We start from the raw sequence: 72,089 nt of genomic DNA, 5'->3' as shown, positions 1-72,089 counted from the left end.
AAGGTTTCATTTGCTATCTCGGCATAGTTTCAACCCCAACGCCGCTCCTCCATCCAGGGACTCCGCCGGTATTGCAGTGAACCCATACCTCGCGACATGGCCTCTCACTTTCTCCGCTGTCACTCCTGCTTCCTCCGCGAGAATGTCGTAAATGTACGAACTAGTGGCCTTGTCCACTGTACAGTCTTTACTCAGCACCGTCTTCAGCACGGCGGTCATAATTTTTGGGGGCTGAGATCAGCCCAAAGCCTAACCTCGTCACGCAATACATCTTCCCCTTGTACCGGACCAAATTATGTTGCCAGAGTTGTTCATCTACATCGATCTGTAGATAAGCCGACTTCAGGTCGACAACCTTAGTGGCCCGCTCCATCCTCCTCCATTTCCTCATAACCTCTTCACATACGTCAATCTCCTTTCCAGTGTGGCAGGCTACGTATCTGTTTAATTCTCTGAAATCCAGTACCGGTCTAATTTTGTTCTTTGTGGCTTGAACAACCGCCAGTAATGGTAGCACTTATTTTTCTTCCCCTGTCCACGGTTTCAGAATTCCCTCCTCAATCCACCTCTCCACTTCTTCCTCGAATCCTTTTCTTATTTCTCCTCGCAGTGTTTTCTCGTAGCTTACTTTGTTTCGTAGTTCCGGAGGCCCGGAGATCCATTTCCATTCCACCGTCCACTTCTCACCATCGAACCTCACTAGGAAATCCTGGTCTTCGTTGCAGCAACCCTCCGGTTTTTGCGTTCTGATATTTCTATCACCTTCCTCTCCTGCCATTTCTACTACGCTGAGGCGTCCGAAAGTTACTTGGCCCCCTCTAAACGTAGCGCCCCCCAGTCGGTTGATCGCACTTACATCTAAAACCACATCAACATCACCAACCAGACGATCCAACACCAGGGCTCGTAGTCCAATAGGCATACCTTGCACCAGTACTTCCGCTGTTGTCTCTCCTAGGCATTTCACCTCCCTGCCATCCACGGTCTTAATACTCCTGGCTCTGCTCCATGATTTAGCGACATTCTTCGTTACCAGTGTTGTGGTGCAGCCTGGGTCAACAAGGGCCATGTCTCTCTTTCTATTGACTACTGCCGGTAACTGAGGCAACGTTTCGTTGTCACCATTTCCACATAAAAAAGGAAACCACTGCCGCAATGGCTCTCCTTCACTCGTTTACCTGGTCCCGTGTAGCAACGCAATAGCGGCTAATGTGCCCCACTCGTCCACATCGGTAGCAGGTGAACCCCGGTCTCGGCTCTTTGTAGTCCTTGAGCAGGTGAGGACCCTGGCACCGGAAGCACTTGATGGCAGGTCTCCCCTCCTGTCACCTCGCTGCCTGTCTCACGTCATTCAAGTGGGACCTCATGCACTGATTTCCACTCACAGCTGCAGCTATGATTGAGCCCTTGACATTCTTGACTAGGACTCTTGCGTGGACCAAGAGATCATCCACTTCCATCGTATTGATCACAGTGATTCTCTGCATGTTTGCGGAGATTTCTTCTGGGAAGCCGTTCACTAAGTACAGCTTTAGCGTCATCTTCAGGCTCCTTCCCACGTAACCAGCCAATCCTGCCAGTCTCCTGGTCTCCGCAACAAAGACGTCAACAGAAGAGTCCACCTCATTCTTGCAAGCTTGCCGAGTGCTTCAAATGGACTCAGCGAAAGCCAATTTCAGTCTTTGCTTCATTGAGGCAAGGTCTCTCTTATCTTCATCGCGCATCTGCTAGTAAATAGTGAGGGCTTCCCCCTCTAAGTAGAGCGGCAGCAGGGTGACCACGTCTTCGATTTTTTGCAACCTTGCCACCATCTTTAATTTTTCCAGCCATTTAATTAGGTAACCGTCCCCAGTGAAGGGTCTCAACATCTGAGTTGAGAGTCTCCAGTCAGCCATGTTAACCTACTTGACACGTTGAAATAGCTTCTAATCGATACGAATCGCTCTCCCGACAGCACGTTTCTGCCCTCTTCTTTTCCAATCGACCACACCTGGCCTCTCGCCACCAGTGTTACACCGCACAATCTGAACGTCAGCAATACGAATTCTTTTGAAGAGATGTTCACGACTCTTTTCTTTCTGTCTCTCCAGGGAAATTTTCCCAGCTTTTATATCCTCCTATCTAGAAATAAAAGGAAGAGACAGGAAAAAATAGCTTCTCCCATCATGCCCTGCCTTCCCAAGATGCTCTTCGTGTATATAAATGAGCTAGCTATTGTTTCCTTCTTCTTTCCCAAAGAGCGATGCAGATACGCCCGGTACGTTTTTTTTTCTAACCATATACCCCACAGCAAAGTCTTGGTTCTCTCAAGTTTTGTCCTATTTCAAACAGGGTTATCAACAGAGTTGTAACTTTCATCCAAACAATCATTCAAATTTCCGAATGGTTGTTATTGTTGCAAAGAGAAAAATAGTACATAAACTTCAGCTCACTGCAGCAGCATCGTCCGTCGGTACTTTCTTTAGATTCTTTTTTATATCTGTCCCATCTGCTCTAGTGACATGTTTTTATAAATGACAGAGTCTTCTAAAATTGCATATGTGCGCGAGAGCAAACGAAATTCTGCGAGACTGCATTGTTATATAAGGCCGCAGGCGCCATCTTGGATCCTTTCAGCATCATGCCGCTGTGTCGGTAAAGCGCACGCCCATATTTCTCTCAAGGCCTTTGCAAATTTATAATTAAACTTGATTTCAGCAACACCATCTCTAGAAGACTCTGTCGAACGGAAAAAAAATTGTACTAGCTTGAAAACTATGTTATTCAATCGTTGTTTTAAGGAAATATTCTTCCCATCAACTTGGAACACCTTAGCTGTCTGTCTACCAACCACTAAGTAAATGCCTAGAGTCCATGATAAATAGAGAATTGTCATAACCTATACACGAACAATGTATTCTTTCTATACGGTTACAATTCAGAGAGATAAGCTGTTGATATGTTTACGTTAATATCACGTTTCTAAAACAGTAAGTCTTTACAAATTTACGGCATTTGATAGGGTCTTGCACAAAGGCTTACTTCAAAAGTTATGAAATAATTGGAAATATCCTCTCAAGTATAAAACATTTTCTTTCTGATAGGCTTGTCCAAGTGATCGTTGATGGGCAAAAATATTAACGATTGCGTATCTCAGGGATCCATGCTGGGCCTATTCCTCTTTCCTGATTTTAATCAATACCTCCCAAATTATCTCCTCCGTTCTTACATTCATATATATGTTGGAGATAGTGCCATCTATGACAACACTTCAAAGGCTGAGCTAAAATCTATGGCCCGACGCGAAAAAACATTCAATCGACAACAACTTTCCTCAGGCTCTATCTGTGCTCAGGACTGAATGAAAATTCAACTAGCAGGGATTTTTTCCCTAGAATTCTCAGTCCCTGGAGCATAATACTGTTTGCCTACTTCCATCCTGACTATTACTTGGTCATTTTAAAGTCTTATGTATATAAATTTATTTTGAGACGTCAAATATATAAAATTTTACCCAGGTTTCCTGATATTCTCTAACCACCTAATAGTAAAACCTTATCCGTTAGCATTTATAAGTAATGATATTTAAAGTAAAACAAAGAAAAATAAGTTCATCAGATAATAAACATGCTGTCGATGAAGATAAATACGAGGGCTAATTAATACTTGGAAATTATTGAGACTAAACAAGCGGGCAATATATATATATATATATATATATGTTATATATATATATGTATATATATATATATATATATATATATATATACACAGATTTGAGATGTTCAAAAGTTGGGACTAATGAGTACAACGAGGTTGTTATATAGTGCTCGATATATATATCTATATATATATATATATATATATATATATATAAATAATGTCAGTTTTGAACAGGTTTTTGGAAGGACAATAAGTTTTATAATAGCTGCAAACTTAGGAACAGTTTGCGTCGGTTAGGAAAGACATAGTTGAGGAGGTTATTGCGTAGAGATTTGTTTGAAAGTGATTGTTTCGCGCCCATCATTTTAACCAACAAAATGTATTAAAGTCCTTTGTATATCTATGGCTTTTGTTTTATTTTTTATTTTTGTACTTGTGAACAATTGAGCCCACAAGGCAATCGTCGATATAAGAGAGGACATCAGAACAAAAACTGGAAGAAAAGAAGATGAAATAGAATACCACAAAAAACACCATATGAAATTATCAAGCGAAAAAGTGACGATTTGCGCTCAGAAGAGCCTGGTTGTGGATTTCGTTATCTGTATGGACAACTCAAAAATATACACATTCAACATCTTTACAACTGGAAAATAAAGATGTATTGCATTTGGTAAAAGTTTTTGTTGTCTATTATTCTTCTCAAATATTTTTGCTTTATTTATTACATGTTTACCTAAATGTGGTTTAGTCTCTTTGCCAATAACTTTGCAGCTAATTCTAACCTTTGCAACTAAGGCTGCCAACCTCCAATATTTCCTCCTGTATCAGAAAACATGCTATTTGATATACACATATCTGTACGTCATGTTGTCTAGCTAATCAAAAACCTTGATTCCAGTAAAGCAACTGGTCCTGACGGTATTCCAATTATAGTACTCAAAAGACTTCAACCAGAACTTGCGCCCATCCTTACAAAACTGTTTAAACGTTGTCTTAAGGAGAATTTCTCATCACCCTGGAAAATCTCATAAGTATGCCCCATATTAAAGAATTCAGGTGACCGCTCATCTCCCTCATAGTATAGGCCAATAAGTCTCCTGTGCGTCATGAGTAAGTTGCTGGAATCTGTGTTAAATAGAGAAGTAATCTACCATCTTAGCAAAAATAACCTTCTTATTGACACACAATATGGTTTCCGTTCTGCTAGATCTACAGCAGATGTGCTGACACTTATATCTCATAGGATTAGCGAATCTCTCGACGGAGCCTACCTTTGTCGGGCAATTGCTCTTGGCATATAAAAGGCATTTGCTAGAGTATTGCATAAAGGTTTACTTCACAAGATCTCCAGCTACGGTATAGTTGTACATGTCTTCTCAGTTATTAAATCATTTCTCTCTGATAGGTTTATAAGAGTAGTGGTTGATGGACAGAAATCAGAAGCTCTTAGTTTTAATGCTGGAGTCCCTCAGGGGTCCATCCTGGGCCCAACTCTCTTCATGATCTATATTAATGATCTTCCAAATCACATCCTTACATCATTCGTAGACATCTATGCTGATGACACTACTATCTATGGTAGCACATCTAAGACTGTAAACGACCAAGTTCTCTCTGATTCTCTCTCCTCTGATCTTGAGCAAGTTGTACAATGGGTGAAGAGGTGGCTTGTTATTTTTAATGCATCTAAAACCAAGCTTTTATCTTTACATCATCAACGCTCAATCCTCAACTGGCATCAATTGAAATGAATGCCTCTCTTCTCAGGGAGGCCTCATGTTTTGACAAGCTTCTGGGCTTGACCTTCACCCCTCAATTAATTAATTCGTTGGCAAGGCCGCTGGAAAAATGGTGAGATCCTTCTATCGATCCAGTAGATTTATCACTGCTGATGCAATTCTCTATCTATATAAGAGGCAGGTACGTCCAAGGATGGGGCACTCTTGCCACATCTTAGCAGGAGCTGCTATAAAGGACTTATCCTGCCTTGATAGAGTTAAAAATAGACTTCGTAGCCCTGTGGGGGGTGTCCTTTTCTCTTCCCTGTAACCTCTTTCTCACAGAAGAGATGTTGCGAGTTTGTTACTGCTTTATCGTTATTTTCATGGCAGATGCTCGGCTTAGCTCCATTCTATAGTCCCCCTTCGCAAAACATTCACGAGAAACACCCGTCTAGCAGAAAACACTATCACTAATTTCCCCCACTCTTTATCTGTGCCTAAACCTAAGCGTAGCTTCTTTCTTAGAACTGCACGCCTATGGAATTGTCTTCCGTTTTTCTGCTTTCCAACTGACTACAATATGGTTGTCTTCAAGTCTAACGTAAACAAGTTTTTGATGAGCCGTTCCATATGTTAACAAATTTACCGAATCTCCATTACTAACGAATTATTAATTGACACAGGGTAACAGTGTTTATATATGTTTGTATGTTTTTCAGTGTAATTTGTTAGTCAATACGGTATTAGGTCTAAATACAAGGCAATGAATGGGATTTACTGGTAAACGAACGGCCGAAGGGTGTGACACGAGTTATTTATAGTTTATTTTAGTAGTTTATAACACTAACCATATTGTTGTTTAAAGATCAGTCGTCAAGTTTTTATTTTACAGGGGAGACTTGTCAAGGATCAGAGTTAATGTAAGATGTAAGCGGGACAATATCGTAGTCATATGTAGTAGTGCAAATTTGGTAAATTGGTTTATTAAGAACTTAAAGACGACCATAAAATAGCTAGTTGAAAACCAGGCTAACAAAACAGAATTGCACAGGGGTGAATGTTGCAATATTTCATAATGGGGTAGATATTTATCAGTTATCCACCGAGCAAAATGTGACACAAAGCCGGAAAGTAGAGAGAAGGCAAGCTACCCTAAAAGAGGGGCGCTCTTGCCTCAATAAAAATTTCCTGGGCACCCAGTTGGCATTCCCCCGTAATAAACTTGCCCCACCCGAAAACTAGGTTGTAAGGCCTGGGAGGGTGGACCCTCTAGGTGATACCCAAGCAGTGTATCTCAATCCGAGAGGTGCTGGGCTAGTTCCCGGCCCTCACTTGTCGGACTGAGTGATAAGAACGAATCCTGGACGAGTACTCTACCCTGTCACCCTGCAGTCGAAACCGCTAGGAGGCACATTCCATCATCAGAGTTTCATAATAGGGTATGATCCCGCAAAGTCGAGAGATTTTATTTATAAACGATGCTGACCAATCGAATTATTTCACATTCTGGTACCAACCAATCAGATACTAAAATTGCTCCATAAATAATAAACCTTTCTGTAACAATTTCGCATATATATATGTCAACACGTGAAGAATCTTTTATTCTGTGGATTCCAACTCGTGAACTGTCTACTGCGACCCAGTTACATCCATGACTTGTGTAGAACAACTAACCATCGGAAACTGTTCTTAAACTAAACATGGCTTATACTTCTAGAGTGCACTTCTAAGGAAAACACTTAAGAATGTGATTTATGTTCTCGTTTCTGAAGATAAGGAAGAGAATTTTGCCGAGGAAGACCCCCGAGCGACGTCAGCATTAATACTGTGAGCCTCTGATTCTACCCATAAACGATTATACTTATAAACTTTGAGAGGATATCGCAATATGTTATGGCTGGATTTTTGTTCAATTATTAACTCGATTCTTATAATTTAAAAAAAATCTAGCCATAACATAGCTGGGGATCCTATGAAGTAGACCTTTGTGCCACACCTTATCAAAGGCCTTTGATACGCCAAGAGCAATTTCCCTAGAAGGGAAGCTCACGATGAGATATTCAGTAATCCTATGGGACATAACTTTTAGCACATCTGCTGTAGATGAAACCATATTGCATGTTACTGAGGAGGTTATTTTTGCAGAGGCTGTTGACCACTTCTCTATTTAACTACTCAATTTAACACAGGTTCCAGCAACTTATTCATGACACAAAGGAAACTTATGAGTCTGTATAGCAAGAGAGGTAACTGAATACTTTTATCTTTATATATGGGTTATACTTATGGGTTTTCCAGATCTATAAATGGAATGTCACCAGGACTAGTTGCTTTACTGCAATCAGGGTTTTTAATTAGCTAGGAAACATCACGCACACATATTTATATGTCGCATAACGTGTTTTCAGACAGCGAAAAGGGTAGAATGAGTTGCAAAGTTACTGGCAAATGCGTTGGCTTTGTCCGATGCTGAAGAGATTACTTAAACTCATTGATGATGGTTGAGATATAGCACATTCTTCTGTTCAGGATCCTGTTTGCTATTTTGTACTTCCCGACTGAAAATACTACTCTCTCGCGTTTTTATTACTCTTTTACAGTGGTTACTCGCATTCCTGAAGGAAGTTTTAGTATCTGTACGTCTATTTTTTGAAAGCGAGAGAAAAGTAGTTTCTGTTTTCATTTGCACCAGTACATTCTAGAGAGAACCACAGCGAGTTGTTAATCATTTGCTGGAATATATTGGATGTATAAAGCGGTCTATACTGACAATACTATTTCAGTCAGTCATAGGGGATCGATGTAACACAGGATGACGAGGTACGCGTGAAGACTTACTATATTTTGTTATTATTTTAAGTCTGTGGGACGATCCGAATTGTGATAGAATGAAAGATATACACAGCACAGAGCAAGTAGTAAGAAAAAGGTCTAGGAGACCTGCATGTGTCGGGAACAAAGGTGGGATATTCAACAACGTGAGTTACGTCATTGTAAACATTGAAGTCTCCATAAACATGTATGGTAACAGAGGGATGAGCAGACAGGATGTACGCAATTTTCTCAGATATGTTCTTAAAAATACTAACGCCGTTGTTGTCGGGGCGATGCGGCTTATATGAACGCAGTGCTGTGAGCAAGTGACATCCAGAAGCACATAGAGGGCAATTTACGGTCTTCTTTGATAATGTCTCTACCATATAGAAATACATCGCTAATAAAAGCACATATTCCATATCCCTGGACATTTGGGGTGGGGGGCAGATTTAATGTTAATTTAGTGTATCCTTTACTTACACACTCATTAAGTCAAACAGTCGGTCCTATACCAGCGGCGCATAGAAAAAAGTAGGTCTGGTTTGATTTCATGGAATTAGGTGTCAATCTCTGCAACGTTTGAATCTAGACCATGTGTGGAGTTTTAACCATTTAATTCCACAGAAATAAGGACAAAATGTTTATTAAATTCAGAGAACGATGTTTTTTTAAATATCTATTTCGCCACGGTGAGTTTGGCACGGGTGTAACGAATTAGATCGCTGCATTTTTTCGATGAAGGGAGATTACTTGGATTTTTCGACTCCTGTATTAAACTTGGTGTTATTTATATAAAATTTTTGTAAGCGTATTCTTCAGGTGCATCTTGTCATAGTGGATAAATTACTTAGTAAAATCAGTTGTAAAGTTACAGTCTTCTGGATGTTAAAGGTTCAATCCTCAGTGAGGGGCACGCTAAAGTCCATTTGTGAATTATCTCGGACTTCTATCCAGTCATGGCTGACAGAACGAGAGAACGCTATCTCTGGGGACTACATAAAAGATTCCGTTCTAATTTTCGTGAAGATTCCCGTGTTCAGATGAAAGATTCTCGAATTCGTCAAAAAAAATTCCCAAGTTCGACGAGAAGAAGTTCGGATGCTACATTATCGCAGACTTGGTGAAAATAACACCCAAAGGGCGAAGAGTTTCAAAATAATACGAAATCACAATGAACTATTTTTTTTTTATTTTAAACCGTTTGAAATCACAGACGTATGGTACCCTGGGACGAGGGTTACTATAAAACTAACAGGAAGAGGGGAATTTGCATGAAATAAGATGTAAAATTCACAACAAAATGAAGGGTACATCGGGAATTTTCTCAGATTCCGTAAAATCATAGCAAACATGTGCTTTTTTTTATAAATGTTGGTATTGTTCACGGCACTTGCCCAGGAATATGTTTTGCAAACAGAACCGATAGTTACAGAATCATTCAAACCCAGAAGTGTATGATTATATAGGTAAATAGCATTTTTAGTCACTTAGAACAGCTTTAAAGTTTCAGCATTAACTCATTTTCCGACCAAATATCAAACAGTTATTACAGTTTATAGACCACTTCCTCGATTCAACTTTCGGTCAGGAAAACAAAAGTTATGATGAATTTACTGGTGTTCAAAATCGTAAAAAAAGTAAAGAGGTGAGTGACGTTTTTTATAACTGGTTTTCATGACGACCACGTCGCTTCAGTGACTACTGTTGCTACCAATGCACCGTTCTCGTGAAAATAGAAGTTACAATTAAAACAAAGAGACAAGAAGAATGAAAAGAAGATAATTGGGGCGATTTTCTTGAAAGCAGACGAGTGCCGTACATTGTAATTACATGTGTGCATGTTATGTCTATGGAGCCAAAATTAACACTGAAATTAAACAAGGAACAAGTGAATTTTACTGGAACACTGGAAAAATCGTGGATTACAATAGAAAAATGCGAGCATGAACAGAAATATGGTAAAACTAAAACAAAGTAAAGGACTAGTTATTAAAACTGGAAAAGAAAAGGACAAGATATTCTAGTAAAAAAATATTGTAAATTTACAACTATGTTTTTATTTGCTATCTATCGCCCTACAACAGCGGAGTTAGTATCTTTAATAGCATATATGAGAAAATTAACCACATACTGTCTGTCCATCTTGCGATAAACATTCACTTCTGTGGAAACTTCAATGTTCACAATGTGGAATGTTAATCAACTCAAACAAGACCGATGATGCGGATAAGTTTTGCCTCAATTTCTCCATTACTTACGGCCTGAGAAAAATTGTTTGCGAACCCACCCGTGTGCAAGTATGCTAGTTTCCCAGGCTTTTTTCTCACTACTTGCTTTCAGGTATGTTTGCCTTCCCTTCTGTCCTTACTAGGATCTCCCCACCATTCTGTTATATCAGGACAGATAAAAACGAAATGTAATAAGTCCTCAGACGTATCTCTCAAACGTATAGTATATCGATACTCTATGGATGACTGTGATAGCTTCCATATATTTATATCAGATCTACCTCTGCGTTCAAGGTTTAAAAAGGATGTGTCCTGCATACTATTATACCTGACTGAACGGTTAATTGTAGGTTCAGAATGCGCACAGAAATCACTTTTCCATTGTTTCCAACGTAATACATGTACTGAGACTAAAGACGATGACAGGACTGCCAGCAACTAGTGTAAAAGAGTAATAGAGGACGCGAGAGAGTTGTATGCTCAGTATGTCAAGTCCAAACTATCTGACCATTTGCTTGGTTCCCATAAGTTTTGGCAAATACCAAACAGAATTCTGAACAGAAGCATGTGGTTTATCCCAACAATAGTAAATGAATCTAAGATAATCTTGTCAGTATCAGACAAAGCCAAACTTTTTCCAAAAACTTTGCAGCTAATTATACACTATGCTACCAAGCCCACTAACCCCCAGAATTTCCTTTATTTGACATACAAATATCTGTGCGTGATGTTGCCAAGCTAACCATAAACATTGATTCTAGTAAAGAAATTGTCCCTAACGGCATTCCTTATATAGTGTTGAAAATGCTTCAACCAGAACTAGCTCCCATATTTGCAAAGGTATTTAAGCGTTGTCTTAAAGAGAACTGCTTCCCAACGCCCTGAAAAATCTCATCAGTAGGTCTTGTATTAAAGAATCCAGGTGATCTGTTACGTCCCTTTCGATACAGACCATGTGCGCCATGAGTAGATTGCTGCAATCTGTGTTAAATAGAGAAATAGCAACCAACCTTAACATAAATAACTTTCTTAATGAAATTCTATATTTAATAGGATTAGCAAATCTCCCGACGGCGGCTTCCTTTCTATCGCAATATATTTTAACTTAACAAAGGCGTTTGATAGGGTATAACATCAAGGTCTGCTTCACCAGATCTCCAGCCACGCTATTAAATCATTTCTCTCTGATAGGTTCATAAGAGATGAAGCTAAGAGTATTTAATCTGGAGTTACTCATGGGTTCATCCTGGGCCCAACTCTCTTCCTGGGTTACATCAATGATCTTCCAAATCACACCCCTAGATAATTCGTAAACATTTATGATGACGACACATCCATATATGGCAGCACATCACAGGACGTAAGCGACCAAGTTCTCTCTGATTCTCTCTCCTTCGATCTTGAGTATATAGAACAATGGGAAAATAGATGGCTGGCTCCTTATAATGCATCTCAAACCAAACTTCTATCTTTACATCATCAACGCTCTAGTACATATCTGACATGAATTTAAATAAATGGCTCTCGTCTTAGTGTGGCTCCATACTTTGACAAGCCTTTGGGCTTGACCCTTACTATTGATCTGAAATGGAACACTTACATCAAATCCGTTTCCAAGGTCGTTGGAAAAAATAATGGGATCCTTTATCGAGCCATTAGATATCTCACTGCTGATACAATACCCTACCTATATAAAACCCAGGTACGTCCAGGGATGGCGTACTTTTGCCACACCTGGGTAGAAGCTGGTAAAAAGACTTATTCTGCCTTGACAGTGTTCAAAATTAACAACGAATGCGTTATCTCTTCCTTACACCCTGTCTTTCACAGAAGAGACGTTACAAGCCTGTCACTGCTTTATCGTTATTTGCATAGCACGTGCTCGTCTAAGCACCAATATATTGCACCCCTCCCCAAACTTCACAAGAAACACTCGTCTAGCTGAAAACACTATCAATAATTTCACCCACTTTTTATCCATGCCTAAACCTAAACGTAGATTTCATAAACAAAGCTTATTTCTTATAACTGCACACGTGTGGAACTCTCTTCCGCTTGTCTGCTTTCCAGCTGACTACAATATGGCCGTCTTCACGTCCAACGTAAACAAGTTTTTGATAAGCCGTTACTCTTTAGTAATCAAATTTACTATAGTATTGTGTTATGGACTATTGTACACTTTTTAACCTAATCCTCGAGTGGTGTCTGGAATTTAATAAGTAAGCGCTCCTATGTAAGAATATAGTGTCATAGAAAACAAGTTTTAGGTTTGCCAATTTGGCTGAATTTTTATAAGATTTTTTTATTAATTATTTAAGTTTTCACCCCTCTAGCTTTGCCAAGCCACGTATAAATATAGTAGCAGAGGTACCCGTCGTTGACTGGGTTCAAAAACAGCCTACAGAAAATGGACTGTGATTGATGAAAGTATGATAGGTTATGAAAAGGAGGGTGTTGTAAAGAGATAGTTTTTGATACTCAAAAATTTTACCCTAAGCAAAATATGATGAAAGTAAAGATAATTCTCGCGAAAATATATTTTTTTCTATCAACTTTGTTTTCATTCGTAGCCAAGAGTGACCAACAAAATGATGTTGCCTTACAAAGAGAAAATGTGTTATATATACGAGGGGCGTGCAATAAGTAATGCCTCTGACCCACTTCCAGTTGTCTGATCTAGCTGAAATTTGTCATATTCAATGATTCATAGCTCTATGGGGTATGTATGTGGCAAATTACAGCTCTGAACTAATTGTGGTTTCTGTTTTACAGGTGTTTGAACTGAGTCAGGTGTGAAATGGAGCCTTTTGAATGTCAAGCAGTGCTCCGGTTTTTGTATTTGAAAGGACGCACACCACAGGAGACTTTTGATGAAATGAAAGAAACTTATGGTGATAATGCCCCATCATATGACCTTGTAAAACGCTGGCATCGTGAATTCAAACATGGCCGAAAATCTGTGAGAAGAGCTCCCAGACCTTGTCGTCCCTCTTCTGCCATTGATGAGGCATCTGTCTGTCAAGTTGAGGCTGTCATTTTGGAAGATCGGCGCATTACTATTCGCTAAATAGCCCAATATGTCAAGATTAGTACAGGTCCTGTGGAAATTATGATTCATGACCATTTGCATATGTATAAGGTGTTTGTCAGATTGATTGCCAGGTTGCTCACACCATTCAAGAAGCGAGAACGCGTCGATTGCTCGAGGAAGAATTTGGAGATGTGCCAAGAAGATGAGTCAAAGTTTTTCAAAAGACCGATTACACAAGATGAAACCTGAGTCCATCACTATGATCCAAAGACCAAAGCGCATCAATGCAGTGGAAGTGTTAAAGAATAGAGAGAGAGAGAGAGAGAGAGAGAGAGAGAGAGAGAGAGAGAGGGGAAGATGGATAAAGAGAGAGAGAGAGAGAAGGGAAGAGGTGAGTTATAGTGTAGACACCTTGGCCGGAAGTAAAAGATCAGCTGATTTTATTGCGTGTGAGTCATGTGATCAGGTTAGCCGAATCGTGGAGATTTGATTTGGACACAGAAGACTACGGACGGCTTCCCGTTGTCTCCTCCTCTTCACGGGGGGGGGGACGAACGCTGACGTGTGTAGAAGAAGAACCCACACAGGCCGATTTCACTTCCACTTTCTTCAGGACATCTGGGAAAAGTGAAATAAAAACTATAGAACTAATTCCTAGTCTTGGAATGATTGAATCTTCATCCAAAAACAGGTATCAAGTCTCCCTCCAGGACGAGAAAATTCTAGATGATCCAATATCGAAGAAGCAGAGGTAGGTTCTGAAAATACATGTCACTCACACACGATTCCCTTTATGATGATCAAACACACAACCCTTTATATTAGAGACAATATAACAAAAGCACGTGGACTCACCACCTCCAAAGAAGGCAAGGGTGCAGCCCTTCGCTGGCAAGGTCATGCTCACAGTCTTCTGGGACACGGACGGAGTAGTGATGACAGATTTCTTGGCAAAGAATACCACAATTACAGGAGCCTATTATGCTTCACTTTTGAGGAAATTAAGAGAAGCTATCAAAATCAAGAGGCGAGGCAAGATCAGCAAAGGTATCTCCTCCTGCAGGACAACGCTCCGGTCCACAACTCGCATGTCGCCAGATCAGAGGCACGGGCGTGTGGTTATGAAATCCTCCCCATGACATTGCACCCTCTGACTTTCACATCTTCCCAGCCATGAAGTTGTTTTTGAAAGAAAAGCGTTTCCCAGATGATGCAGCCTTGATTTCTGAAGTCACGTCGTGATTGGAGGACCAAGCTGGGGTGTTCTACAAAAACGGTCTCTAGATCTGCATCAAATGATAGGAGAAATGTATAACTCTGGGTAGTTCTTATGTAGAGGAAAACAAATAACTGTGTAAAGTTTCGTTGCTCTACTGCTATGTTAAGTGGGTCAGGGGCATTACTTATTGCACGCGCCTGGTATAATAATAGAAATATACAAGAAATAAATGTTACCATAGTCAATAAAAGTTACTTTTATGGTAGAAAAGTTCATTGGTTTGTATTTTTAAGTAGTTTGTAATTTTTTTTTAATTCACGAACCGGTTAAAAAAATCAAAATGACAGCGACTTTGAAATGGAGAGCCTCGTTTTCAATTTGACGGAGGGTCACTTGAGCATTCTGTGTTAACAATTTAAGAGAGTTCTGTCAACGCAAGGAATATTTATTTTAATGTTTTCCGTTATTTTGTGCGTGCTCGAAGAAAAGCAGGCTCGAAACCGTTCTGCGAAGGAAGAAAAGAATGGGGAAAACGCGAGGTCTTTGCTGTTATGACCACCGCCAAACCGGAAGGTATCTAGATTTTAATTAAGGCTAAAAAATCGAAAAGAGGGGATGTCTTTCGACAATATCGGCGAAAAAAGCGACCCCCTGTAGAATACTGCCCAGTCTAAGGTGAAGAAATAGTGTTTTTAGCCAACTTTTCGAAGGAGGAAAAGAACGACCCCTCATTGAAAAGTGCCAAGTTAAAGGTAAAGATATTAATGTTTTTATCCCATATTTGTCGTATGAAAGGTCGAAATTCAAAAAGATACTGATCTTGGTAAAATACGTCGCCTCTGTCAAACGTTTCTGGCAGACATGCAAACATACATACATACATACATTTATATACTGGTAACTAAAATTTTTCGACCCAAACAGATGAACAAGCTTCCCCTATCTCTGAATACGATTTATGTAAAATTTTAAATATTTAGACCAGTAATTGCCAGAGTAATTTGGTAGAGACCTCAGAGGTCCAATTTTTTAAAAAACTTTGACCCCTATTATGACCGCTTAACATTTATGTTTTGGGCTCAAATCAAAATTTAAGGAACCTATATATAAAATTTTAAGTGTTTATACCCAAAATTGTCGAAGGTGTTTTGTAGCGTTCCCAAAAGTCAAATCGTTGAACTTTGACCCATTAAGAGCCCAAGTTATGGCCGAAAACGGATCAAAAAGATTTTCCTAAATCTCAGTACACTGTATATCAAATTTCAAGTCTGTAGACTTAAAATTAGCAAAGTTATTGTTTAGGGAAATGTACACACAAGTCCATAGAAATACATAACTCACCAATCCATGCTTGCTCCTCAGACAATGACCGGCAAATCATAGGCGTCTTTCTCTGATGGTATTAGATATGGCAGGTAGGTTGCCATAAAGTTGCTGCTTCGTGGGATGATTTTGCCAAGATATATTTAATATTGTTCTTAGCATACGGGTGTATGTGCCGTCTAGTTTTCTTTCTAATCTTTTGGTGAGTGTCCATGTTGTAGCACCGTAAACAAGGACAGATTCTTCCACTGCCCTGAAGAACTGCCTTTTCAGTTTGTCAGCCAGTCTCGAAGTCCATACTAGATGTAGCCCATCCAATGCGGTCCATGCTTTTAAGATGCGAATTCAGATCTCTCTCTCTCTCTCTCTCTCTCTCTCTGTGGAAACTATGTTGCTGCCCAGATACGTAAACTCAGCGACATCTTTCAGTGTTGATCCAACCAAAGCCGTGATCTCTCCCTTCACATTGAAAGTCATAAACTTTGTCTTATCCGCATTTATGTGGAGACCAATGTCATTTGCAGGCGTTTCTAGCTTACGTAACAGTGTTTGCGCATCAGCAGTGTTGTCCACGAACAAAGCAATATCGTCTGCGTAATCTGCATCAGTTATGTGTGCTGATTGATTACGTCTTTTTTTTAGATTCATTTAGGGCGAAGCCTAGCATGTTGTGTATATCAGCAGAGGTACGAAGTACAAAGTCACGACAGACAATGAAAAGGAAAGGGGAAAGAGTTTCTCCTTGTAGAACCCCAGTGCGGATGTCGAAAAATTCAGTGTCCCCATCTGGGGACCTGGCTATTGCTTGAGTGCGCTCATATAGCATCATGATAGCATTAATGACTTCATTTGGAATGCCATATGCTTTTAATATGCTGGCCATTTTTTTCCTCTATATACAGAGTGAAATGCTTTGGAGAAATCTAGAAAGATCATGACTGCCTCAATGTTTTTTGCTTTGACTCCTTCAATCAGTCTCCTAACAGTAAGTACTTGACTACTAGTAGAGCGATTCTTTCTAAATCCATTTTGGTTCTTCCTGAGCACTTCCTCGATCTTTGGTTGGATACGGTTGAGAAGCATGGCATTGTAGATTTTTGTTGCAATTGGAGTGAGTGTTATTCCTCTGTAGTTGCATGGTATGCTTAGGTCACCCTTCTTGAGGAAAGGAAGTATGCATCCTTCCCTCCATATATTAATAATTTTTTTGATTATATACAGAATTGCATGAATTAAGAAGTATGTCATTGAAACCACCTGTCTTCCATACTTCAGGAGGTATGTTATCTAAGCCTGCAGTTTTACGATTCTTGGTCTTCTTTAGTACATTTAGAAGTTTTTTCATTGTAAAATCACCCTTCTCAATATCGAGTTCCTGTACAACAACCGGCTGACTTAGTTGGTCTGTTACTTCTGGTTTGTTTCCAAGTATCTTTTCAAAATGTGCTTTCCATTTCGAACATGCATTTTCCGGTGTGTTTGCCTTTAACTTAGCTTTGGCAGGTCGTTTGCGCCCAAATATCTCATTTACCACTTGCCAAACCAGAGAGGATTGTTTGTTATCTGCTGCATTCTGGATTCGATCTATTTGTTCTTTAACATACTTCTGTTGTTCTGATAGGTACATCATACTAAGCCCTTGAAGCGCCAGCTTCCTTAATTTTGTATTCTGTCGAGTGGGGTATTTATGTTGCTTTTTGATTATGTTTTTTAACTTTTCTCGTTTTAATATTATTTATAATTTTCACACGGTACTTTTCACTTTAACTTGGGCTGCAGGGGTATACACTTCTTTGCTGCTTCTTGGTGCGATCTAACGAAGTTTTCATAGGTGGTATTAGAAGTTGGTTCCTGCTCTTGTGCTTGTAAAGCATCAAATCTGTTTCGCAGTTCGAAGATGAATCTCTGTTTGATCTGATTGTCATGTGACAACGTTGACCAGTTGTAGGGTTGTCTAGATTATTTTTTAGTTTTGTTCACTCGTAGGCTTACCTTCAACTTGGAGGTTACAATCCTTTGATCAGTGGACACACCATAGAAACTGCTATAAGCTTCACAGTTATGACAGCTATTGATCCACTTCTTATTCATAAAAAGATAGTCCAGTTGTTCCTTGTCTCCATTTGGGGATTGATGGGTCCAGAGCTTACCGGGTCTTTTCTGAAAACGGGTATTCATGCATTGTAGGTTGTTTCAAGGAGAAAACTTCATAGATACTCTCCATTTCGTTTTGTTCCATCATGGAAAGAGCACTTATGCTTGTTGTCTTCCCGTCCTATATGTGCATTCATGTCACCTCCGATAACCAATAAATTATGTTTGGGGATTGAGCGCACTATTGCTGAGAGTTCATCGTAGAAATTCAGGATCTCTTGCTTGTCACTGACGCTGGTAGGGCTGTAGCAAAAAAAAAAAAAAAACAGTTGTAGCAGGATTACCACTGAAGGTAGCAAGAATTATCTTTTGTGTTATCTTCTCAGCACCTTTCAATGATTTCAATGCTCGAGGGCTAAGCAGAAGTCCTACTATATTAATAGGGAATTAATTAAAATGAATGTTGAAAAGAATATGCAAATTAGCTAGATCTTTGGTTAATGAATGTAATTACACAATCATATATAAGAAAATTGTATTTGTCTTCAATAAAAAGAAAAGAGGGGGTTTAATATGAATATGAATACACACAAAAGAAGAACAGATTCATAGGAGTTTTGACTAACATTGCAAAACAGTACTTTGATCCCTTAACAGCCAAATTTGTGACCGAAACCGGATTCCTAAGATTTTCTCAAATCTCAGTACCCTGTATATCAAATTTCGAGTCTGCAGACTTAAAATTGAAAGAGTTATTGCATAGGAAAATGTGCACTAACACACACACAGACAGACACGTTCATTTTTGTAGATATACGAGCATTTACGCCTGGCGTTGCGCGGGTGTTTGGAGGAGTATGTTGAGCAAAAAAAAAGTGGTAGTAGGAAGCCAGGCTCGAACCCTTAACGCAAAGGTGGAAGAGAACGGGTAAAAACATGACGAATTTTCTGTTACGACCCCCGCCAAACCGGAAGTGATTTAGGTTTTATTTAAGGTTAGACAATAGAAAGAAGATGATGACTTTCGAAAATATCGACGAAAAAAGCGACACCCCTGTAGAAAAGTGCTTAGTTGAAGGTGAAGATATTAATGTTTTAGCCAATTTTTTGATATTTGTCGTCGGAAAGGTCGAGCTTAAACACGGTACTTATCTAGTAAAAATCCTTCGCCTCTGTCGAAAGTTTTGGACGACATGCAAAAATGCATACATACATACATGCATACATACATACGTTTATATATTGGTAACTCCGATTTTCGACAAAAACCGATTAAGAAGCTTGCCCCATCTCTGAATACCCTTTATGTAAAATTTCAAATGTTTAGTCCAGAAATTATCTGAGTAATTTGATAGAGACATCAGAGGTCAATTTTTTTATAAAATTTTGACCCCTATTATGATCCCTTAATATTTATTGTTTCGAACTCAAATTAAGTTATTACGTTAGATCTCTGTCCAAGGAACCTATATCTAAAATTTAAAGTGTTTATACCCAAAATTGTCGGAGGAGATTTGTAGAGTTCTCAAATGTCAAATCGTTTAACTTTGACCGCTTAACAGCAAACTTTCTGGGCGAAAACCGAACGCAAAGATTTTCCACAAGTCTCAATACCCTGTATATCAAATTTTGAGTCTGTAGACTGAAAATTGACAGAGTTATTGCTTAGGGAAATGTACAAAGACGGACACGCATACACGTTCACTTATATATATATATATATATATATATATATAACTGAACGTGTCTGTGTGTCCGTCTTTGTACATTCCCCTAAGCAAAAAAAAACTATATATATATAGTTTTTTTTAATATAATTATCCACTGACACGTGTTTCGTCGTCTACGACTCATCTTGCGAGATTCAAAATCGGCACCCTGCGGTAATGAGCCTAAAACCTTTGTCTGCGCGTCCATCCCGCTCGACTATATGGATGTATCGCGATTTATTTAGATGTTATTTGTGTTTTGTTTTTGCGATACGTTTCGAATGCATTCAATTATTTACGAATCTAAATAAATCGACAGAGCGGGATGGACGCGCATAAAGAGGTTAGTCTCATTACCGCAGCGTCTCGATTTCGAATCTCACTAGATTGAGCCACTCTGATTAGTCGTAGAAGACGAAACACGTGTCAGTGGATAATTATATTAAAAAAGAGAATATGTATGCCGCTCCCCATGTGGGTGTATAAGTTAGTTAAAGGGAAAATTATTCCCAACTCCTATTTAGGTAAAAAGGCACTTTCGTAAATAATTGAATTCATTGAAAACGTATCGCAAAAACAAAATCAAATAACATCTATATATAAATACTACCAAAGTACCCATCGTTGACTGGGTTCACAAACAGCCTACAGAAAATAGACTCTGATTTGTGAAAGTATGATAGGTTATGAAAAGCAATGGTTGTAAAGAGATAGTTTCGAATTTGGGAGTATCAAAACCAAAGCAAAATATGATGAAAGTAAAAATAACATAGATAAACTCCATAATTTATTATACCATACGTGTTCACACTGAAACACTTATCACAATATTTTGTGCATCTATGTTAAAAAATCTTGTTAAACTTTGTGACATATTTCCATTCTATGCGGCCAGGTGCGAACGAACACCCGATAATTTAATTATACCATATTTCTTCAAACTGAAAAATTATTATCAAAGTATACTTACGCAGATAGAAATGAAATGCCTTTATTAAAGTTTGTGCCTATTTCCACTCTATGGAAGCCAGGCGCGAACGCAGACCCCACAAGTTTATTTATCATCCCTATTTAAGTTAAAACATACTTATCAAAGTATTCTTATGTACATCTTCTATCATTATATGTAATCAGTTTTTAAAAATAGTCAACCATATAGGAGCCTCTTCGTGACCAGCCACACACACAGAGCCATTCTTTATATTATATTATATATATATATATATATATATATATATATATATATATATGCATATATATATTTATATATATATGCATATATATATATATATTTATATATATATATAGATAGATATATAGATAGGTAGATAGATAGATACCTCAAATTTTCGACCCAACCGATTTAAAAGCTTGCCCTATATCTGAATACCCTTTATATAAAATTTCAAATGTTTAGAACAGAAATTGTCTGAGTAATTTGGTAGAGACTGCAGAGGCCAATTATTTTTTTTAATCCGACCCATTTTGTGACCCCTTAATATTTAGTGTTTTGGACCCAAATAAAATTATTAAGTTAGATCCATGTCCAAGGAATCTTTATCTAAAATTTCAAGTTTTTTTACCTAAAATTGTCGAAGTAGTTTTGTAGAGTTCTGAAAGGTCAAATCGTATAACTTTGACACTTTAACTGGATTAAACTGGGATCACAAGATGTTTCCAAATCTCAGTTTTCCTGTATATGAAATTTCGAGTCTGTAGACTTAAAATTGACGGAGTTATTGCGTAGGGCAATGCACACAGAAAGACACACACATAGACAGAAAGACACTTTTACTTTTATATATATATATATATATATATATATGTATATATAAATTTCATATATATATATATATATATATATATATATATCATTTCAGGCTGGCTTTTCTCGGGTGTTTGGAGGTGTATGTTAAGCAAAAAAAAATGGCAGTAAGAAGTAAGGCTCGAACTTGTACCGCGAAGGACGAAAAGAACGGGGAAAAACTGACGTCTTTATTGTTACGACCACCGCCAAACCGGATGTGACGTAGGTTTAAATTAAGGCTACACAATCGAAAGGAGAGGATGACTTTCGACAATATCGGCGAAAAAAGTTACCCTCCGTAGAAAAATGCCCAGATTAAGGTCACGGTATTAATGTTGTTCGACAATTTTTCGATATTTGTCGTATGAAAGGTAGGCCTATAAAACGGTACTGATCTTGGAAATGTTGAATATGTCGAAGGTTTTAGGCAGATACTCAAACATACATACATACATACATACATACATACATACATACATGCATGCATACATACATACATACATACATTTATTTATTGGTAACATAAAATTTTCGACCCAAACCGATTCAAAAACTTGCCACATTTCTGAATACCCTTTATCTAAATTTTCAAATGTTAGGACCAGAAATTGTCTGAGTAATTTTGGTAGAGACCGCAGAGGTCATTTTTTTTTACTTTGACCCTTAATATTACCACTTAACATTTAGTGTTTTAGGCTCAAATCAAGTTATTACTTTAGATCCATATCGAAGGAACTTATACATTAAATCTCAAGTGTTTATACCCAAAATTATCGGAGGAGTTTTATAGAAATCTCAAACTTTTACCCCTAAATAGCCGAATTACTAGGCGAAAATGAATTACCAAGATTTTCTCACATCTCAGTACACTGTATATCAAATTCTGTAGACTTAAAATTGACCGAGTTATTGCGTAGGGAAATGCACACAGACGGGCACACAGACACATACACAGATAGACAGGAAAGTTTGCTATATATATATTTTTAACACCACCAAATTCATCATTACTCTTGTTTATTTTAACGAAAATTGACATTTTTTTTTGGAAATATTGCTTAGAAGGTGAGCTATAAAGTGCATAATTATTTGAAAATAAGTGAGCGGTGAAGTTTTAAGGCAGTTCTAAATTACTAAAACTGCCACGTTACTACTGTGTTTAATTGATACACTAGGCCTCATTGAATAAAATGATTTGAATTGAAAGTCAATTTCAAAAGGAAAACACACACAAAATCAATAGTTTATACGATCGTTTTATTAAAATATCTCTAGGATATCCATACATATCGAGTTTATTATATATCTACATTATAGCGAGCACTTTTTTTATTTTAATGGTATTATTACATTTACTAATACATTAAAGAATATATCGTGAAAAGTCACAAGTTTTCAGTTTACGAAATCGGTATCAGGATCGGAATAATTGAATCAATCTAATTTACGATTCTAAAACGAGTATTTTTTTTTACAATTAAGATGAAAGAATCACAAGTTAATTTTATTCAGAGTGTTAGCAATGGACCTGTTGTTCTAACTTAGATTGGTAGAGAGCATGTGATGTAAAGGGGCGCATCTCCGATATCGTTGGTTTTACTTGCGGACATTATAGAAGGTTCTTGAGATTTGTTCAAAACTGGCAAAATACTAAATGGTTTGCAGCAAAAACAAGAATCAAACGGAAATGGAATCAGGTCTTATCGAAGACGACAGTTGTATCGTTAAATTCTGTTTATCATAAAATCTTAGGCGAGCACTCTCAGAAACTTTCGAGAAGCAACGAAATATCGTCTCTAGTAAGTCAAAATATATAAGTATTTAACATTACTGAAATATTTAACCTTTACTAATAAAAGAAAACAATATCAGACAAGGCACGATAAACCTTAATATAAACCATATTTTGCTTTTGAAATCATAAAATTGTCACAAGCATAAATTTTAAACTACTAAAGCATTAAATTCCTCCACGAGTGTTTGTATCTCTGTCTTTTTTATAAGTAAACTTTAACCTTTCCCCTGGCTTTGACACGTCGTATTTGTATGTCTAACAAGACCTTTCAGACGCCCTCGGTAAAGCGAAAGTGAGTTAAAAACAACTTTAACATATCCTGGGGCACCAGTGTTTCCCAAACATATTCATTTTTGCAATGATTAGCAAATAATGCAAGATATCGACGTTCGCAATAAAGAAAAAACATTTATCATGATTCCTTGGTGTGAGCCTATCACCTCAAAGAGACACATTACTCGATCAATAAGGCATATCTCTCGGAAACTAGCTGCTGTTCCACCAACGCTCAACTTTAATACCTACTTGTTTTTCCCTCCTCTGATTCCTTCGCGTTCTGAGGCTCTTTGCGGCTAAATGACTGTGACCAGAGAAATTTTATCTCTTTTTGTCCACTTCACTTACCCTAGCTGTCTTCATTAAATCAATCATCAGACAAATGAACCTCTGACATTAATATACGCAAGACGTCGTTGGTAACATGGTTTACGTTTTCTTTTTTGTTGATAAATTTTATTTGTCGAAGTTTATGTTTGCTTACATTTATTCTTTACATTTATTTACAAAAATATTTTAAAATAGTAAAGCAATCTTATTTGTCATATGTTTTTGTTTTTTGTTTTTAAATGAAATATTGTTTTCAATAAAATCATTTTGATTCGACCATATATGGATCTAAATAAAATTCCAATAAATTTTATCATATATGAATCCAAATAAAATTCCAATAAAAAGTGAATAAAACATTCAAAAATCTTTCCTTTAATAAATTTACCACCTCATTCGTTGCGGTAACGTAACGAAAGTTTCTAATTACGCTATTCTTGTAAAGTTTAAAAATATTTTTTCAATAAATCATTTGGACTTGCCTGATATGTTATCCGTACATACATATTAATATTTGGATCAAAATAAAATTCTGATCCCTAAATTTAAGAATAAATGATGATGAAGTTATTTACTAATTATTTTATTTGAAAATAATAAAGTGAGCCATACAGATTTATCCATATTTATTATTGAACAAAATCAAGAAGTACAGAATTGAAAAAAGAAAAAATCTTTATATCTTGAATTCGTTTCATCTTTTACGTTTCATCTTTTACGAAGTGTAATAATCCACAAAGCTCCTCATATACTTCTCTATCATCCTTGCCAAGTTCCCTAAACTTCCAACTGCACAGGTTACTATAACAGGATACGCAGACGAGAATTTTCTGAAGAGTGGGTCGAGTTTTTAATCCTAGTAATGGTTATAAATTTTCCTGGTCGCATAAAGCTATATAGCTTATATAAAAAGAATGGTCGAATGCAGAGCATCGTGAGATGATCACTTCAATGCAGTTCACTTCTTTCTTACTGGGATTTGCATCGATTATATTCGGTTGATCCAATCCAATTACAAGTACCATTTGATTTCTTAAGGGAGGCATATTTAAATACGCAGGAAATACTCTCATAATATTCAATGTTCATGACCTGACGCTGTAAAAAGAAACAAGACTATTTCATATATACAATCCGGCATGGGTATATTTTAGAGGAGAGAAACGGCCATACAATCAGCACAAAAGAAATGTATGTACAGTATTCATCCTAAACTATTAAACCTCCTTTTACGAATATTGGAACACAACAACTTTGCGTAAGGGTATATAATGTATGTTATATTAATTTGATTTAGTTTTTTTGTTCTATAGAATACGACCCATAATGAATGAAGTTCATACGGTAGGTCTTCTTTAATTATTCCGTGAATTTCTTAAGAAACAAAACGTCTCTCCTTGTAACAGATATTTTTTTAAATAACTTTATTTTTCCGCATGTTTGCATGAATATTTTACACTGTATGCAAGTATTAGTTTATTTATTATAATTATAATGAATATAAGTACAACAATGTACATAATCCAGCCATGTCCTTACTTTTGCAAGACAATAAATATCGACTGGTTAAGCTATAAATATCGACAGGTAAATACGCAGTATCTTACATCGGACGGTACGCAAGCCTCCTGCTAGGAATACCGTTCAGTAAGGCGACTCACAAATCGTATCAATTCCAACTCAGCGACGATAAACGACATATCTCGTTATGCTGGACGTGGAAAGGTACGAAACGACTCAAAAGATGAAAAACCTCTAACAAAAAACTTAACAAAACAATTCTAGCAGTAATTATTGGAAGACCAAAAACTATTCCAACAACAATGCAGGTTTGAAAAGTTATTTAAACAATAGAATAATAAATAACTTTGGGAATACGACGAGTTTTAAATTTCAAATTCGCCGCGAAATTTAAGAAGTACACACTAAATTTTGGCTAACGATTACGAATTTATTTTCGAACGTGGAGGCATGCGCAAGTTGTTAGAGGCGATATATATATATATATATATATATATATATATATATATATATATATATATATATATATATATGTGTGTGTGTGTGTGTGTGTGTAAGAGAGAGAGAGATAATGTTGCTAATCTCTAGGCATTCTTGGGATTAGTAATTTCTATAGCATTTATATCCCAAAAGTATATATGAGAACTCCCTTAGGTAATTTACTGAAAATGACACAACGTACATATGGTGTGGATAAAAATAAATGGTTTTATGCAGAAGAATGTTTATTCTTAAATTATTATACACATTTCTTGTCAAAATATTTTATTCGAAACTCACTCAGAAAATCGGCAATAGCGCTGTTGAGGTGTAATAATATTTAATTACAATAACAATTGTAAATTTGAATATCTACATTCCACGAAGACACGTCACGCCGATGGACTATCAAGATCGACACCTAACTCTACAGAGACAAGAGTAAATCATCGCATCGATTATGCTAGATAATGTAAAAACCGGTGGAAGACGAAAATATGTCTTGTTAAACGGGAACACTAAACAATAGTGTTGTAATATCCTTTATATAATAAGAGAATACTATTACAAGAAAATGAAGGTTCTACTTATTGACATGAAGGTAACCAATGAATACACGTAACCAATCAATATCACACAGGATAATTTTCGATTCCACACGAACAGCCATATTGCTCCTCATCTGCAAACTTTTACAGTTCTAGAATGGGTACTGACCTATATCGACAAGAGGAGGGGCTAGCTATGGGCTCGCCATTATCACCAGTGATGGCAAACATATACAGGGAATACTTCGAAGACATGGCCTTAAGTTCAGCTCCCTTAAATCCCACCATGTGGCTAAGATACGTTGATGACACCTTCATACTCTGGCCCCATCAGGAAGACATCCAGGCTCTCCTAGACCATGTGAACTCAATAAGACCATCGATACAGTTCACAATGGAGAAAGAAAAAGATAACCAACGGGCCCTCCTTGATATACTCATATCACGCAGGGAGCATGGGTTTAAGACATCCGTATATCGCAAGACTACCTTCACCGGACAATGCCTTAACTTCAACTCCCATCACCCATACAGTATCAAACATGGAATCGCACGCTGCTTACAACATCGAGCAGAGACAATAAGTAGCGACACCATTACATACCACCAAGAAATGGTCAGGTTGAAGAATACCCTCCGTCGTAACAACTATCCCGATAGCATACTATCCACCAGACGCGTTAATAGTATAAAAGAGAAGAATGAAACCCAAAAGCCTCCAACGATCTGCCTACCATACATACGAGGCATCTCCGAAAAGATTCAGAGAATATGTGCCCCCTGCATCATCAGGACGGTATGCAAGAGCGAGTCAACACTCAGACGACACCTGGTACGAATGAAGCCTCGCATGGAGGAGAACATGACCAAAAACTGCATATACTCCATCCCATGCAGTTGCAGAAAGGTTTACAAGGGTGAAACATGCTGCCCTCTTAAAGTAAGGATGGAAGAACACCGAAAAGCGGTAACTAAAGGAGACGGAAAAATCGGGTATAGCCAACCATGTCTGAATGGAGAGGGAGACCATCGCCCCCTATGGGATGAAGTAAAAATAATAAACAGAGAGACCCACTGGAAAGTGAGAAAACTTCAAGAAACAGCTCACATGCTCGGACATAACAACCTACTGAGCAAACCAAGCATAGAGCTGAATGCAATTTGGACACCTCTGATAGAGAGAGAAAACCTTGAATAACAACATAGGTTTAACATTAGCAAAAAACAACTAAGAATTGTCCTAGTGACAACTGTAAAAGTTTGCAGATCAGGAGCAATATGGCTGTTATGGCCGAGTGGTCCTAGTCGTTGTATCAAAGTTTACAGTTACCCAAAGGTGCTCAGTTCAATCCTGAACGAAGGCAGTGAAAAAGTAACATTCAAAACAGAGAAGCAGCAACTAGCTGAAGTCCGAACACGGTACCCCCGTAATAATAATAAAGGGTTGGGTTCGAGACTCCTAACAAACGGTTCCCCAGTTCGATACAACATACACCTGATGAAGGCCGGAGGGCAAAACGGCCGAAACGTTGTGACGATAACAATCAAGATGAGGAAGTCGGTCCGACAATCTCAATCAATGAAAACACCTCATCTAAAAAATACAGGCAATTACTAAAACATGGATTTGTCTAGCAAAATACATGAAGCCTGGATGATCGCTGCAAAGCATTGAACATACTAAGAGAGCGCTATTTATCGAAATAAAAACTCAAATTACCCTTTTACGTGTGATGTGTTGAAGCCGAGAGGATTACAGACTATGTTATAAACGACTATGATTACAGACTATGTTATAAAAGGCTGACAAATTATTCAAATGTTTGCCGAAGATATTAGCGACGATCTCATCATATTCATGGTTTAAATGTTGCCAGATGACTTTAGAAGTTTACACCCAGGAATAAAATCATCTTAAAACGCACAGTTAATGTTCTGTCGTTGATCCTAGCAAACTGTACAGATCACATCCGTAAATCGGCTAAGTACACGTCAAGCATTTCCTAAACAGCGGATATAAGAAATGAAATTGACGCTTTAACTGGTAAATATTTAAATACTCATTTCTTTGGTTTGACAGATAATAATACGCAGTCATCATGGTTTCTGTGTATTTATGAAAAAGTAATGATAAATACCGATCAATAAATGTTTTCAATAAAGGATTGCAAAGAACGCGCTACACTGGTTTAAAACTAATCAAACATAACAGACTACATAATTGACGATAAGATAACAAAGTATCAAGGACTTATATATGATATGAAACGAAATTGGAAATTAAAAGACGTTTCAATTATACCAGTAATCATAGGAGCAACGGGGCTTATGAAAAAGAACTTTAAAAAGTACATAGCAAGCATACCCGGTGAACCAAGTGCAAGTGAAATACAGACGATTGCACTGAAAGGGATAAATACCGATCAATAAATGTTTTCAATAAAGGATTGCAAAGAACGCGCTACACTGGTTTAAAACTAATCAAACATAACAGACTACATAATTGACGATAAGATAACAAAGTATCAAGGACTTATGTATGATATGAAACGAAATTGGAAATTAAAAGACGTTTCAATTATACCAGTAATCATAGGAGCAACGGGGCTTATGAAAAAGAACTTTAAAAAGTACATAGCAAGCATACCCGGTGAACCAAGTGCAAGTGAAATACAGACGATTGCACTGAAAGGGACGGCTAAAATCCTGAAAAGATCTCTTGGTTGGACTCACTAAAATAGGGGTAAATGTCAGACATCTGGTTGGATGTCCCATCCCCTAGAAGAAAAAGTTTAAGGAAAATGAAAAAAAAAAGAGAGAAACGATAAAATATACTGAAAAAGATGTTTAACAAACTATAAGAAAAAATAAGACTAATAAAATTTAAACGGAGCTTATCCAATAGATCTTTACTAAAGCAAATAAAAGGGAGCAATCTTAAATATATAAAACGCACTTAAAGCAATCTTTAATATTTAGTAAATGTAAAACAATAAGCATGGTTTCCTAGATTCAGATTACACAAACAATGAAGATAGAAAAAGTATAACTATATTGTTTTAGACTATAGGAATATATTTCCTGTGAGGCTAAATTTACTGTGCTGTCGCCTACATTAGAATTCTATTATCGAAAGTTCATTCTAAAGTCCATTTTAAAACAAAATGTAACTAAAGATCCTGTAGTAAGCATCGTCATTGCACAAAATCCAATAATTGGCCAATATATATATATATATATATATATATATATATATATATATATATATATATATATATTTATATATATATAATTTAAAAAAAACAGTAAGCTACGGACACCCGTGTTTCGGAGCCCTACTCCTCATCAAAGTTGCTTAACTGTTGGTAGGATTAGAACCTTGGAGATTATATATTTCAGTCCAGCGCCCTAATCCATTCCGCTATGATGCCATAAACGATTTTACTGCTTCGTTTTTATCGTTCATGTGTTTTCGTGGTTTTGTTGACTTTTTTAACGATATTAAGGTTAATGTCTCCGCCTCGAAAACCGGTGTTTTTCTTAGAAAGTTGCCCATTTTTTATTTGGATGTATTTTTTATTAATTTATTATTTTCTAAAGCAGTAATCAACGGACACGCGTGTTTCGGGCTCCACGTATATATATATATATATATATATATATATATAAAGTTTATAATAAATAAAATCCATGCGGACTAAATACACTTGAAATATTTACAAAATTAGCGACTAAAATTATAATAAAAACGTTTTATTACCAAAATTGTATTTACCATAATACACATCTTGAACCTTTATATGTTTGTAAATGGATTAATTGTTAGCAGAATTTGGTTCAGTGCTTATTACAAATATAACATATTTGTTTCGATCAAACGCATTATTGTATCAAGAAGTTCCAATCTCTTGTATAATTGTAAAGTCTATTCGATTTAAATGATTTATTTTCTTCAAAACAAACTGCATAAATACATGTGTAATAAATATGTAATAAAAGCGTAAAGAAATAAGTATTTTCAAAGGGCTTCATGTATCTTTTATGTTCATAAAAAGTATTAATACAAGATTGGTAATTTTACCTCTTATTTTTAATTAAAAATGTATTACGTTAAATGAGAAAAGAAAAGTTATAAAGCATTTTTTTTTATTTAAATGAAAATAAAGTTATTTAAATGAAAAATATCAAGAGATGTAAAATTTTATTAATAAGACACCAATTTATAAATATTCTCCTTAATCTCGTTTTTTTTTCACAAATGTTTTACGTGGCATAGTACTAACTCTAATTTGGAAATAAAATATTAAAGATTATAATCAAATTTGATCCGTCTACACTAGTTAATGTCACTTATTTTTAAAATAAGTAAATTTTTATTTAGATATTTTCTCGGATGAAAAAATCATTAAATTTTATAATTAAAGCTGGAGTAAGTTCAAGACGTTTACCACATTTACCTTAATTTCGAGAGAAAAGCTTATTACCCGAAACTTCTCCATAAAAGCTTCTCTTCTCTGGAATCCAATTGCATCTTTACACACACACACACACACACACACACACACACACACACACACACACACACATATATATATATATATATATATATATATATATATATATATATAGTAATTTATAAAATATATATGGCGATTAAGCTACACTGAATATTTGGCGTTTCATCCACTCTAGGATTCCTCAGGCTTAGGCGCATAAGCCTGAGGAATCCTAGAGTGGATTAAACGCCGAATATTCAGTGTAGCTTAATCGCCATATATATTTTATAAATTACTAACTAGCTCTACCCACGTATTGAGCACTTTTGAAGTAAATACTTAAAGTTTACGCATAAATCTATACTTTCGTATATTAATTTTATGTGAGTAAATGAAGTAGTTATATATATATATATATATATATATATATATATATATATATATATATATATATATATAAAGTCATCTTCAAAGCCAATTTCAACACGCAATATTAAGGACTATGCCCACAAATATTTGGACACATTAACTACTAATATTGAATGGCATCTTATCTTGAGATATTGTTACTTAAACTAGAAGGCGAAAAATTATACTTACAGTGCATTCGCAGGACTCATTATAACCCCCTTTAAAACCAGCCATTTGGAAGTTGGTCAAAACAGACCTCAGGATAACTCCCTGACAACTTGTTGTCGATAAAACACCATTATTTCGACTGCCTGAAATAAAATTAAAAAAAAAAACTAGATACTATTATAACACTAATCATACGGAGAAAGTTACAGTCTCTTGACTCAGAATATTCATGGCAATATATAATTATGTGATATTTCGCATTAAATAATATCCTATATTAGAAGGAAGTATCTGCAGCAGCGAAAGATGACTGGCTTGCGAGGAAATTAGCAATAACAACAGCAGTAGCTGAAAAAATTCATATGCAAATTAGGAAGGGTGCGCGAGAGGTAGGAAAAAGAGAGAAAAGCACCACGAGCTCAGTACAGAAGTCGAATGGCGTATCAAGAGGTCGATTAGGTGAATATGAAACGTTTTATTACCGAAAGTAATAAACGCTTTCAAATATTTATCTTGCAATGAAATAACTTTATGAAATATTTTTACATTTGATATAAATTCTTGCACAGTCAAACGAAAACAGCAAAACACTGCTTCAGTGGAATTTTTGAAAATACGAGAAAAACATACATTTTAGCCATTAAAACAGTTTACTATCTTTTGTCCACATTCAACTTATTATAACGTTGCCTTTAAATATATTGAATAATATGTTGAAATTCTTTTAATTTTTACAAATTAATAAATAAGAAAAAGAAATAAGGAAAGTAAGTTCTGACGAAAAAAAGTATAAAATAGAAATAATGAAAAGTTATATACATTTTTATTAGACATTTTTATTCATATTTTATTGTGTGTCTTGCAGGGAGATTTACAGTAACAGCAGCAATATCCGAAAGAAGCACATATGAAAATAAAAAAAAGTGTGCGTGAGAAGGGAGAAAATAGACAATACAACACGCGGCGCAGAAGCAAAGTGGGCGTCGAAAAAAATTGACGCGTTTAACGAGGACGAGAATGGGCCGGCTCTGGCCAGCATGCCGTCGGATTAAGGAGAGGCGCTGGCTAGTCTAAGATTGGCATGTGCCAAAGTAACAGTAATAAATGGTTTTATAAAAAGAAAAAGAAAACTGTCGACCTGGATTATTTTTTATTTATTTCTTGTCTTTGTCGAGCGTAACGTTATAACTGGATCTTATCATAGAAAACGACGATACAAATTTAAGCCATAAATTTCCGCGAATACTACTAGAATAAAGATGATATTATGATGACTAATCTCCATTAATCTTTAATTTTGAATGTGTGAACAAATATTATAAATGTTAGTTTGTTGTACATGATCATAAAAATGATCTTTACAAAATGGCACAATAATTTCTGAGATAAAATAGGGTCAGTTTTACTTTTGTTCTCCACTTTCGATTCACCGAAAGGAAGTTCAAGGAGTTCATTTATATGGACGGTGTTTTCCTTGAACTGGCATCCAATTAAGCCCCACATCTCTTGCTTCTTACATATGAAATGCAAAATTGCCAAATACCAGCTTACTGTTTATATAATCGAAGAAGTATCACCGAGATGATTTTTACCTACATTAATAGAATACAAAACCGATTTCAAGAATGAACTATTTTCTAACTATTTCCTACGGAAGATAATTCGCTAGTCTCTCCTTACCCCCTTCCTTTTTTATATGATATTCACAAAGCTTCTTTGCACGGAATTCTTTAACGGTATATTATAGGTTGTTTATCATCAAATCTAAAGTCACCTAATTCATATGCAATTCCTGCTTTTTTTATTCAGAGTGTCCAATAGGACTCTTCACAGTATAATTAGTATCATTATAGAAAAAACACAGAATGACGAATGTAGATGAAAAATCAGACATGATGTAAAAATCAAGTAAGTGTTAAAATATATCTGATTCTAATAATACAGATTGTTGGTTAAAATACGACTGAAAAATGATCAGTGGACGAGTGTAACCTTTAATGTATTTATTTAACAACAAGCCGCTTTGATATGTAATATATTGATGTTGGCATTCTGTATATTTTCAGCCCTGATAATATTTTAGCTCTTTTGTTTAACTGCAAACTCGATCTCTCTGTATACACACACACACATATATATATATATATATATATATATATATATATATATGTAATGCAAGTCATATTTATGACACCATGCAAAACTGCTAAGTGGCCATACACAGAAAATTTTGGAAAATATTGTTAAATAGTCCAAATATGGCAATTTACACTACACAGAAATAGTTGACTTAGCAGTAACTGCCGACTCGTTTAATTGTAGGTCTCGTTTTATTTGTTTCTTGTTCCCCCGATAAAAAGAGGGTGGACTTGTAAATTCACCGTTGTCCGTTCGTCTGTTTTAGAAATTTTATCCCTAAATTATAATGTCTATGATTTGCGCTGGGACGTCGTCTCCAGATTTATTTTGATAGTTTTTTTTTATAAAATTTACTCTATTCCATCCTCTCGCGTGTTTGTTTGTGTTTTTCCTATAATAGTGAAACTAAACGAAAGCGAAGGCAGCTTCTCGGTTTTTCTGTCAGAGACGTCCAAAAAAACAATTAGCTTTGATCAGTGTAGGAGAACCCCCTCATATCAAACAATTGTTATTCATTTTGACATTCCCATTTTATGGGGAGCTGGTTTTCTCCCAACATCGTGGGGAAACAAACACCCAGACAAACCTGGGTACCACAGCTAGTAGTATATAAGTCAACGTTGTTATTTGCTGTTATTATTTGTAATTCGTTTGGATAGCATGTTAATTTCAATTGAAAAAAAAATTCTGTTTTGATATTTACCGAAAACGACAAAATATCTGCGCGTCAGGCCGGTCATGTCAAATGTCGTGTTCACATAAAGGATATCATTTACTTTAATACCATCTGCTGTCTGAAAAATATTTAAAAAATTATACAAAAACAGAAATTACATATGTCAGGCGTGATTTCATATTTAAAAAAATGTTCGACTTAAAAATTAATAGTCTTAAAGAAAAAAAAACATCAATTGCCAATTTCATAAAGATTTAACAGTGAACTGAAAACGATTATACCCGATAAAATAAGAAGCGTAATAGAATAACATTTTAAAAATTGCAACACAGATGAACATTTATAAATTAAATATTAATATAACCATAAATCAACGCAAACATCAATTCATCATCTTCAAATGCTTTACATGGAAATTAAAAAAATATGCAATAGGATCAGTTGTACAGATGGAAGAACAATGCTCCCAGAAGATAGGACCTGCCATTGCAGATCATCTCGTTCTTTTCATGAAAAGCCTGAGCATAACAAAGAAGACAATGTCGTGTGTAATACATTATAGCTTGACAAGAAATAGCTAAATTAATTTTCGTTTTTCTCACTGTTCTTCTATCAAAGTTTTTGTGATTTCCACTCTCTGCAAAATGTTATAAATATCCCGAATCATTAATTTGGAAAATGAAATCCTCAGATGATTCAAGGTAGCTACTTAGTTCCTGCTTTTATTGCAAATTTTAAGTTTCACAATATATATCGGATCTGCTAGAAACATTGACTTGGCTATGGTTATATATATATATATATATATATATATATATATATATATATATATATATATATATATGTGTGTGTGTGTGTGTGTGTGTGTGTGTATAAATATTGTGTGTGAGGGTGTAGATATGTGTGTGTATGCACTGGATAAGGCGATTTGTAGTACTTGATATATCGGAGGCCTTTCAAAAGGTCCGGCATCTAGGTTGTCATTGATGTACGTACATCCAAACAGAGAAATATTAATGCGAGTGTGCCTCAGGGGTCGATCATTGGGCTACTACTATTCTTGATATTCTTAACGCCACTCCTGATAATATTGCGTCCGCGTTGAGTATATTTACTTAGGATACAACGCTCGATTATATGCACGTGAATAGAACGGATGTTCACAGATCTAAAAAAAATGGAAGACTGCTTAGAAAACGACCGTCAGATCGTAGATGAATGAGGCCGTAAATGGACGGTAACATTTAATGCTAGTAAGACTGCCCATTAACAATAACAAAAACCCTCTCCAACTACCGATATCTATTATACCTTAGAATTCTTCCTACTCAGCTGAATATTCACAGGAAAACTGGAACAAATACATCCAGGACATTCCTTATATCGTGCTACAATACTACTCACATCTGAGAGTATCCTCTTAATCTACAAAACCACCATTCGCCCATGCATTGAGTATTGATGCCCCATCTGGGATGGTGTATCTTGATGCCACATCTGGGATAGTGCATCTAATAATAGTATCTCCCTATTGGATAGGGTTAAAAAAGATTCTTTAATCTAATACTCCCCAAAAATAGGGTTAAAAGAGATTCTTAAATCTAGTACGCACCAACCTATGCTCTATAACCATAAAGTTGCATCCCTTGTACGAGTATTATAATCACACATTTTGATGTCCCTAATGCCAGAACTTTATAATTTCTTCACTCGAATATATAGACTTTTGAATGATATTTCTGCTTCCCTGACTGCACTGCTATTCAACAATGTAAATCTTGGTAATCCTTCATAGGCATCATCCTAAATAGGTGCGAGTAGCGATACGCTTGTTAAGTAAAAATCGGAACATAGGCAGAAAATTTTCCGATTTCGATACCATACACCCAAAGTTCTAATATTTCTTATTCCATATTCCAGTTCCGATTAATAGTTCAAACAGTAATATATATATATATATATATATATATATATATATATATATATATATATATATATATATATATTCTAGAAGTGTAAGCCATGTTTGGTTTAAGAACAGTTTCAGATGATTCGTTATTCTAAAAAAGTTTTGAGAGGCGACTGGTTTGCAGTAGACAGAACAGTTTCAGATGATTCGTTATTGAGAGGTGACTTGTTTGCAGTAGACAGTTCCACAGAGCAAAATATTCTTACCGTGTCGAGACGGAAAAACATGTGAAATTGCTACAGAAAAAGTTTAATATTTATGGAGCAATTCTGGTTTCTGATTAGTTGGTAGCAGAACGTGAATTAATTCGATTCGTCAGTTCCTAGCAGCATCGTTTATAAATAGAATCGCCCGACTGTGTGGGATCATACCCCCATTATTTCGTCTGATGAGGATGTGTCTCCTAGCTGCTTCGGCTGCAGAGAGACAGGGTAGTAGTACTCGTCAATGATTCGTCACTTGACACTCAGCCCAACAGGTGAGGGGCCGGGAACCGGCCCAGTACCTGTTGGACTGAGGTACACCGCCTGGGTAATACCTAGGAGGTCCACCCTCCCAGGCCTTGCCACTGGGCTTTCCGGTGGGGCAAGTTTATTGCTTGCTGCCTGAGGCGCCCCGACCGAGGAATGCCGACGGGGTTACTCAGGCAATTTTTTAAATTGCAGGAGTGCCCCTCCTTTAGGGGAGCCTGCGAGGTTCCCACTTTCCGGCCTTGTGCCACATTTTGCTGATGTGGGCAGCAAATAAATATCTACCCCATTATACGTCCAAAATATTACAACATCCTCCCTATTTTTTTATAATGGGGAAGTCCCTTGTGTTCGTTCTGCTCAAAAATAAATATATATTTTTACATTTAATTATACATAACAAAACTTTGAAATCATTTTTATCTTAGAATTTTAGCATGTAAAATGACGCCATTTTTAATTGTGTTCAAATGTCAAAAAAGATATATGTGTAGAGAGAAAAGAAATAAAAGAAATTGAAGGTATTTTTACCTTAAAAAGGGGTGGGTATGTGAAAAAAGAAGCCATTTCTTAAATTTGATTATGCAGTTTTAAAAAAAAAAAAGAAAAGAAAAGAAAAAGGTATACATATAAATAAATATGCATAACAATAAACATACATGCACTATTTAAAGAGTTTTTTTGTTTTGTTTTTTAAGGAAAACAATGCAAAAAAGACATTTGAGATAGAAAACTAATGTGCACAAAAATAAAAGTCAATTGTAATTTCTGCGCACCTTAAAATAAGCATGCAAAAATTACTTTGTCGAAAAGGAAAATTACAAAGAGTTTTTTTTAATTTTTTTCAGCAAAAGTATTAGTTACGCATTAGTAGGTTAAAGTGTTAATACAAATAAAATGGATACAGTTTAACGTCTTGCCCAGGACTATTTTATTTTTGATATATAGAAATTTATATACATACAGGGCAGTGAAAGAAAAAAGATTATTCAGTCGAATCCCCAACAAGTTTTGAGAAAAAACGCTGTAACTTTATTCTTGTTGAGGGTTTCGTGAATACATCAGCGATATTTTGTTCTGATGACATGTAATTCAAAAAAATAGATTCCTTTTTCACCTCGTTTTTTATGAAATGGTATTTTATATCTATATGCTTAGATCTTTGGTTGATTATCGTGTTCTGTGCTAAGACTATACTGGCTTGATTATCACAATTATTATGGGGCTTTTAGTTAATTCTGGCTCTAAAATAGTCTTTAGGATATTTTTAAGGTAGAGTGCTTCCTGGATCGTGTATGTGATCGCAATAAATACTGCTTCACACGTAGAGAGAGATACAATCTGTTGCTTTTTGGATTTCTTTAAAATAATAGGCCCAATTTCTGAGAGTCTGAAACAATATCCAGATATACTCTTGCGATCTTTGTCGTTTCCCCAGTCTGAATCCGAAAAACCTTCTAATTTTAGGGGATTTCTTGATTTTCTAAATACTAACTTCTGTTCTTTAGTTCCTTTTAAATAACACAGGGCCTGTTTAGCTCTGTTTAAATCCTTCATTGTCGGTCGTGATAAATTTTGTGACAGTTTTGTTACTGTATAGCATATGACGCGCCTGGTTGCAGTCATTAAATATATAAGACTACCTATAATTTCCCGATAATGTTTGTCATTTATTGTTTCAGATTCTGTGTGTATATTTTTATTAATATCATTGTCGACCGGTATAGAGCGTTTCTTGAACTCTCACATTCAAAATATTAATAGTATTTTGTCGATGTATCTCGATTGAGTCATCGTAACAAGTCCTTTGCAGTGAGTGAATTCTATCCCCAGAAACTAGGATATTTTGTCAAGATCGGTCATTTTGAATCTTTTACTTAATTTGTTCTTAACATCGGTTAACATTATGTCACAATTTGATGCGATTAAAATACCATCGACCCACAAAACCAAAATCAGTAGTTTATCGTCTTTATGTTGGGTATATAAACAGGGGTCTACAGCGCATTGTCTAAATTGTTGTTTAATAATATAATCATGAAATACTGTATTCCAACACTGAGCATTTTGCTTTAGACCATATAATGACTTGTTGTCGCCACATGCTATTTTTATTTTTCATTATAAATCCCTCTTGAGGGGTAATATAAATTTCACAGTCTATTGGGGCATTCAAATAAGCATTTTTACGTCCATCTGATGGATGGTAAAGTCATATTGTGATGCGATTTGCAGTAAAATTCTGATTGTTGTTAGGTTTGTGGGCGGTGAAAACGTAGAAAAATATTCTTTACCGTAAATCTGAGAGTACCATTTAGCAACAAATCCAGCTTTGTACTGTTCTACACCTGATGCTGCAGTCTTTTTTGTAAAGACCCACCTTGTAGAAATAACGTGTTTATCTTTTGGGAGAGGCACTACCGTATAGGTATCATTTTCGGTTAAGGCATCTATTTTTTATTTCATGGCAATTTTCCATTCATCACAATGTTCTGAATTAATTGCTTCGTTAAAGCTTTTTGGTGCATTTTTCATTGAATAGTAATAGTCGATTTTATAATCTTTTATATTGTCGACCACAAAATATCGGGTCGCCTTCTATTTCTTTTGGGATATCTTGCGACTTCATCATCATCATCATCATCATCATCATCATCATCATCATCATCATCATCATCATGGACACTCTTGTCTCCGTCATTTTTATTGCCTTCGTTTGTTTTAAATATTTGAGGGAATATAATTTAATCTCCTTCATATGACGGGGTTTCGCCTGTAAAATTAAACGTGCCTGTGAATTTTACTCATCGGATTCTTTTTATTTTATTTTTTTTCTGAAAAAAATACTAAATTGGCTGGACTGTTTTTATCGTATCCAAGAAATATACCTCTGTCGGCTTTAATATTCAATTTACTCTTTTTATCTATATATGCGAAGCAAGTTGAACCAAATATATGCATTTTGCTTAAATTTGTTTTTTTTTTTTTATCACAGAAGGATTCATATGGAGTTTTAGATAGTGTTTTGTCAAAGCACCTGTTGGGTATATAGGCTGCCGCCATAAGTGCGTACGCCCAGAAGTTTTTGGGAGTTTGGATTCAATGAGTAGGCATTTTGTCATTTCAAAAAGTGTCCGCAACGCTCTTTCAGCAGTGCTGTTTTGGTGTGGCGATCTAGGAGCTGATTTCACATGCTTGATATGATGGTTAATTAGTAAAAGTTCAGTCTTTATTGGTGAATTCCGTACCTTTGTCAGAGCGAATACACCTTACTTCACCGTTGGGAGCCATGTCGGCTAGATATTTTTTAGTTGCTTGCAGGGTATCAGATTTGTTCTTTAAAAAGTAAACCATTATTAAACCTGAATGGTCATCTACGAAATTCAACACATATCTATAATGCTCTCTGGCCATCGGTTCCACGGGACCATTTAAGTTACAATGCACCATTAATGGTATTTTTTTTTGGCTTTCTTGTCTGGTATCTTGCTTTGATAGTTTGTCATTTTCCATTGCGTACAGACATCGCAGTTGAAGTTTTTTGATGTTTGTATTTTCATTCCATCAACTACAGTCGGAAACCTTTTGATATCAGGAATATTGCAGTGTCCAAGAATTTTATGCCATGCCTGTAGATCATGTTAGGCGCTTTTCGATGGGACTACGCTATTTAAATAATATAATCTTCCATTTTCTTTAATGTCGAATACAGTTCCATTCGGGTATACCAGTTTTGATTTATTGGGGCTAAAGTTTATATTTGCAGCTTGATTTGTGGCAGCTTGTACAGAAAATATATTTTGTTTAAATTTTGTGATTAGAAGAGCGTTTTCCAGAATACTGAAACACAGTTCACCTTTATTGTTCTTTAGCGAGATTTTAGCATTGCCTCTTTTCAAAACGTCAGCTAGTTCTACAAAATGATTTTGTGGCTTAAAGTTGGGGTCAAAATTGATAAAATCAGATTCCTTCGTAATCACATGTGCCGTGGCCCAACAGTCACCAAGAAAATTATCATTGTTTTTTGAAGCATTAAACGTACACGAAAATAAAAATGTATGTTCGCTAACAGTGCGCTCTACATTTCTAATGGAGTCGCCATTTTGAGTCCTGTATCTACATTGGAAACTCTTGTGATTAGGTCCTCCACAATTATAGCAAATAATTTTTGTACTTTTCTTAGGAGAAAAATTGTTTTTGACAAAGTTTTGCTTTTTATACCTGGCATGGGTATAATTAAATTTTGGTTTTTTTTTATGTGTGTATTTTCAAATTTTATGATATTTGTGGATTCGTTTTTTCTGTGATAATTTTTTCAGTTTCTTCGTAACTTCTGAGTGCTACCTTGAATTTGCTAAAAGTCATGGGGTTTTCTTTCTGGGTTATCACGGTGTTGAATGGCGTGAAATCACTCGGTAATCCCTTAAGGGCCATGGAAATTAACAGACTGTCACTTATAAATTCACCAGACATTTTTAAAGAATTTGCAGTCGTGTCGGCTCTTATAATATAATCAGTAATAGTTTCGGCCTCCATTCGTTTTAGAGAGGTCAGTTCAGTGTATAAAGAAATAATTTTGGGGGTTTCTTTTCGATAAATAATGCTCTCTCAATATCTTTAATGCTTTGCAACCATCGTCCAGGGCTTCTCTCATTACCAGTGATAGACTTCGGTCATCTAAACACTGTATTAATTCCGCAAAGACAGTTGCGTTCTTTTCAATGAAGTCGGTGTCATTTCTGTTTTCAGGTTGTGTTTGAAGTACTTTGTGTAGTTTTTGGATTCGGAGATATCCTAGAAATTTAACTTGCCACAATTCGAATTTTTATTCGGATCCATCGAAATAAAGACGCACGCTGGGCGCACAAACTCTAGAAGTGTAAGCCATGTTTAGTTTAAGAACAGTTTCAGATGGTTCGTTGTTTTAAACATATCTTGAGAGGTGACTGGTTTGCAGTAGACAGAACAGTTTCCGATGGTTCTTTGTTACACACAAGCCCTGAGAGGTTACTTGTTTGCAGTAGACAGTTCCACAGAGCAAAATATTCTTACCGTGTCGAGACGGGAAAAACATGCGAAATTGCTACAGAAAAGGTTTAATATTTATGGAGCAATTCTGGTTTCTGATTCGTTGGTAGCAGAACGTGAATTAATTGGATCCGTCAGTTCCTAGCAGCATCGTTTATAAATAGACTCGTCCAACTCTGTGGGATCATACCCCCATTATACGTCCAAAATATTGCAACATATATAAATATATTGATATATATATATATATATATATATGTATATATATATGTGTGTGTGTATATATATAATAATATTTCTCTAATATAGGAATACTAAAAACACCTCTTCAGACTGGCCTCTCTTACAGTTCCGTCCGTAGATAACCATGCCAAACCTCATTCAAAACATAAACGTACATTTGACTTTTACTTTGTCCTACTTTAATTAACATTAAAATCTTAATTTAAATATATATATATATATGCGAGTAGTAACCAAGGTACATTTTAAATGACTTTTCTAAAGAAACTTATGCTGATCTATATCAAATTTTCAACGTTAAGTGGTTTTATACTAGCAGGGTGTGTGTGTGTTTTGCGTAAATCAAAACAAAAGAATAATAAAAAAATCGTTGCTCGGGTGTTTGTTTAAAAAAAGTTTTGACAGGTAAGTAGTAAGAATCGAACCGAAAGCCTTGAGGCGCAGTTGGAAAATAATGAATTAAAAAAAAAAACGTGCAGCGTTTAACGGAAATATGTTTGAATTTATTCGAGTATTAACAATTGACAGGCGCCCGGATTTGACGACTTAATAAAGTCAACTTCCAGTGCGAGGCAATATCTTATTTACTGCGTGTCTGTTCGCTTCATTTTTATGGGAAAAGTCGAATCCACATGCAGCGATCGAAAAATGTTGAATATTTAACTTTCAAAGTCAAGCAAATTAAATACACAAGCAATCCCCGTCGTAGATATTATGATGTAGACGCAATATAAATAGTTTTAAGAAGGAGCGACCCGAGCAAGGAGGCCTCGGAAAAAAAACCTTTTGCGGACATACACGAAAACGCACACACACGCACCAAATAGCCAAATAGTTTGTTTGTACAAACTATTTGGCTTATATATATATATATATAGATGTATATCTAAAATTAAATATTATAACATCCACTCAAAACAAACTGTAATTAATACGAAAAACGGACTAATTTTCCAATGCAAACGTAAGTCAAATACAAATAAAAATACAAGAAATTGAAAATCACGAATTCTCTACTAAACACCTAAATGACATAACTCCCATATTAAAAACATCTAAGACATTAACCCTTAATTCCTCTTTTTCAATTTTATGTCTTATTCTTTTCACTATTAATCATTCAGTAGACATTCGTTCCCCTTTAATTGCTGTATTCAGATAATTTTCTAGATGTCGGAAAATAAGATTTATTTACAAAACTTTAATACTTCATAATCTTATGATTTATTTAAAATTATCCATATATTATAACTATATTATCATAATCACATTTAACTGATGGATTATTATTATTATTATTATTATTATTATTATTATTATTATTATTATCCATATATGTTATTTGTATTATTATTATTATTATTATTATTATTATTATTATTATTATTATTATTATTATTATTATTATTATTATTATTATCTATTTTACTGATAATTTAGTATTTAATATTATGGAAATTATATACAAATATAAATATTCTCGGTTATTAATGACAAGCTACCGGCGACAGTGGGGCATAAGCCCCAGCGTATTATAAAATGCAAATGGTATGATTCCTGATACACCCTATTCTTCAACGGAAGACGCGAGTGTGAATATCTTTCAAACAAGGATTATTTCGTCAGTGTATGTTTTACGCCATGAATGCATAAGAAAACGAAGAACAACAATCCCTGTCTTCAATGTTCCGTTACACATGGAGGTGAGCATCTTGGTGCATTTCCCTTTAAATTTGGTCGTTCGACATTTAACTAAAATCACTTTCCCTTTAAAGTGGGTGAAAAGAAACTCCCAATCATCGTTGCGAGCAGGCTGCTGCTTTGTTGGGCGGTAGGTTTTATAGGGCACATCACCATGGAGTGCCCGTTAATGAATTCTTAACAAAACCCGAAGACAAGAGTGGGGCAACATTTAGGAGTTTTCCTGTCGGTAATGGAAACCCACCCTCTTCCCCTATAACCTACTGAAGAAGACGCTCCAGAAGATCCTGATCGTGAGCCCTGGCAGATTGTACCCGACAAGAAAACCTCTGACCTCTTACTCTAGGAAAATGCGAGAGAAGGCCATATAAAAATGATCCGCGTAGGGACAAGTATGTTGAGGTTGTTAATTTACAATAGAAATTGGATGAATTGAGAACGGACACTTTTGTATACCCCAGCAACCTGCAACCACATTGAAGCAAAATGTAGTAGGCAAAAAAAAAAAAAAAAAAATCAAGAACACAGATAGGAAATAGTCATTATCGCCCACATCTAGAAGATAGGGATTTCTTGTCTGTAATAACCGTGGAAAAAGAAGAAGACAAACAAAAAACCGAAAGAAAAAAAACCTCTGATCTTGAGCGCGTGGTACAGTGGGGAAAGAGGTGGCTGGTTACCTTTAATGCATCTAAGACCAAGCTCCTATCTCTACATCATAAACGCTCTGATCCCCATCTGGCATCAATTGAAATGGATGGCTCTTGTCTAAAGGAGGTCCCAGGATTTGATAAGCTCCTGGGTTTGACCTTTACACCTGATCTTAAATGGAACACATACATCAAGTCTGTGGCCAAGGTCGCTGGGAAAATGGTGGGATATTTCTACCACTCCAGAAGATATCTCACTAATGATGCAATTCTCTATCTATATAAGAGCCAAGTACGTCCAAAGATGGAGTACTGCTGCCACATCTGGGAGAGGGCTGCAAAAAACAGCCTATCCTGCCTTGACGGAATACAAAATAGACTCCGTGGCTTGGTGGGGGATGCCCTTTTCTCTACCATGCAACCTCTTTCCCACAGAAGAGACGGAGCGAGCCTGTCATTGTTCTATTGTTATTTCAATTGCAGGTGCTCGTCTGAGCTCCATTCTCTGTCCCCCCTCGCCAATCTTACTCAAAAAACACCCGACTAGCTGAAACCACCGTCAATAATTTTCCCCACTCCCTATCTGTGCCTAAATCAAAACATAGATACCATGAACAAAGCTTCTTTCTTAGAACTGCACGCCTGTGGAACTCTGTTCCGCTTGCCTGTTTCCCTCCCGACTTCAACCTGGATGTCTTCAAGTCCAACACAAACAAATTCCTGATGACCCCCCCTAAGTAATGATACCTTACCAATTCTTCAATATTATTGCTACACTATCCCTTTGATTACTGTACACACAATAACCCTTATCCCTGAGTGACCATTGGGCCTTGATAAGTGGTGAACTCCATGTAAAAAACAAAAACAAAAAAAAAACTCGCTTCTCGCAGATACGTGGTTCGTCACAAAGTACAATCCAATCGCCAGAACCACGTAAACACAATCTGCAGGACACCGACTGACTGCTTTCCAGTGTCCGGGCTTTATAGCGGCCGGGAATTATGTATTTACTAATCGCGCGAGAGCAGACGCGATTCTACGATAATTGCATGGGGTAAACGCTAAGAAAAACCCATGGACGCCATCTTGAAACTCTCTCTTCCGCTCAGCTCGAAACACAACAGACGTATCCGAGGTAAGCTCTCTATTTCCCCCATGTCGGTTATTGCTAATTCTGCTACACTCCCCCCTGATCTCATGATCACAAACGGGGCAAGGGGGAAGTCGTCTTTGTCGGCTACTTCTTCAAAGAACCGGAGGCGGCACTTCCTCCTTGCCATCTTCCTCATTACCACCGTTATTGCCATCAGTCTGTTCCACAGGAGCAGTATCCGTCTTTGTTAGGTACTACGTTGTAAAGGCAAGACGGGTGGTCCCTCTTCCGCTTCTTCAGTATGTGTATTATATGGCTCAAAATACTATCTGTCGTCCTGCATCACACTCTCTGTCCTTTCAGAAGACATTGTACTGTCCGAGTCTTCCTCTTCCTCCGATGTAACAACATAATGGCGAGGTTGCAGATCTTTCACGTAGCGAGGCACACCGTCCACCAAAATCGATTGAGGCTTGATTACCTTGGTCATCTCACTTTTGCTGAACTCGTGGTACATCGCTTTTGCGTTCTTTGGACCCAGACGCGACTTGATAAGAGCTGTTCCTTGGACCTGGGGACGCAGTTGCAAGATTGGTCTCCTTTACCCGAATTTCGTATCGATAAATCCTGTTGGCAGGCGCAGTGAAGGGAGATGTGTCGTCTCTTGGTGTGATGTTATACCAGTAGGCAGCCTCCTGTATGGGACAGCGCATTCTATCCGCTATTCCTTTCACTGTATGGTGACATCGCTCCGCTATGCCATTCCCGGCTGGAGGTTATGCACAAAGGAATCGCAAGTGAACTCCCCATTTATATGCAAATGCTTGGAATGCGTTGCTGCAGAAAGCTGTGTCATTATCTAAAAAGATTTTATGCGGCGAGCCACGCTCGGGGAACAATGCCTCACACTGATGAATCACGTTTGCCGAGTCCTGCCTTGCCAATTTCCTCCAAATGGAAAAACGCGATGGACCACAGTCTGTTGGAGTTAAAAAAATGGAAGGTGCCATAATGCGTGATGTCCATTCCTATTCTCTGTCAATTCTCGTTAACTTCCAGCTTTCCGTTTTCCCACCTGACTGGCGCTGGGTCAATGGACTGAAATTCCTCACATTTCCGTATGACCGTTTTAACGGTTGCTTTTGTCGTGGTTGGGCAACAAAGTAGGTAGTGCGTCGCACCTCGGATGTCAACTACCTTTGTGAATAGCAGTGATTTGACTCTCGTCCAGCCTGTATGAACCGCGCCTATCATCGGGTCAAGCTTGTTTTTCTTTTTCATTGCCTCAAACCACCGCTGTGGTACTCGTGTCACTCAGACAGCGATGTTTCGTGCTGATGGAACCAGCGTCACGTCCAAGGTCAGCCCGTACTATATTAGAATCTCCATAAGAGTGCTTAGTCGCCTTCTAATAAGCATCTTGCTTGCTGCTTTGGTGCGTACTCGCCTCTTTCCAGTTAGCGTGTCGGAGACCCAATGGTATACGCAGACAGAATATGTCTTTATATGTAGCACCTTGCTCTGCCACTGAAGAGACAAATTGATGCCTTTCAATACGGCATCCACTTCGGCTAAGTTGTTATGTTAAGAGTTATCTTCAGGTCGCAGCCAACATGAATCTTCCAACACAGTTTCACGCATTTCCAAGGCTGCACCTATTGGTAGGGAGCTAGCATCGACCCATACAATCAGCTCTTGACGTCCACACACAAATTACCCCGGGCCGGATTGTTCTGGTGCGCAGATTCTAAGGTTTCGAATATCATACGATGCAGTACGGCGTCCGTTGCTTCATCCTCTCAGCCATTCGTTACCGAACTTACTCTCCTTCTTAGTATCCACAAGCCACACGAAGCTAACCGCACACCGGAACGTGCCCGACAAGTCGACCATCGTCGCGTAACAATGCTGGGAGCTTCTGGAATTGCATTTCCTCGCTTCCACCGCAGTTCACTGCATTCCATCCTGACCGCCAATCCCAACACCGTGCACCGTCCTTCAACCGCTCTGGGTTTTTGCACTCCAACCCGAAGTGCGCTAGGTGTTCTCTTACACGGGTCGCGGGCACGACGTCTTCATTGACAAAAATCTCATAAATGTAAGCAAATGCTGTGCGGCTTACAACTTCTTCCTGAGATAATACTTCGCTGACAATTGCTCTCATTATCAGGGGAGCCACATTCAAACAAAAGCCCAGACGGGTCAGACAGTATTTTTCCCGTCGACTTCCACAGTCTTCAATGGCCAGAGTGTATAATTGACCCGGATTTGTAGGTATGCTCTCCTAAAATCCAGTAGGGACATGTTAGCACCTTTTTGTCTTCGTTCGAGCAGTTTAGCCGCACGAACATCTACGTTGGCCTTAAACGCGTCTACGTAATGGTAGTCCATCACCAGGCGCACTTTGGCTTTGTTCTGCTGTATCACAGCCATCAGAGGAATTAAACCTTTGGGGTTCCCAATTTATCCTCTGGGCACGGCACGAGCCACCCATTATCTATCCAGGTGCGGAGCTCCTACGTGTATTCTTCACGAATTTCTTCCGGCACTGGGTATTCTGACACTCGATTTCGGGGGGCACTGGGTATTCTGACACTCGATTTCGGTGGGGGGGTGTCCTCAGACCACTTCCACGATGCAGTCCACATTCGGTTTTGATAGTCAAAAGTGGCGGTGAAATCCGGTTCATTAATAGAAATGGCTGCGCATTTAATATTTTTCCTTCCGCCCAGCCGCACTGATCCTGTAGGCTTGACAACGACACCTCCCAGAGCTTTTATGGCATCGATCCCTAGAAGTAAGTCAAACCCCAGCGGTTTGCCAACACATCGATTCTGGCAGACCCATTTTCATCAGAGGATACAGAAACCGCTTCAACACCGCAGTACGCATGGGACATTCCTCCAATCGTTTTGACATTCGCGTCGTTTTTCTCCAAGACCGGCACCGGTCTGCATGCAAAATCGTCCTAGAGCATCCTGTATCAATAAGCGCCAAACATTGCGTTCCGTCATGCATGTTTATCACCGGGAGCGTCGTGTTCGCATCTTGGTGGGGAAGGAAACTGGCGCTTATGCGTCCTCCCCTTGCTCGTTTCTCCAGCAATTCCGAGCCCAGTGCCCACTGTCACCGCAACGGTAACACCGAGTTCCGCGTTGTCGTCAGTTCTTTGCAAGGTGGCCTTTAACATTGCATTTGAAACAGGTCAAAATTACAGGAATATTCTGGGCCCTGTTGTAGTTAGGTGAGTGTGTGGCCGCAAGAACATCATGATGTTGTTCCCCAGTCGTCGTCAAAATACTCGCTCTCGACATTAGCTCCCCCACGTCAGGGCTTTGATGTTCGGCACCTGTTTAAGAGCAATTGAGATGGCGTCAGGAAACCCGGCGACGAAAGTCAATTTTGCGAGTCTCTTTAAGCTATCTCGTGTGAATCCAGCCAATCCAACCAACTGCCTGATTTTGTTGGCGTAAACATCCACACGTTCGCCAGCCCATCTAACCATAGTTATTTTTCTGTATGCTGCAAACGCTTCGTCGGTAAATGCCTCCTTTAATCGGGCCTCAATTTGGTCTATTTTTTATCGTCCTCCTCCATTTCCATGTAGAGGGCCAGTGCATCGCCTTCCAGATATAAAAGTAGCAGACTCGCTGCATCATCCACCTGCTGAAGTTGTGCGACAAGACTCAATTTTTTCAGTCACGCTACAACGCCTTCTTCGCTAGAGAACGGCTTGATAATATCGCTTCTTATCCGCAGCTTCGCCATAGTCGCGCCGGAATAGCTTGAAGCAAAATGTAGTAGGTAAAAAAAAAATCAGAGACACAGATAGGAAATAGTCAGTATCGCCCACATCTAAAAGTGGAGAAAGAAGAAGAAGAAGAAGAAGAAGAAGAAGAAGACAAAAATAAGAGAAAGAAAATAACTCGCTTCTCGCAGACACGTGGTTCGTCACAAAGAACAATCCAATCGCCAGAACCACGTACACACCAACTGGCTGCTTTCCAGTGTCCTGTCTTTATAGCAGCCGGGAATTATGTACTTGCATAATCATGCGAGAGCAGACGCGATTCTACGTTAATTGCATGGGGTAAACGCTAATAAAAACCCATGGACGCCATCTTGTAACTCTCCCTTTCGCTCAGCCCGAATCTACAACAGACATATCCGAGCTAAGCTCTCTATTTTCCCTCATTTCGGTTATTGCTAATTCTGCTACACAATATTTTCCCGAAAAGTCCATAAACCCCTGCGAAACGATCGAAATCCAAGTATTGCACCCAGTCCTCTATAAAGCCTGAACTCCGTTCACCTATAAGGGTTATGACTTCTCCTTTCACGGCACTTATACCTCAGAAGCAAGCCAAATAAATCCTCCTTAGTCTTGTCAAAAAATAAAATTATCCCCTTCACTATTCCGGACATTTCCGTAACTCTTTTAATTACTACCCATAAACCCCCCGCTAAGTCCCTGTCCCTTGCTCACACCTCTTGTAATATTGAAAAACCTGTCTATTCCCAGAAAACAGTGCGTGCCACTCTCTCGAAATTAAAAAGAAAAGGATATTTACCTTTCCATAAAGACCTTTTTTCGGTCAGCGACCCGCAAATTAACAGCGTGGATTACTATAAAACGCTGACCTGATGGATTGAATTGATTTCAGGGAGCTGGCTGAAATACCAGTAGAAGATCCTTACTATCTCCCGAATGTGAAACGGTTATTAACCGTCACCCGGAAAAGAGAAGAGATAAACGAGGTGGGTAACGATAAAGAAGGCAAATCCAGCCTTTCAACTTTCAACTCTCCTCCTTATTTTCAAGGACTGATGTAAGAAATTTAAGAAAATCTTCTGTAAGGCAGGTTCCCGTATAGATGCACCTCTTTCTGTATAGGATGGCAAAACTAACCTATCCTTTACACATCGGTGGTATCTCCTGTGACGGGCCCATCGATACGCAGATGGCCACCTATTCGCTCGGGGGAGGCATAAGCACACTGGCGACATAAATGTTTGTTTCTTGATCCCAATTCTATTAATATATCAGAAGCTTGCAAGTATAAATATGCGAGGGCTGAGGGCTGAGGGTTGAGGGATGACTAGCGCAAATTTCAACTTAACAGAGATCTGCAGCACCTCAGGGTGGATTTCTGTTGTGTTCAAGAAACTCATCAAAATCCAGGTGACCATTTGAGTGCGTTGCCTCGGATCTATGACGCTTCCTAAGCCTACTTTAATTCTCGCGTAAGAGATGTTTATAGGCTAGTGAAAAGATCCTTGAGTTTGTCGTGTGACCTGTTGCTCATAGATCCGGAATGAAGACTGTGCGTTCTGGATGTTATCATAAAATATAAGCCTTTTCATCGGTGTTTATGCAGAGAATAATCATGATGAGCTTGCAGATTTCTTTCGTCGGATTTAGTGGGACACTGGAACCCGGTCCTGCATTAAGATTTAGATCGCTTGGGGCTAAAATCGAGAGGCACTAACAAGGATCTAGATGCATATTACTTTCGCTAGTTTCTTGATAAATTTGATCTTATTGAAAAGTTCCGAAATAAAAACCGCGCTGAATATATATAGACCAGTCTTACGATCTCGATAGTGTGGACCATCGGTACTTGGAGGCCGTTTTATCAGCGGCGGGTTTTGGCGCTCAGTTTTGCTCGTGAGATCACCTACTTTGATGCTGATCCTGGGGTGGTGGTAGAAGTGAATGGAAGGAGATCGAACCCCTTTAGTTTGTTGCTAGTTGGTTGATGTGCAGAAATCTTTCGTTAAAGAGGATAGCACATATATTCAATTCCCCCAATCCAGTTGAATACACTGCTCAATTGCAGCAAGACATGATTAGAATTTGAGAATTTTGGGTTCTAAAAACAAACGTCAGCGTTTCTCAAATTTATGTCTTTAGTTTAGTTAGGGTTTCATTTTTAGACACTTCAAGTTCATAACAGCTAGTGTGCGAGATATATTTAGGTCCCATTTTTCCGACTCTAACTCGGTAACAGATCACGGGATTTGCTAGATATGCGGGTTCCATTGTAATAAAGAGATCGCACCTTTTTGACTGGTACATTTTATACTTACACCTTTTCCTTTATTTTCATTGCTTATTCAATTATTTTTCTTCTTTCCCTCCTTTCTCATATTGTATAAATGAGTGGAGATGGACGTATGCGGTATTGTGTTGAGAGTAGAGTAAAAGCATAATCTAGCTTAGGCAGCATTAGTTAGTCGTGACCGCCCTTTTACACATTCCCCAATTTTTATTGACCTTATGCCAGCTTTTTCCTTAGCAATCTTCTTATTTTTATTGAAAATAAAGTAAGATTTATTTTTCGTTTCAAGTAAGAATTTTTATAGAGTAATTACTCATCTGAAAGTCTTCTGAAATTTAACATGTCTTCCAATTCAAGTGGGAGAATTTACTTCTATGGATCTGAATTGTTAGGATAATTACGAATCCAAAAGTTACAGCAGGTAATTCAGGGTAACCTGACAACAGAAATGACTCTGAGTTTATTGAAAAAATGCAACTGTCTTTGTGGAATTAATATAATACTTAGATGACTAATGATCTTGTTTTTCAACAATAACGAATTTGTTGACTTGTTTATAAGTATTACATACAGAAGTATTAATTATATATATATATTTTTCAATAATAACGGATTTGTTGTCTTTTAATGGCTGCAAAGCATTGACCATATTAAGAGAGTATTATTTCCCAAACGGAAACTCCAAATTAGTCTCTTTATATACTGAACTGATATCTGTATACCATATAAAAGCATAGACGGTTACAGATTCTATTATAAGGGCCAACATAACAGCTAATTGTTAATTATTAATCTTTATGTTCCTTAAATTGTTACTAAGTTATTTTAAGCCGTTTACTACCGTGATAACGCATAAACAAACATCCAAGAAATTTACTGATCACAGGAAAAAATAATGTAATTTAAACATGCTCACTTAAAAACAGGCAAATATATTATACCTTTAACTTGAATAAAAGGACGAAAAGGCAGAATATTTTTTTGCTAAAATTGTGGGAGAACAATCAGAAGAGTTTGCAATGTAGATGCAAGGATTGCAAAGGGGATTCAATTAAAAATGTTAAGAGCTCCGTTAGCGAATATACATTTTTATTTTCATTTATGTTTGAGGCTTCCATAAACAGTAACAACTTTCTTGTTGATTGTGGTACAACGGCACATGGGATTACGAATGAATCGGATTTAATTATTATTCTCCGAACTTTAACCCTCAGAGTCACTTTATAGACCTGGCCAATGACAGACGAATAAACGATATCGTTTCCAAGAGAGGCGATACTAAAATCTCGCTAAGGAACAATGAATGTTCATTTTGTTTACGTATTCTTGAAAACGCTTTTCTAATCCTGAAATTTTAACAAAATATATTTTTGTGCAAGCTGCCACTAAACAAGGTGCAAATATAAACTTTAGGCCTAATAAGTCAAAACTATGTACCCGAATGAAACAGTATTCAGCATAAAAAAATCGGTAGACTATATGATTTAAACAGCGAAGTCCTATCAAACACATCCTGCTATGATTTACGGATATGGAATAAACCTATTGGACACTGCAACATCCCGATATCAAAGAGTTGCCGAATGTGGCTGAAGGAATGAAAATAAAAATTTCAAAGAATTTGACAAACTCCGACATTTGTACACAAGGAAAATAGCAACATAACAAAAGAGAATGCCAAACTATGGACAGTAAAAACCTCGGATATGCATTTCATTTTGCAGGCGGTTATTCCGGTTTAATTATGGTATGTTTATTAAAGGTCACATCTGATACTTGTTTAGCTACTAAAAATAATTAGCTAACATTTGCGATGCAGTGAAGTATATTCGCCTTGACAATGGTACAGCATTTTCTAATAAAGGCTGTGAACTTCTATTAATTTTACCATAATATCAAACATATAAAACTTGGCCACCAAATGTAAGCAGAGTGCATGTATTTGGTTCAACTTGCTTCGCATTTATAGATAGGAATAAATTAATATTAAAATGCATTTATAGATAGGAAAAAGTTAATATTAAAACGGCTGCATTATATTCTTTAGGTACGACAAAAAGTATTTTTCTCAGAGAAAAACAAAAGAAAGGAATCTAATGTGTAAAATATACAAACACGTTTAATTGCAGAGACGAAAATCCATCATAATTAGAGGATGAATTAATATTTCCTTAAAAAATAAAAAAAAAACAAGAGCAAATAGCGCGAATAAAGTCGCCCTTTACGAAGACCAGATAATCAATAAATATGACAACGATTATGCTGAAATCGAAGTCGAAAATTAATCAAAACACTATACCAAAAAAAAAAAAAAAAATACAAGACGACCCGATATATTTTTGTGGTCGATAATTTAGAAGATTATCAAATCGACGGTTGCTATTCTAGGACAATACGCCAAAATCCTTAGACGAAGGAATTAATTCAGAACATTGTAAGCAATTGAAAATAATAATGAAAAATGATATAGATCCTTTAATAAAAATCAATATCTATTAGGTAATATGTCTCCCAGGAGATAAGCCTGTCATTTCTTCAACAGTACAAGGATAGATTTGTTGCTAAATGATACCCTCAGATTTAGGGTATAGGATATATTTCAACGTTTTCATCGACTACAAACCTTATGACAATAATAATTTTTTTAAAAATCGCATCGTAATCTAACCTTAACATCCATTAAATGGACGTAAAATTAAAGCCCATGTTATTCAATTATCTTTTCTCTAATCCGAAACATGTTTCCTATTATTTCCTGTCAAATGAATTGAAAGTCCAAACACATACACATTTGATCCGCTGAGCGGGTTTTAACCCATAACTAAATTATTTCAGTAACAGTCTGTCTGGTTCACAATGAATCAACTTTTCCTTACTTCCGTTTAATATTTGAAATTATTTTAGTCCATCATTGCAAATTTTTCGGTGGTCTTATACTAGTTGCTACGATTCCAATGGAAAATAAAACTTTAATGCTAATCCTAATAATTCTTTTCGAATAATAAATACGTGTAAATGACAATTTACGGGCTTTTATGACAAGCTCTATTTCTTATTTTGGTTTCTTGAACTTTTTATTTGGTCCGTATTTCTATATACATATACACCTTTTTAGCTTTTTGCTTGTAAACTTGATTTTTCTTACCTGATTATATATATATATATATATATATATATATATATATATATATATATATATATATACTTTACAACTAACAGTTGTCAATTTACAATTATCCTCTGTTGACATGGTGTTACATTAGCGTAATAGTGAAAGCGTCCTATCATGTCGAAATATACTTTTCTCACAATTTTAGTTCCTTCACAAACGACGAGAGAAAATATTTACCTTGAATACTTCTTTGACTCTCATTTTGTATGGACCGGTATTGTTTTGAACTGGCTTGAGTCTCACTTTAAGAACTGAAATATAACGAACATTTATTTTAATTCATAAACATCCATTATTTATGTGGTTATCATTTTCACCTTATTATTCGTGCTGTGGCGTCGTCTCTCATAATTTACGGCTAGAACACACAACAACTCCCAGCCTCCAACGCATTATACTCACCACATCTGCCCTTACCATGACTATAAGAACACTGATTAATAATAATAAGGCGTTTTACTTTATGGAAAATCAAGAAGACCTCGACAGCTACGAATCGTCTTATTACCAACCTCATTATTAATAATAGTTTGTCTTTTCATATACGAATAATGTCGTTAGTGTTTTATTGCGACATATCAACATTTTCCAAGATATTTCATGTTGAGTCCCTTCATTTTGATAAGGAATAGATGCTCGAATTCATGTACATCTTCAACTATTTGCACATAATGTTTATGTTGGTTAGGTTGTTCCGGTAGACATCATACCAATGCTTTCCGGGTAATCACAGTTATTTTAGAAAATGTTTTTATTCTCTAAGTTAATATTTTAAATTTGATTTGTTTTGTTTTTTTTTACTGCATAGGAACACATTTTGTCATTTTGGTAACATTTTTTTAATAATGTGTTGTTTTTTTTCTACGGCATATGGAACTTAAGTGGTCGATATACTGCTTTTGCATTAGATGTTAACCGTGAGCGATAGAAAGAAAAACCGATAATTATATGAAAGCTTCTGATTTCTGCCCATCAACAAATACTCTTATGAACCTATCAGGGAGGAACCATTTAATAATTGAGGCGTGTTTGCTTTTTGATTTCGTAGAATAAAATTGTAATTTTTTTTTTAGTTGTAGCTCATGATTGAGATTTTATAGAGAAAGTAAAAAAACAAACAATTTTGTACATTTAGTCCATATTCAGTTAGGAGTCTAATATCAGAAGATATCTCAGTGAAAAATTTAAATAATCAATTTGAAAAGTTAAAAGCATTAAGGAAAATACGTTCACACATCATTTGAAACGAACATTTAATATCTAATAAATTAAAGCGTGTTTTACTTTTCTACTAAATTCTTTTAACTCAGGTTTTATCCCCTGCAATCATAAAATTCTCTGTTAAATTCAGCACGTGTGACATGGTGTCTAGAGCTATGGCAACAACATATTCTTTTCTTTGTTTTAATTCGCAGGTATATATCCATTTACATCTTATATCTTTTTATGCACAATGGTGTGTTTCTCGGTTTACGAATTGTGTCTGTGTCGGATATATAATCGAGAGTCAAAACAATGAAAATAATTGGCTGTTGTTATAGAACTATAAATGACTCATTTATAACATCGATGTTTTTATTAATTGTTTTCATTCGTTGATTTAGCTGAATTTATATTTTTATCCATTATATTTGATATTTAAATTTCAACAAAAATGTTTTAAAATTATATATAAATATGATTTGTTCTTTACCTATCTTCGAAATTGGTATTTCTCTTCCTGCCGAAAAAAGTTTTCTCAAAGCACAAGCTTTGAAAAAAAATGAACCCTTATGCTATATACACCCACATAACCTTCAGATGAAGTTTGAAAAAAACAAACGTACTTACCTTTTAGAATTGATAAGTAATTGTGTTTGCATACTTACTAATCGGTCATTCACAGTAATAATGCCGCTCTGGACCCTGAAAATACGACTCATTCTAATATCAAGAATTGTCAAATAATTCTAGCAAACACTATGTGTTAATATATATTCACTTTTCAATAATTGTTGCTCGATTTAGCTGAATTTATATTATCAGTATTTTCTTGGCATTGTAAAAGACACTATTGCCGTAAAAATATCTGATCTGGAGACAGAAGTTAAGCCACAAAGTGGTTGAACTCCGATGTTATAACAATAATAACGAAAATATAAATTCTCGTGAAGCTAACAAAACGAATTTAGGTTTTTAAAATTAAGCTTCCTTATGTTTTAATTCTTACCATCATTATTTGTGCAGTAATTAAACTGATAATGTCGCCGTATACACTCTCCACTTAAAATTCCAAATGAGGCAATTTCTAGTATTAGAAATACCAAAATAATCCTCGCAAACATTATGTCGATAATATGTTTTCTTTTCGATAATCGGGATTCTAATTATACTGATTATTATTATGAATAACAATGTGGCTTACGAATAAAAAAGAGATGTTTTCTCGATAGGGAAACACTAAACACAGTTCGATTCTGTTTCTACTTTCTTTGGTTTTTATACGCAACAATTAAGAAGAAGAGGTAAACTGTGAAAATTATATTAAATTAAACGGAGATGAATTTTTAATTTCTATTTTATACATGCGAAACACGATTCTTTTTGATATTTGAATTTCAATAAATTATTAATGCCGAAGTGCCAACGCTTTTTATTGGCAATTATTTCATATTTCTATTATAATTTAATTATTGATAAACTGTTTTTGTTTTTTATTAAAACCGTTGTTTGAATTTTAATACAACAAATTATAATATTCAGAAATATTTTTTTCTTTAATGTTCAAATGTTCTCTAGGTTATACTTACAAAAGAGTTCTTTAGGTACCAATATTAGATTATTCCCTTATAAAGCGTATTTGTTGGAAGTACTTACTTGGCTATTTTTTATTTTCTTTGCATTACATTTATTTAAAAATTTCATACAAAAGAGACATTTATTATAGAAATTATAGAAGAAACAACATAAATAAGGATAAATGATCTATAAATAAAATAATAAATATTAGAATTATATAATATATATTAGAATAAAATAATATATGAAAGAACTGCCATCACATGCCCGCCTTTTTACGACGGCTCGTTCCTTCTGTGAAGTCTTTCAACTATTTATAATGTATTTCGTTGTTGCGTAAATTAATCTGATTACACGCCCGATAATCCTTATGGATCAGCTCGCATAAACTTATACACAGCAACCTTACACTAGACTGATAGACACAACTAGATCACACTATGGATAAACCCAGCTTTCCCACATTCCACAGATAGATACAGCTATCCAATACTTCACGAAAGACACAGTTAACATACACTGCACAGTTAGACACAGCTAACACGCTGCACAGTTAGACACAGCTAACATGCACTAAACGGTTATACACAGTTACAATTTACTATTCACTACTCGATGACGCCAAATAAAAAAAAATAATGTAAATGTGTTCCTCATTTAAAAGTGACGAAAACTATTATATAAATAGCAAAATGTGTGTATGTTTGTATGTTGCCCCCAAACTTTTAACAACGACCGCGATACCATCTGGAATAGCGATGTCTCGGTCGAATATGTAACATTTAGAAAAAAAACGGCCGATTATTTCATATAGAAATGATCGTTTTAAACAAGGAAAAGTAGTAAAAAATACGTTCCTTTAAACGATTTAGCAAACTGCCCATGCGAGGTTGCCTTTCATTTTTAAATTAGCTTAAAAAGAAAAAAGGACCGACGTGATTTCGATGACAGCATTCTTGGTAGTAGATGTCGTGGTTGAGTCGTAAGCTTTAGTTATTACGTTCAAGCCCAGGTAAATAAAGTTATTTCTATTTTTGCAAGTCACGTATGCATTTAGGTTTATAAACGTTATTTCCTTAATGTCATAGCGTTATAAATCGTCGTGACCGGTTGGCAAAATGATTGTCGCTTGCGTGTTTCTCTTGTTTCGCGTTTCACGTTCGAGGCTACCTTTTTTGCACTGGCAATATTCTGATTGAAACAAAAGTTTTTTTTTTATTTATTTGAGCGGGGGGGGGGAGCAGATTGTCACTCACTTCTTCCGTTCGCTTCTCGGGCTTGCTTAATATACTTTGTATAGCAGCTCTGTCCAAACCGAATTTCATGCCTACTCGGGCAACGCCCGGTATTTATGCTAGTATTCTTTTTTAAAAAAGCATACAGAATCTACGACATTTTACTTTTCTGCACGACAATTTTTTTAATCCAACTCGATTTACTATTATTCATAACCTGACGACGCTTCCTCAAAATGCGATTTTATTGTCCCTTACTCTTCTCGATAACTTTTCGATGATCGTCCCCTTTTACCTTACTCGAATAATATTTTTTAAACATTAATTATTCAAACTTACAACAGATTTTAATTTCTGCTTTCGTTTAAAATTCTCTAAAAGTCAACCTAAAAGTCGTTTGCCCGCCACTTTTTAGTGTATACACATATTTGCATCGATAAACGCACAATTAATGTAAACGCATCTGGTATCTTATTTAGATAAGTTCAACAGAATCCAAACACAATCTTTTGAATAAGTTTATTTATGATAAATTTTAAATTAAGTATAGTAATAGTTACTATTTATTAAAGTAGGCAGACCACTAGAGGATAAAATTAGAGGCCACGTTTCATTTATATATGTATCTGCTTTCGCTTGAGTTCTCGTAAAGCACAAGCTTTGAAGTGTACACAAACTTTTGCATTGATAAACGCTCAAACTGAATGGGTGGATCGTAATTTATATGAGTCAAATATTTCCTACGAATCAACTATTTCAAGATTTTAATTAATTTCTTCGTGGTAACAGTCAATATTTATTAAGGTACGTAGGCTAAATAAGTATAAATATTAATGTGATTGCACTTCCGGAGGATTTATTATTCGATTTTTTCACCCGAAACGAGAGACAGTAAAATAAGGTGCATTTGTTGGGATTGAAGACAATGAGCGAAATATACAAATGATTAATTACGGGTCATTGAAAAATAAACATAAAACCTCAGCAAGTATTTGTTTATATTAGACTTAGAGACGACTATATTTTACTCGATTGAGAGATTTTGTTTCACAGATGCCATAGATGCGAAAAAAAATTTGGTTCATGGAATTTCCGTTTATTTTTTATACAGAAAACGAAAATGAAAGTGCTTTATTCTGCCTGTATCTATAAGCGTGAATGTTTTACCAATGGTGTACTATTTTGTTGTAGCACAATTGAGTACCTGACATAAAAGCAGCAATGTTTATATATTGACACATGACTATTACATAATAATTAATATGTTCACACTTCAACTGAGAAATTTTTACATCTAAGCACCTTGAAAGATTGCCAAGCATCTCTAACAAGAAACTTTCGCCTATAACATCTAATGGAAAGGTTGCAGTGTTCCATCACAAAAGGAGACTGACGGAGCGATACAAGTCAATCAAATCTGAAATTGTAATATGGAATAAAAATATTTCGCTGATAGGGGTTTATTTTTATATACTATTCTGTATTTAGCGTAAAATTCTCCACAGGTTCTATCCGTCTTTTGTGCTTGTTTTTAAAATACATGTAAAAATCTGAATTACGTATGATCTTTTTGACATTTCATTGCAAACCACTGTAAAATATCCAGATACCTTGACTATATTTATATTTCTCTCACGGTGAGAAATGTAACACAAGAGACGGCCAGTAGGATTTAAAATTTAGGGAGCTGTAGAAGAGCAAACCAACCTGCAACTACCCCATCGCGATTCCCATATAAAGCATTCTCAAAAAGAGAAGGCAAATTCCGAGAAGGTAAGATTCCATTAATTACACAGAACCTACAAGAACCAGAACTGTATAATGTAAAATGTTTATTTTGATTTCGAAAGAACACGTAGGGGAGAGCTAGTCCCTTTATAAATTGTAGACGAATGCAGCTTGACATTGTTTTCTTACAGTTATAACCCTCGATATTTTTCAGGTGTATCCTATCGGGGAGATTATTCGATCGAGCCTAAACTTCTTCGGCTCGAACTCGGTAATATGGTTTCCGTTCTGCTAGATCTACAGCAGATGTGCTTACGGATATCTCTTCTCTATATAAATAAAATGAACTCATTTTTTCCCGTCGGATTTTGACCTTAATAAGATTAAAAATCAAGATATTTCATGCAAATATAATATGCACAAACGGCAGAACAATATCTGAGGTGTGTTATAGGCTTATTATTTCTCAAATTCCTCGATAATCTTAGATTTCTATACTTTTTTCTGCTGAGAAGTCACGGCCAAAATCGGTTAAGATCAATGGAAGTGGTAAAATATTTTCTCTCTAATAAATTCATCCTCCCCCTGCCACCACTTAACACCGTTTGGGGATCGTTCACAAGGAACAGTTGAGAAGAGAACACCGGTTTGGCTTCGTAGTTCTTTCATGTGAAGTTATTTAAAATCACTAAACTAAGCTGCAGTGCTCTGTGGCGTAGTGGTTAGCGTGCTGGACAATTCACATTATATTTTCACGTTCGCGCCGACCTACCGTAGTCGTTTTTTTTCCTAAACAACTGGAATGGACTTTTCTTGGTGGCCGAACTGTTAACGTTGTTTTTTTTTCACACTTTATTTTCCTACTTTTACTCATGACTCCGGGTTTGATCCTTCCTACTTACCTACCATAACATTTTTTAAAACTCCCCCTCCGTCCCGGAAACAAACACTCGGGCAACGCCGGGTACCCCCGCTAGTATTTCATAATGTTAGCGAATATCTCGACAGAGGTTTCCCTTCCCGGTCAATTTCTCTTGGTATATCAAAGGCGTTTGAAAGGGTATGGCATAAAGGTTTATTTTACAAGATCCCCTGCTATGGTATAGCTGAAAATGTTTTCTCAATTATTAAATCATTTCTCTCTGATTCTCCTTAATAATAGTATTTAATGGGCAGAAATCAGAAACACGGTTTAATACTGGGGTCCCTCAAGGGTCCATTCTGCGTTCAACTCTCTTCCTGACCTAGATCAATGAAAAAAGGGCATAACCTACTCGGCTACGAAGTCTATTTTGAACGATTTCAAGGCAGGACACGTCCTTTCTAGCAGCTCTATTCCAGATGTGGAAACAGTACTCAATCCTTGGACGTACCTTGTTCTAAAAAGATAGAGAATTGCATCATCAGCAGTGAGACGTCTACTGGATCGACAAAAGGAGCCCAACATTTTCCAGAGACCTTGGCAACGGATTTAATGTATGTGTTCCATTTAAGATCGGTAGTAAAGTAAAGCCCAGATACCTTTATAAACTTCCGCAAGACGAGAGCCATTCATATCAATTGATGTTAGATGAGGATCAGGGCGTTGATGAAGTAAAGATAGAAGCTTAGTTTAAGATGCATTAAAAGTAATCAGCCACTCCTTTCCCCATTATACCATGCGCTCAAGATCAGAGGAGAGAGAATCAGAGAGAACTTTACAGTTTTTGATGTGCTACCATAGGTTTTAGTCTCACCAGGATAAATGTCTACGAATGATGTGAGGATATGAGTGGGAAGATCATTAATGTAGATCAGGAAGAGAGTTGGTCCGAGGATAGACTCCTGAGGGTCACCAGTATTAATACCTAGAGCTTCTGATTGCTGCCCATAAACCACTACTCTAATGAACCTGCCATAAAGAAATGATTTTGAGAAGACATTTTCAGCCACAGTGTAGTGGAAGATCTTGTGAAGTAAACCTAGAGCAATTGCCTTAGAAAGGTTGCCTCCGTCGAGAGATTTGCTATTCCTATAAGATATAACTGTTAGCACATCTGCTGAAGAACAAGAAGAACGGAAACCATATTGTCTATCACTAAGAAGGTTATTTTTGCTGAGATGGTTGACTACTTCCTTATTTAACACATATTCTAACAACTTACTCGTGATGCACAGGAGTATTATTGGCCTGTACTGAGAAGGAAATGACTGATCACTTTTATTCTTAAATACAGGGCATACTTATGAGATTTACCAGGGTGTTGGAAGCAATTCTTTTTAAGACAACAATTAAAAGACTTTAGAAGTATTGCCGCTAGTTCGGCTTGAAATTTTTTGAGTACTGTAATTGGAATACCGTATGGGCCAGTTGCTTTTCTGGAATCCAAGTTTTTGATTAGTTAGGCTACATTACGTACATATATTTATATGCTACATAGAGTGTTTTCTAATACAAGAAATATTGGAGGTAGGCGGCCTTCGTCGCAAAGGGTAGACACAGCTGCAAAGTTCTTGGCAAAGAGTTTAGCTTTGTCTGATGCTGATGAGAGTACATAGGTCCATTGATGATAGGTGGGTTAGAACACACGGTTCTATTCAGGATTCTGATTTCTATTTGCCCAAACTGGTTGGAAGCAAACCGCTGCTCAGAATCTTTGGACTCATAAGACTGACCTCTCTCGCGTTCTTTTTGCAGTGGTTGTTGGCAGTTCCGTAAGCTGCTTTAGTCTCAGTACGCCTGTTACGTTGGGAGCAATGGAAAAAGTGATTTCTGTGCGACATGGGAGCAGCACATTCTGGAGAGAATCACGGCTGGCTTTAAGGCTTTTGCTGGAATTTTTTTGATCGTATCAAACGGTCTATACCTACAATTAACCATTACCTCAGGTCTGATACCATAGAGGACACATACTTTATAAACATGGAACGCAGCGATAGCTCTTATATAAATGTACGAAAGTTATCCCAGTCAGCCATAGGGTATTCATATACTGTACGATGGAGAGATACATCTGAGGACTTATTACATTTCAATAGTCGGAAAATCTCAGTGGAGACAGAACGGAAGCTGAACATAGTTCAAGGTAAGTTGTCAGAAAAAAGGTCTAAGAGACTCGCATACTGGCCGTCAGTGTGGGGCACAACGGTAAGTTCGTGAACAATCTGAATGAGGTCATATGCAATGGGGAGATCGTGACAGAACCATTTCACATTAAGAACATTGAAGTCTCGTGAGTATTTGCTGAAGAATAAGCATACAGGGCGTGGCCAATTTTCTCAGATATGCTTTTAAAAACATTATCTCGCCGTTTTCTGTCGAAAATATAATGGAAGTAGTGTGGGCAAGTATGACCTTCACCGAGGTGAACGATTTATATGACCTTCACCGAGGTGCGCGACTTGACACAAAAATAAACCGCCTCTTAATCACCTGCTAACGCACGCGTCACTGTAACGTCCAATGACAACAACCTTCTCACTCGACCTGCCTTTATACCACTATCTCAATCCCTTCTCTTGCGCATGCGCCTGTAGATTCCTGACAACCTCAAAACTTCCGCTTATAAAAACCCAAGTTTTGTTGTCGCGCATGCCTATACAAGGCACAAACACGAGGGCGTTTGTTTTTTTGGTAAGTACTACAGCAAGTGCAACCCGGAAGCACACATAGGTGAAGTACGGATCTTTTCTTAAGATTTCTGTACCACATGGAAAGCCATCTTTAATATAGACACATATTTCATGCCCGTGGTGGTCTTGGGGGTCGAATTTGGAAGTTAAGTTAGAGTATCCTTTAATTACGAACTCATCTAAGGAAATAGTCTGTCCAATTCCAGTTTCGCTTAGGAGTAATAGATATGTGTTTTTCTTCTGTAATTGGTATTCACTATCTGGAATATTAGAACGTAGACTCTTGATGTTGGAAAATAGGGACATAGCTATGGGGGTCTTCGTTGGAAGTTGGAGATCAAGGTTTAAGCGTGTATTTTTTCTTGAAACTTTTTATGATGGAGTTTCGGGATTTATGGGCTAGGTCGACAGACTTGCTTAGCTAAGGACATAGAGGTAAAGTAAGAGAGAAAAAGAAACAAAATGTAGTTTTGTAGCCCATAATCAGGTAAAGCTGTAACACTCACCCACTAATATGACATCGAGAAGCTACACCAGAAGCTCCTGTATGGTCCAGAATCAATGCAATAAATGGCAATATACCACAGCCCCAGTACTTTGCACCTGCTGATAGGACAGCCGCCTTAGTGGTTAATCAATGGTTCGGATAATGTCAAACCAGAAAAAATGTTTACGTCCAGCACCCTTACGCGTGACATGGCCACAAAGATAGACATGGAAACAGAAAATTTCCGACAACTCTGGAATACAGCTTTTCTTCTCTCTTTGTCAGAAAAAAACACTCATTAAAGATCAGGACTGAAGGACAAATAAAGGAAAGCGAGGATAACGGAAGTTGTCGATAACGCATGTACAATGCATTGTCTACTGTCCATTAAAAATTATTTTATTAAGTATTGTACTTAATAAAAGTCCAATTGATTTGTTTATATGTGCGCGTGCGTGGTATTGCACTCACTAACAAAGGACCTCATTTATTTGCTCAATCTTTTAAACACTTATTTTAATTGATTTCCTATTAGTTTTTGCGGTTTTCTCATGGGATGTAATCATATTCATGCAGATACACTATGACCGATACTTGCGTAATATTTGCGTAAAATTTGATAGTATACACAAAAATCTTTCCATATATATTTATATATGCATATATATTTTTGTTTAAAAATATTTCCTACGAAATTCCTCCACAGATTTTAGTTTTACAAACACGATACTTCATATATAGGGTATACGAACGTATGCGAAACTCTCCCGGGAAAATCTGTACAAAAGGATGAAAATTAAAGGAATTGAATTTGCCAATTTAAGGTCGAACAACGGGAATACGAATATGCATGCGTAACTGTTTTGGGGAACCATCCAGCCAAATTGCTAATCCATCGTCCATATAAACTTTACTCATGGCGATCCCAGGGAGGGATCTAATTCCAGTGCGACCCTCGCATACTCGGTTAATTACCTACACATTTCGTTGGTAACCTTTCCGTTCTTCATGTAATACATATTTAAACTGTTTTACGTTGTTCTTTTCTTGTGGCTATTTGAGAGCCATAGCACTAGCGACGTTGGATTCGAGAAACATTCACATTTCTAAAAAAGTGTTCCGAATAACACTGCCGGCATTGAATTCGACTCAAACTCACGGCTAAAACAGTGTTTTAAAAAACACTGAAGAGATTGGATCAAGAAACATACCCGCGTCTAAAATAATGTTTTGAAAACATTAACGATGTTGAACTCAAATATTTATCACCCTTAAGCAAGTGTTTAGCATAACACTTGCGATTGAAACACTCACGAAATTTAAAAAAAACAAACAAATTAACAACTGACATAAGAAAACAGACAAGTAAGGAACAAAAAGGAGTTGGGAAAACAGAAAAACATTTGTCGCTATTAAAAAGGTAAATCTTTGTAAATTAAAACAAAAATCATCGCTACTAAAAAGATATAGTGCAAAAAAAAATAGTTTGTCCCTGTTTTTCTCTACTAAAAGTAATTCGTTGCTTTATTTCTTTTTCTACATGGAAATATACACTTGTTTTGGTTCGAACAATTAACTGTTTCTCAAAAGTAATATATTTTGGCTTGTTTTATCGTCCTGAACGAGAAAAAATCAAAACCTTTTGTTAAATCCAACCAAACTAACGTTTTTCTAACCAGACAACGAACGTTTGAAATTGCTAAATCCAACCAATCAAAATAGACGAACTAAAAGATATATGAGGATTTTTCTATATCTACTGCTTTAACTGGTCTGACCAGAAGAAGACAAGACTGTTGCTACCAAAACTGGAAACGGCTGAACATGACAAATTCGTGGATTTCATCTTGCCACGGAGAACCGCGGATTGATCGGTCAATGAGACGGCAAATCTGTAAACAGAACTGTTCTTCCCGAAAACGTCTCTTTTTCATAAGCGATGGAGATATTTGAATGTGACCAAAGTACGCAGCAGTAGTGAACAAGCATCGTGATGACTTTAAGTTTTCTAAATTGGCAGAAGACAACTTTAAATAGTTTGTTTTTCCACAAGGTTTAACCTCGGAGAAAAGATGCGGAAATCAGGCGCAGAGTTTATACGCAGTTAGAAAACGAACTGAACTTAACACTGCAACAATTGATTGAAGGTTGTCAAAAAGTTGAAATCACAAGAAAAAGCGAGAAATATCGAAGCTGGCATCGAAAATATAAAAAATCAACTAAGAAGAAACAGTCGAGACAGGACAGATAAAATTAAACCCAAAAGTTGGAAAGACCAAAAGCACCGAGCCCTTGCTTCAGATGTGGTGGTAAACATTGGATCAAGGGTTGCCCATTCTTAACAAATCAATCTGACAAAAAGCTCTCACTACAGAACAAAAGTCGGGTACGTCAACCAGAACTAAAGCAGTCGTAGATGAAAACCTACCCAAATAGGTAACTGTCAACATTTTCGGCAAGGATATCTAATTTCAATTAGACAGTGGAGCGGATCTTTCAATAATAAATTTCCAAACATGGAAGAAATCACGAAAACAGACTATGCTAAAAACCAACAGAACGCCGACAGCCATAAATGGTACAAAAATTAATTTTCAGAGTGAATTAATCACCAACGTCACCTTGCTGGGAAAAAACTAAAAACGTATGTAGTAAAAACAGTGATCATCTGCGTGGTTCCAATATCATGGATGAACTTAATTTGTGGGATCTTCCTATATTCACATTTTGTAAAAATATAGAAACCCATTGTGAGACTAACCGTAGCCCTCGGCGCAAGAGGGTCCGTGTGTGCCTGGCGTGTGGGGTGGTGGCTGATCCTGTGGTCGGGGCAGCGGAAGAAAGAGTTTCAAGATGGCGCCTGACGGAATCTCGCAGGATCGCGCGAGATCTCGCGGGGATGCAAATTAGCTAGGCCATCTTGGGGAATAAAAATCGGTCCATTGGAGGTGCGAGGCAGTCGGGTTCTGACGTTCGTGGCGATTAGTACAGTGACCGTTGGGTTCCGTTTCTATTCGTGCAGTCAGCTGAGCTTTGTTAGTTACCTTCGCGCCGTGGTTGTCATTGTTTGTTGGTTTGCTGTGTGTTGCTGTGGTTCTTCAGTGAAACGCTTCGTCGCCCACGACGAGACCCCCCGTCTCCTACACAAGATACTCTTACAAGCTATTTCGCCCCCCCCCCACTCCGAACTTGGCTTTCTTTTCTTCAATGGCGGATAGGTTCGATCTAAAGTTGATACCGGAATTCGACGGATCCGACCCGGTACTCAGCTGGGTTGAGAAGGTCGAGTTACATTGTCAGTTGTCCGGCATGAAAAATGTCGAGCGCGTGATTCCTCTGCGGCTGACCGGCGGGGCCTTCGCTGTATATCAGCAACTCAGCGCTGAGGAGAAGTGTGACTACTCGAGTATCAAGGCGGCGTTGTACAGGGCGTTCGCCACTGACCCCGCCACTGCATGGGAGCAGTTTGAGACGAGGTCAATACGCTTGGGCGAAACTGTGGACGTGTATCTCGCCGAACTTAAGAAGCTGACGGTGTTGTTCGGCGGTCTTCCCGAGAGGGCCCTAGCCTACAAATTCCTGTCAGGACTCCCCGCTGGAGCAAAGCAGCTCCTGCGAGCAACCTCTACCATGTCCTCACTACCGCTGAGTGACCTAGTGGACAGAGCCAGGACAATAATGAAGGATGACTCGACGGTGCAGGAACCGGTAGTCGCCGTCGCACAGGCCCCACCAAGTGGCGAAGGACCGTTTCAGGGACCCAGCCCGCAAGGTGATGTCATCTGCTACAGATGCAACGGGCGGGGCCACATGGCAAGAAATTGTAGAAGGCGGTCGACGGCTGTTCGCTGCTACCGCTGTAACAAGACTGGGCACATGGCCCGAGACTGTGCGGGAAACGGGGACGGGGACAAGGTGCCAGTGCCGACCTCTTCCCCGAACAGAAAATAAACAAGGCGCTCCCTGTCATTCAGGTCCGAGTTAATGACACGTTATGTTCAGCCCTCCTTGATTCCGGTTGCTCCCGCACCATAGTGTGTGCGGACTTCTGTCGGGCGTGGAAAAAGAAGAACGTCAGGATAACTACCATTACTGGAAAAATACGAATGTGTTGCGGCGTGGGTGTGGTACACATTCGCACAAGAACTGGGAACTCGGCCAACGTCGAAGCGCTGGTGACATGCGAAAAGCCGCTGAGTTTCGACCTGTTGCTAGGCTACGATGCCATCAAAGCCCTGGGCGGCGTGCGCATAACGCGCGCTGGCGTTGTAGAGTTTCAGGATAGGCCCCCGGTGTGCGCAGCACTAAGAGTCGACCAGCCGGACTTCAGTGCGGAATTCGGCGACCAACAGAAGGCGTGGACCGCCACTTGGAGGTGGTCAGAAGACAAGGAACCGGCCAAACTACAAAACAAAGTGGCAGAGTACCGTATGCCCGACCAGATAAGGCCTGCATACGAAAGAGAGCTCTGTGAATGGATTAAGAACGGTTGGCTGATTCCATACCCCTATGACAAACTTGGACCCCCCAAGGGCCTGATACCGCTGATGGCAGTTGCCCAACCTAACAAGTCAAAGGTGAGGCCGGTAATGGACTACCGTGAGTTGAATGCGCACGTTGATGCGTTCACAGCGGACGCCGACGTCTGTGCCAGCAAGCTGCGAGAGTGGCGCTGGCAGGGGTCCAATGTGTCCCTACTGGACTTGAGAAAAGCATACTTGCAGGTCCGGATCGGCGAGGCGATGTGGCCTTTCCAGACAGTGATGTTTTCCGGGAAGAGATACTGTCTTACGCGACTCGGATTTGGGCTAAACGTAGCACCCCAGATAATGAAGGCTATCGTCAATGCCGTGTTGTCACAAGAAGAATGGATCAGAAAGGGAACATCGGCGTATATTGACGATATATACGTGAACGAAGATATCGTGTCCTCTTCGCGCGTAAGATCCAAACTTGCCGAGTTTGGTCTAAACTGCAAGGACTCTGAGCGGCTTGAGGATGGTGCCCGCGTATTGGGCTTGAGCGTTCAAGAGGAGCGAGGGATCCTGAAGTGGAGGCGTGGAACCGCAGTTCCCGACGTACCCAACGTTTACACAAGACGTGCCGTGTTCTCCCTGTGCGGGAAACTTGTGGGGCACCTTCAAGTATGCGGATGGGTTCGTGCAGCGACAGGCGTCATAAAAAGGAGGGCAAATGCGGTCACCAAAGGCTGGGACGATGAGATAACCGACGAATTATTGGTTCGAATGTTAAAGGAGACCGTCGCTAGTGTGAAAAAGAATGACCCCGCCACAGGGGACTGGTGCGTGCAGGGAGACGAACTGAGCGTGTGGGTGGACGCAAGTTCTCTAGCGATCGGTGTAGTTTTGGAGAAAAATGGGGCCGTAGTTGAGGATGCCTGCTGGTTGCGACCGGCGAATGATGCTGCCCATATCAACCTGGCAGAACTCGACGCTGTAATAAAGGGCATTAACCTGGCACTTCAATGGGAAGTGAAGAAACTGCGTGTGCACACTGACTCACTTTGCGTGCACCACTGGGTGTCGGACACACTCACGAGCAAGGTCAGGGCACGCACCAAGGCAGCCAGCGAAATGCTGATAAGACGGAGGCTCGAGACTGTGAAAAAACTGGTGACGGAGTACAACCTGTCCGTAGAAGTAGTGCTCGTCACCTCGGACTACAACCTCGCCGACAAGCTCACTCGGGTACCACGGAGATGGTATGAGGCTATAAAGAAAGAAGCTAAGCCATTGCCTCTGTGTGCTGCCTCCGTCGAGGAGGACGAAATCAGGAAGATACATCACGACAGTGGGCACCCCGGAGTACAACGGACCTACTACTTTGTGAAGTTGGCTAGACCATCAATTCCAAAAAGCGCAGTAAGAGCAGTGGTCAGGGAGTGCCAAACGTGCCAGTCCATCGACCCCGCCCCAGCCAGATGGCGGAAAGGACAGCTGGGAGTGGACGCGACTTGGAGTCGGTTGGGTATGGATATAACCCACTACGGCAGCCAACACTTCCTCACGCTGATAGACTGCGGGCCAACGAGGTTCGCGATTTGGCGCCAATTAGCGAGGCAGGATTCCACCAGTGTCATCCACGAATTGGAATCCATATTCTACGAAAGGGGGCCGCCTGAGGAGATCCTCACGGATAACGACACGGCGTTCTGCAGCAGGGAATTTAGGCATTTTATGGACAACTGGGGGATCCGCCTTCGACACCGATGCGCGTATGTGCCGAGCGGCAACGGCATAGCGGAGCGATGCCACCGAACCGTGAAGAAGATCGCGGCCAGGAAGAAGTGTACGATCGCGGAGACGGTTTACAGATACAACACAACGCCTAAGGACACCGTGACTGGCGGCAGTGCGCCCGCTGATGCGATTCATCACTACCACGTGCGCGCCAAGGACGTTGAAGTGTATCTATCCGACCAACGAGAACCCCAGGGGACGTACCAAGTGGGAGACACCGTCTGGGTGAAGCCACCCGACGGCCGGTGCACCAGCAGCTTTTGGAGGGGGCGGGTCACCGGCGTCATCAGTGAACAGGCCATACTAGTCGATGATACTCCGCGCCACGTAAGGGATGTCCGGCCCGCTCTAAGCGCTGACCAATCGGCAAGCAGTGGAAGTAGCGAGTCATCCGACGATGAGCGATGGGTCCAACCCGTGCCCCACGAACCTGGTGACTCAACTGCGAGCAGTGGAAGGAGCGAGTCATCCGACGATGAGCGATGGATCCAACCTGTGCCCCATGGACCTGATGACTCAACTGCGAGCTCTAATGCTGATGCTGATGCTTCCGATGCCACTTCTGAGAGCTCCGATGAGGAAGTCCCGGCAATACCCCTCCGCAGGAGTGCTCGAATCAAACGGCCACGTCCGCCGTGTCACGTATGTGATCTGGAGACCAGGGGGGAGTGTGAGACTAACCGTAGCCCTCGGCGCAAGAGGGTTCGTGTGTGCCTGGCGTGTGGGGTGGTGGCTGATCCTGTGGTCGGGGCAGCGGAAGAAAGAGTTTCAAGATGGCGCCTGCCTGCTTTTATTAGAGACGGAATCTCGCAGGATCGCGCGAGATCTCGCGGGGATGCAAATTAGCTAGGCCATCTTGAGGAATAAAAATCGGTCCATTGGAGGTGCGAGGCAGTCGGGTTCTGACGTTCGTGGCGATTAGTACAGTGACCGTTGGGTTCCGTTTCTATTCGTGCAGTCAGCTGAGCTTTGTTAGTTACCTTCGCGCCGTGGCTGTCATTGTTTGTTGGTTTGCTGTGTGTTGCTGTGGTTCTTCAGTGAAACGCTTCGTCGCCCACGACGAGACCCCCGTCTCCTACACAAGATACTCTTACACCCATCAAGCGAAAAATGAAAAACTTACAACCAGTTTTAGAAAAATAATTCCAAAATGTATTTTCT

At 37.8% G+C, this 72,089-nt stretch overlaps 1 protein-coding gene across 1 annotated transcript; it reads right to left on the bottom strand.

The window, feature by feature from the left end:
* Window positions 1-24,611: 24,611 nt before the first annotated feature.
* Window positions 24,612-57,321, bottom strand: LOC145256538 (uncharacterized). Its single transcript, XM_080115572.1, has 5 exons — window positions 57,038-57,321; window positions 55,006-55,079; window positions 34,465-34,555; window positions 31,644-31,765; window positions 24,612-25,096 (listed from the first exon to the last, which is right to left on the bottom strand). The coding sequence occupies exons 1-5, from the start codon at window positions 57,150-57,152 to the stop codon at window positions 24,968-24,970; spliced, it is 531 nt and encodes a 176-aa protein (XP_079971698.1). The 5' UTR covers window positions 57,153-57,321; the 3' UTR covers window positions 24,612-24,967.
* Window positions 57,322-72,089: the final 14,768 nt, after the last annotated feature.

This window comes from Euprymna scolopes, chromosome 32, assembly GCF_053919585.1.
Source record: "Euprymna scolopes isolate OS-2025 chromosome 32, ASM5391958v1, whole genome shotgun sequence".
In the NCBI taxonomy this organism is placed as follows: Eukaryota; Metazoa; Mollusca; class Cephalopoda; order Sepiida; family Sepiolidae; genus Euprymna; species Euprymna scolopes.
This window is presented reverse-complemented; position numbering and strand designations above follow the sequence as displayed.

Bases quoted from the DNA above. Each gene is read 5' to 3' on its own strand.
- LOC145256538 (XM_080115572.1), bottom strand. From the start codon at position 57,152: ATGTTTGCGAGGATTATTTTGGTATTTCTAATACTAGAAATTGCCTCA. The intron at 31,766-34,464 runs GTAAATATCAAA...ATTTTATTTCAG, and splicing joins CAGATATTTTGTCGTTTTCG to GCAGTCGAAATAATGGTGTT. The intron at 25,097-31,643 runs GTAAGTATAATT...TTCTTTTTACAG, and splicing joins ATGAGTCCTGCGAATGCACT to CGTCAGGTCATGAACATTGA.